This window comes from Arachis ipaensis, chromosome B2, assembly GCF_059453495.1.
Source record: "Arachis ipaensis isolate K30076 ecotype BB chromosome B2, ASM5945349v1, whole genome shotgun sequence".
Classification (NCBI taxonomy): Eukaryota; Viridiplantae; Streptophyta; class Magnoliopsida; order Fabales; family Fabaceae; genus Arachis; species Arachis ipaensis.
This window is the reverse complement of record NC_142437.1, coordinates 93,411,094-93,483,182: the sequence shown is the minus strand read 5'-3', so window position 1 is coordinate 93,483,182 and position 72,089 is coordinate 93,411,094. Positions and strand designations below refer to the sequence as shown.

Below are 72,089 nucleotides of genomic sequence, written 5' to 3'. Positions count from 1 at the left end.
AAATATACTAAAAACATACTAAAAACAATGCCAAAAAGCGTATAAATTATCCGCTCATCACAACACCAAACTTAAATTGTTGCTTGTCCCCAAGCAACTGAAAATCAAATAGGATAAAAAGAAGAGAATGTACAATGAATTCCAAAAACATCTATGAAGATCAGTATTAATTAGATGAGCGGGGCTTTTAGCTTTTTGCTTCTGAACAGTTTTGGCATCTCACTATATCCCTTGAAGTCCAGAATGATTGGCATCTATAGGAACTCAGAATCCAGATAGTGTTATTGATTCTCCTAGTTAAGTATGTTGATTCTTGAACACAGCTACTTTATGGGTCTTGGCCGTGGCCCTAAGCACTTTGTTTTCCAGTATTACCACCGGATACATAAATGCCACAGACACATAACTGGGTGAACCTTTTCAGATTGTGACTCAGCTTTGCTAGAGTCCCCAATTAGAGGTATCCAGGGTTCTTAAGCACACTCTTCTTTTTTGCTTTGGGCCTCGACTTTAACCGCTCAGTCTCAAGTTTTCACTTGACACCTTCATGCCACAAGCACATGGTTAGGGACAGCTTGGTTTAGCCACTTAGGCCAGGATTTTATTCCTGTGGGCCCTCCTATCCACTGATTCTCAAAGCCTTGGATCCTTTTTATAACCCTTGCCTTTTGGTTTAAAGGGGTATTGGCTTTTTCTGCATGCTTCTTTTTTCTTTCTTTTTTTCTTTTCTCTCTTTTTTTTTCTTTTTTCGCCTCTTTTTTTTTTGCAAGCTTTCTATGCACTGCTTTTTCTTGCTTCAAGAATCAATTTTATGATTTTTCAGATCATCAGATAACATTTCTCCTTTTCCATTCATTCTTTCAAGAGCCAACAATTTTAACATTCATAAACAATCAAATTCAAAAATATGCACTGTTCAAGCATTCATTCAGAAAGACAATAGTATTGCCGCCACATCAAAATAATTAAACTGTTTTAAAATTTGAAATTCATGCACTTCTTTTTCTTTTTCAATTAAAAACATTTTTCATTTAAGAAAGGTGATGGATTCATTTTCATAGCTTTAAGGCATAGACACTAATGATCATGTAATAAAGACACAAACATAGATAAACAGAAAGCATAATTTTTGAAAAATAGGAAAATAAAGAACAAGGAAGTTAAAGAACGGGTCCACCTTAGTGATGGCGGCTTGTTCTTCCTCTTGAAGATCTTATGGGGTGCTTGAGCTCCTCAATGTCTCTTCCTTGCCTTTGTTGCTCCTCTCTCATGGTTCTTTGATCTTCTTTAATTTCATGGAGGATGATGGAATGCTCTTGGTGCTCCACCCTTAGTTGTCCCATGTTGGAACTTAATTCTCCTAGGGAGGTGTTGATTTGCTCCCAATAGTTTTATGGAGGAAGATGCATCCCTTGAGGCATCTCAGGGATTTCATGATGAGGAATTTCCTCATGCTCTTGATGAGGTTCTCTTGTTTTCTCCATCCTTTTCTTAGTGATGGGTTTGTCCTCATCAATGAGAATGTCTCCCTCTATGTCAATTCCAACTGAATTGCAAAGGTGACAAATGAGATGAGGGAAGGCTAACCTTGCCAAAGGAGAGGACTTGTCCGCCACCTTGTAGAGTTCTTGGGATATAACCTCATGAACTTCCACTTCCTCTCCAATCATGATGCTATGTATCCTGATAGCCCAGTCTATAATAGCTTCGGACCGGTTGCTAGTGGGAATGATTGAGCGTTGGATGAACTCCAACCATCCCCTAGCCACGGGCTTGAGGTCATGCCTTCTTAGTTGAACCGGCTTCCCTCTTGAATCTCTCTTCCATTGAGCGCCCTCTTCACATATGTCCATGAAGACTTGGTCCAACCTTTGATCAAAGTTGACCCTTCTAGTGTAGGGGTGTGCATCTCTTTGCATCATAGGCAAGTTGAATGCCAACCTTACATTTTCCAGACTAAAATCCAAGTATTTCCCTCGGACCATTGTAAGCCAATTCTTGGGGTTCGGGTTCACACTTTGATCATGGTTCTTGGTGATCCATGCATTGGCATAGAACTCTTGAACCATTAAGATTCCGACTTGTTGAATGGGGTTGGTGAGAACTTCCCACCCTCTTCTTCAGATCTCATGTCGGATCTCCGGATACTCATTCTTTTTGAGTTTGAAAGGGACCTCGGGGATCACTTTTTTCTTGGCCACAACTTCATAGAAGTGGTCTTGATGCACCCTTGAGAGGAATCTCTCCATCTCCCATGACTCGGAGGTGGAAGCTTTTGCCTTCCCTTTCCTCTTTCTAGAGGTTTCTCCGGCCTTTGGTGCCATAAATGGTTATGGAAAAACAAAAAGCTTTAGCTTTTACCACACCAAACTTAGAAGGTTGCTCGTCCTCGAGCAAAAGAAGAAAGAGTAGAGTAGAAGAAGAAGAAATAGAGGAGATGGAGTGGGCTTTGTGATTCGGCCAAGGGGGAGAAGTGGTGTTTAGGTTGTGTGAAAATGAAGGAGTGAAGATGGGTTTATATTGGGGTGAGAGGGGTGTGTATGGTTCGGCTATAGAGGGTGGGTTTGGGCGGGAAAGTGGTTTGAATTTGAATGGTGAGGTAGGTGGGGTTTTATGAAGGATGGATGTGAGTGGTGAAGAGAATGGTGGGATTTGATAGGTGAGGGGTTTTTAGGGAAGAGGTATTGAGGTGATTGGTGAATGGATGAAGAAGAAAGAGAGTGGTGGGGTAGGTGGGAATCCTATGGGGTCCACAGATCCTGAGGTGTCAAGGATATCTCATCCCTGCACCAAGTGGCATGCAAAACGCCCCTTTCTGCCAATCCTGGCGTTAAACGCCAGGCTGCTGCCCATTTCTGGCGTTTAACGCCAGCTTCTTGCCCATTCCTGGCGTTAAACGCCAGTCTGGTGCCCATTTCTGGCGTTAAACGCCCATTCTGCTGCCTTTATTGGCGTTTAAACGTCAGTAACTGTCTCCTCCAGGGTGTTCTGTTTTTCATTCTGTTTTTCACTTTGTTTTTGCTTTTTCAATTGTTTTTGTGACTTCACATGATCATCAACCTACAGAAAACATAAAATAACAATAGAAAATAGAAATTTAATATAGATAAGTAAAAATTGGGTTGCCTCCCAACAAGCGCTTCTTTGATGTCAATAGCTTGACAGTGGCTCTCATGGAGCCTCACAGATGTTCAGAGCATTGTTGGAACCTCCCAACACCAAACTTAGAGTTTGAATGTGGGGGTTCAACACCAAACTTAAAGTTTGGTTGTGGCCTCCCAGCACCAAACTTAGAGTTTGACTGTGGGGGCTCTGTTTGACTCTGTTTTGAGAGAAGCTCTTCGTGCTTCCTCTCCATGGTGACAGAGGGATATCCTTGAGCTTTAAACACAATGGAGTATCCATTCACTTGAATGATCAATTCTCCTCTGTCAACATCAATCACAACTTTTGCTATGGCTAGGAAGGGTCTGCCAAGGATGATGGATTCATCCGAACACTTCCCAGTCTCTAGGACTATGAAATCAGCAGGGATGTAATGGTCTTCAACTTTTACCAAGACATCCTCTACAAGTCCATAAGCCTGTTTCTTTGAATTGTCTGCCATCTCCAGTGAGATTCTTGCAGCTTGTACCTCAATAATCCCTAGCTTCTTCATTACAGAGAGAGGCATAATGTTTATGCTTGACCCTAGGTTGGACCAATTTTTCATATTTTTCAAGATCCAGGGAGCTTTATGATACCATGCACAATAGAGGGTGCTTGTACTAAGACAGCTCTATGTGACCTTGGAGCAAGTATCATTCTAATACCTGCATCCACCATCAGAAAGCTTGGCTTGACTGAAGAGGTCAAACCAACCTGGATATGTCTTCAACTTGCTGATGGCTCCATTAAATACCCATCAGGCATAATTGAGGACATGATTGTCAAGGTTGGGCCATTTGCCTTTCCCACTGACTTTGTAGTGCTGGAAATGGAGGAGCATAAGAGTGCAACTCTGATTCTAGGAAGACCTTTCCTAGCAAATGGACGAACTCTCATTGATGTTCAAAAAGGAGAAGTGACCCTGAGAGTCAATGAGAATGAGTTCAAGTTAAATGTTGTCAAAGCTATACAGCATCCAGACATGTCAAATAACTGCATGAGGGTTGATATTATTGACTCCCTGGTGGAAGAGGTCAATATGACTGAAAGTCTTGAATCAGAGCTAGAGGACATCTTTAAAGATGTTCAACCTGATCTGGAGGAACCAGAGGAAATAAAAGAACCTCTGAAAATCCCTCAGGAAGAGGAGAAACCTCCTAAACCAGAGCTCAAACCACTACCACCATCCCTAAAATATGCATTTCTGGGAGAGGGTGACACTTTTCCAGTGATCATAAGCTATACTTTAAATCCACAGGAAGAGAAAGCACTAATTCAAGTGCTAAGGACACACAAGATAGCTCTTGGGTGGTCCATAAGTGACCTTAAGGGCATTAGCCCAGCAAGATGCATGCACAAGATCCTATTGGAGGATGATGCTAAGCCAGTGGTTCAACCACAAAGGCGGCTAAATCCAGCCATGAAGGAAGTGGTGCAGAAAGAGGTCACTAAGTTACTAGAGGATAGGATTATTTATCCTATTTCTGATAGCCCCTGGGTGAGCCCTGTCCACGTTGTCCCCAAGAAGGGAGGCATGACAATGGTTCATAATGAAAAGAATGAACTGGTTCCTACAAGAACAGTTACAGGGTGGCGTATGTGTATTGACTACAGAAAGCTCAATACAGCCACCCGAAAGGATCATTTTCCTTTACCATTCATAGACCAGATGCTAGAGAGACTAGTAGGTCATGAATATTACTGCTTTTTGGATGGCTATTCAGGTTACAACCAAATTGTAGTGGATCCTCAGGACCAAGAGAAAACAACATTCACATGTCCTTCTGGAGTATTTGCCTACAGAAGGATGCCCTTTGGTCTATGCAATGCACCTGCAACCTTTCAGAGGTGCATGCTCTCTATCTTCTCTGATATAGTAGAAAAATTTCTGGAAGTCTTCATGGATGACTTTTCAGTATTTGGAGACTCATTCAGCTCCTGTCTTGACCATTTAGAACTTGTTCTGAAAAGATGCCAAGAGACCAACCTAGTTTTAAACTGGGAAAAATGTCACTTCATGGTGACTGAAGGAATTGTCCTTGGGCATAAAATTTCAAACAAGGGAATAGAGGTGGATCAAGCTAAAGTGGAAGTAATTGAAAAATTACCACCACCTGCCAATGTAAAGGCAATCAGAAGCTTTCTGGGACATGCAGGATTCTACAGGAGGTTTATAAATGATTTTTCAAAAATTGCAAAACCTCTGAGCAATCTGCTAGCTGCTGACACGCCATTTGTATTTGACACAGAGTGTCTGCAAGCGTTTGAAACCCTGAAAGCTAAGCTGGTCACAGCACCAGTCATCTCTGCACCAGACTGGACATTACCATTCGAACTAATGTGTGATGCCAGTGACCATGCCATTGGTGCAGTGTTGGGACAGAGGCATAACAAGCTTCTGCACGTCATTTACTATGCTAGCCGTGTTTTAAATGATGCACAGAAGAATTACACAACCACAGAAAAAGAGTTACTTGCAGTGGTTTATGCCATTGACAAGTTTAGATCCTATTTAGTAGGTTCAAAAGTGATTGTGTATACTGACCATGATGCTCTTAAATACCTACTCACAAAGCAGGATTCAAAACCCAGGCTCATAAGATGGGTGTTGCTTCTGCAAGAGTTTGATATAGAAATAAGAGACAGAAAATGGACAGAGAACCAGGTAGCTGATCACCTGTCCCGGATAGAACCAGTAGCAGGGGCGTCCCTCCCTTCTACTGAGATCTCTGAAACCTTTCCGGATGAGCAACTCTTTGCCATTCAGGAAGCACCATGGTTTGCAGACAGGAAAGGGAAGAAGCATGAAAGGCTTCTCTCAATACAGAGTCAAATAAAACCCCCACATTCAAACTCTAAGTTTGGTGTTAGAAGGCCACAACCAAACTCTAAGTTTGGTGTTAAGAGGCCATCATCATGCTCTGAGTATCTGTGAGGCTCCATGAGAGCCCACTGTCAAGCTACTGACATTAAAGAAGCGCTTGTTGGGAGGCAACCCAATTTTACTTATCTATGTTAATTTCTATTTTCTATTGTTATTTTATGTTTTCTGTAGGTTGATGATCATGTGAAGTCACAAAAACAATTGAAAAAGCAAAAACAAACTGAAAAATAGAATGAAAAATAGCACACCCTGGAGGAGAAGCCTACTGGCGTTTAAACGCCAGTAAAGGCAGCAGAATGGGCGTTAAACGCCCAGTCTGGCACCATTCTGGGCGTTTAACGCCAGAAATGGGCACCAGACTGGCGTTTAACGCTAGAAAAGGGCAAGAAGCTGGCGTTAAACGCCAGAAATGGGCAGCAACCTGGCGTTTAACGCCAGGATTGGCACCAAAGGGCGTTTTGCAAGCCTAATTGGTGCAGGGATGGGAAGTTTGGTGTGGAAAAGCTCAGCTTTTTTTGTTTTTCCATAACCATTTATGGCACCTAAGGCCGGAGAAACCTCTAGAAAGAGGAATGGAAAGACAATTGCTTCCACCTTCGAGTCATAAGAGATGGAGAGATTCATCTCAAAGGTCCATCAAGACCACTTCTATGAAGTTGTGGCCAAGACTCCTCATTGAAGATGACAAGCCCATCACTAAGAAAAGGATGGAGCAAACAAGAGAGCCCACTCATGGACCTCAACAAGAGCATGAGGAAAATTATCATCATGAAATCCCTGAGATGCCTCAAGGGATGCATTTTCCTCCACAAAACTATTGGGAGCAAATTAACACCTCCCTAGGAGAATTAAGTTCCAATAGGGGACAACTAAGGGTGGACCTCCTTCATGAAATTAGAGAAGATCAAAGAGTCATGAGAGAGGACCAACAAAGGCAAGGAAGAGACATTGAGGAGCTCAAGCACTCCATAAGATCTTCAAGAGGAAGAACTAGCCGCTATCACTAAGGTGGACCCGTTCTTTAATCTCCTTGTTCTTTATCTTCTGTTTTTTCGAATTTTTATGCTTTATGTTTATCTATGTTTGTGTCTTTATTACATGATCACTAGTGTCTTAGTGTCTATGCCTTAAAGCTATGAAAATGAATCCATCACCTATCTTAAATGAAAAATGTTTTCAATTGAAAAAGAAATAGAAGTGCATGAATTTCGAATTTTAAAACAGATTAATTATTTTGATGTGGTGGCAATACTTTTGTTTTTTTGAATAAATGCTTGAACAGTGCATATTTTTGAATTTGATGATTCATGAATGTTAAAATTGTTGGCTCTTGAAAGAATGATGGGAAAAGGAGAAATATTATTTGATGATCTGAAAAATCATAAAATTGATTCTTGAAGCAAGAAAAAGCAGTGAATAGAAAGCTTGCAGTAAAAAAAAAGAGAAAAAAAAAAGAAAAGTAAGAAGAAAAAGCCAATACCCCTTTAAACCAAAAGGCAAGGGTAATAAAAAGGATCCAAGGCTTTGAGCATCAGTGGATAGGAGGGCCCACAGGAATAAAATCCTAGCCTAAGCGGCTAACCAAGCTGTCCCTAACCATGTGCTTGTGGCGTGAAGGTGTCAAGTGAAAACTTGAGACTGAGCAGTTAAAGTCGTGGTCCAAAGAAAAAAGAGTGTGCTTAAGAGCTCTGGACACCTCTAATTGGGGACTCTAGCAAAGCTGAGTCACAATCTGAAAAGGTTCACCCAGTTATGTGTCTGTGGCATTTATGTATCCGGTGGTAATACTGGAAAACAAAGTACTTAGGGTCACGGCCAAGACTCATAAAGTAGCTGTGTTCAAGAATCAACATACTTAACTAGGAGAATCAATAACACTATCTGGATTCTGAGTTCCTATAGAAGCCAATCATTCTAAACTTCAAAGGATAAAGTGAGATGCCAAAACTGTTCAGAGGCAAAAAGCTAAAAGCCTCGCTCATCTAATTAATACTGATCTTCATAGGTGTTTTTGGAATTCATTGTATATTCTCTTCTTTTTATCCTATTTGATTTTTAGTTGCTTAGAAACAAGCAACAATTTAAGTTTGGTGTTGTGATGAGCGGATAATTTATACACTTTTTGGCATTGTTTTTAGTATGTTTTTAGTACATTTTAGTTAGTTTTTATTATGTTTTTATTAGTTTTTAAATAAAAATCACTTTTCTGGGCTTTACTATGAGTTTGTGTGTTTTTCTGTGATTTCAGGTATTTTCTGGCTGAAATTGAGGGACCTGAGCAAAAATCTGATTCAGAGGCTGAAAAAGGACTGCAGATGCTGTTGGATTCTGACCTCCCTGCACTCAAAGTGGATTTTCTGGAGCTACAGAAGCCCAATTGGCACGCTCTGAATTGCTTTGGAAAGTAGACATCCTGGGCTTTCCAGCAATATATAATAGTCTATACTTTTTTCGGGATTTAATGGCCCAAACAGGCGTTCCAAGTCAGCTCAAGAATTCTGGCGTTTAACTCCAGAACTGGCACAAAAGCTGGAGTTAAATGCCCAAACTGGCATAAAAGCTGGCGTTTAACTCCAAGAAATGTCTCTACACATGAAAGCTTCAATGCTTAGCCCAAACACACACCAAGTGGGCCCCGGAAGTAGAATTTTACAATAAACACCCTAGCTTACTCATTTTCTGTAACCCTAGGTCACTAATTTACTATAAATACTACTTTCAGTGATTCATATAGTACCTCATGACACTTTACATGTTTCTTGTTGTGTTCTCTACGGCATGAGTCTCTAAACCCCATTGTTGGGGGTGAGGAGCTCTGCTGTTCTTCATGAATTAATGCAATTACTACTGTTTTCCATTCTATTACGCTTGTTTCCATTCTAAGATATTCATTCACACTTCAACTTGATAAATGTGATGATCCGTGACACTCATCATCATTCTCACCTATGAACGCGTGCCTGATAACCACCTCCGTTCTACCTTAGATTGAATGCATATCTCTTAGCCTCATGATTCAAATCAGAGTCTTTGTGGTATAAGCTAGAATCATTGGCGGTCATTCCTGAGATCCAGAACGTCTAAACCTTGTCTGTGGTATTCTGAGTAGGATCTGGGAAGGGATGACTGTGACGAGCTTCAAACTCGTGAGTGTTAGGCATAGTGACAGACGCAAAAGGATCAATGGATCCTATTCCGACATGATCGAGAACCGACAGATGATTAGCCGTGCGGTGACAGCGTATTTGGAACATTTTCACTGAGAGGACGGGATGTAGCCATTGACAACGGTGATGCCCAACATAAAGCTTGCCATGGAAGGAGTCTTGCGTGCATGAAGAAGAAGACAGTAGGAAAGCAGAGGTTCAGAAGACAAAGCATCTCCAAAGCCTCAACATGTTCTTCATTACTGCATAACAAGTATTTATTTCATGTTCTTTTACTTTTTACAATTAAATCTGAGAATTACTGATATCCTGACTAAGAGTTACAAGATAATCATAGCTTGCTTCAAGCCGACAATCTCCGTGGGATCGACCCTTACTCACGTAAGGTATTACTTGGACGACCCAGTGCACTTGCTGGTTAGTTGTGCGGAGTTACAAAAGTGTGATTGTAATTTCGTGCACCAAGTTTTTGTTCATGGAGGAGGATGGAATGCTCTTTGTTGCTCCTCTCTCATGACTCTTTGATCTTCTCTAATTTCATGAAGGAGGTCCACCCTTAGTTGTCCCCTATTGGAACTTAATTCTCCTAGGGAGGTGTTAATTTGCTCCCAATAGTTTTGTGGAGGAAAATGCATCCCTTGAGGCATCTCAGGGATTTCATGATGATAATTTTCCTCATGCTCTTGTTGAGGTCCATGAGTGGGCTCTCTTGTTTGCTCCATCCTTTTCTTAGTGATGGGCTTGTCATCTTCAATGAGGAGTCTTGGCCACAACTTCATAGAAGTGGTCTTGATGGACCTTTGAGATGAATCTCTCCATCTCTTATGACTCGAAGGTGGAAGCAATTGTCTTTCCATTCCTCTTTCTAGAGGTTTCTCCGGCCTTAGGTGCCATAAATGGTTATGGAAAAACAAAAAAAGCTGAGCTTTTCCACACCAAACTTAAAAGGTTTGCTCGTCCTCGAGCAAAAGAATAAAGAAAGGAGGAGAAGAAGAAGAGATGGATGAGATGGAGGTGTGTGAATTATTCGGCCAAGGGGGTTTTAGTTGGTTATGATGTGGAAAAGGAAGGAGTGATGGTTTGAATTGGTGGAGGTTATTTGGGGAAGAGTATTATGAAAAGGTGTGAAGAAGTGAGAGAGTGAGTTAAGGTTGGTGGGGATCCTGTGGGGTCCACAGATCCTGAGGTGTCAAGGATTTCCCATCCCTGCACCAATTAGGCTTGCAAAACACCCTTTGGTGCCAATCCTGGCGTTAAACGCCAGGTTGCTACCCATTTCTGGCGTTTAACGCCAGCTTCTTGCCCTTTTCTGGCGTTAAACGCCAGTCTGGTGCCCATTTTTGGCGTTAAACGCCCAGAATGGTGCCAGACTGGGCGTTTAACGCCCATTCTGCTGCCTTTACTGGCGTTTAAACGCCAGTAGGCTTCTCCTCCAGGGTGTGCTATTTTTCATTCTGTTTTTCAGTTTGTTTTTGCTTTTTTAATTGTTTTTGTGACTTCACATGATCATCAACCTACAGAAAACATAAAATAACAATAGAAAATAGAAATTAACATAGATAAGTAAAATTGGATTGCCTCCCAACAAGTGCTTCTTTAATGTCAGTAGCTTGACAGTGGGCTCTCATGGAGCCTCACAGATACTCAGAGCATGATGATGGCCTCTTAACACCAAACTTAGAGTTTGGTTGTGGCCTTCTAACACCAAACTTAGAGTTTGAATGTGGGGGTTTTATTTGACTCTGTATTGAGAGAAGCCTTTCATGCTTCTTCCCTTTCCTGTCTGCAAACCATGGTGCTTCCTGAATGGCAAAGAGTTGCTCATCCGGAAAGGTTTCAGAGATCTCAGTAGAAGGGAGGGACGCCCCTGCTACTGGTTCTATCCGGGACAGGTGATCAGCTACCTGGTTCTCTGTCCATTTTCTGTCTCTTATTTCTATATCAAACTCTTGCAGAAGCAACACCCATCTTATGAGCCTGGGTTTTGAATCCTGCTTTGTGAGTAGGTATTTAAGAGCATCATGGTCAGTATACACAATCACTTTTGAACCTACTAAATAGGATCTAAACTTGTCAATGGCATAAACCACTGCAAGTAACTCTTTTTCTGTGGTTGTGTAATTCTTCTGTGCATCATTTAAAACACGGCTAGCATAGTAAATGACGTGCAGAAGCTTGTTATGCCTCTGTCCCAACACTGCACCAATGGCATGGTCACTGGCATCACACATTAGTTCGAATGGTAATGTCCAGTCTGGTGCAGAGATGACTGGTGCTGTGACCAGCTTAGCTTTCAGGGTTTCAAACGCTTGCAGACACTCTGTGTCAAATACAAATGGCGTGTCAGCAGCTAGCAGATTGCTCAGAGGTTTTGCAATTTTTGAAAAATCCTTTATAAACCTCCTGTAGAATCCTGCATGTCCCAGAAAGCTTCTGATTGCCTTTACATTGGCAGGTGATGGTAATTTTTCAATTACTTCCACTTTAGCTTGATCCACCTCTATTCCCTTGTTTGAAATTTTATGCCCAAGGACAATTCCTTCAGTCACCAGGAAGTGACATTTTTCCCAGTTTAAAACTAGGTTGGTCTCTTGGCATCTTTTCAGAACAAGTTCTAAATGGTCAAGACAGGAGCTGAATGAGTCTCCAAATACTGAAAAGTCATCTATGAAGACTTCCAGAAATTTTTCTACCATATCAGAGAAGATAGAGAGCATGCATCTCTAAAAGGTTGCAGGTGCATTGCATAGACCAAAGGGCATCCTTCTGTAGGCAAATACTCCAAAAGGACATGTGAGTGCTGTTTTCTCTTGGTCCTGAGGATCCACTATAATTTGGTTGTAACCTGAATAGCCATTCAAAAAGCAGTAATATTCATGACCTGCTAGTCGCTCTAGCATCTGGTCTATGAATGGTAAAGGAAAGTGATCCTTTCGGGTGGCTGTATTGAGATTTCTGTAGTCAATACACATACGCCACCCTGTAACTGTTCTTGTAGGAACCAGTTCATTCTTTTCATTATGAACCACTGTCATGCCTCCCTTCTTGGGGACAACGTGGACAAGGCTCACCCAGGGGCTATCAGAAATAGGATAAATAATCCCAGTCTCTAGTAACTTAGTGACCTCTTTCTGCACCACTTCTTTCATGGCTGGATTTAGCCGCCTTTGTGGTTGAACCACTGGCTTAGCATCATCCTCCAATAGGATCTTGTGCATGCATCTTGCTGGGCTAATACCCTTAAGGTCACTTATGGACCACCCAAGAGCTGTCTTGTGTGTCCTTAGCACTTGAATTAGTGCTTTCTCTTCCTGTGGATTTAAAGCAAAGCTTATGATCACTGGAAAAGTGTCACCCTCTCCCAGAAATGCATATTTTAGGGATGGTGGTAGTGGTTTGAGCTCTGGTTTAGGAGGTTTCTCCTCTTCCTGAGGGATTTTCAGATGTTCTTTTATTTCCTCTGGTTCCTCCAGATCAGGCTGAACATCTTTAAAGATGTCCTCTAGCTCTGATTCAAGACTTTCAGTCATATTGACCTCTTCCACCAGGGAGTCAATAATATCAACGCTCATGCAGTCATTTGACGTGTCTGGATGCTGCATAGCTTTGACAACATTTAACTTGAACTCATTCTCATTGACTCTCAGGGTCACTTCCCCTTTTTGGACATCAATGAGAGTTCATCCAGTTGCTAGGAAAGGTCTTCCTAGAATCAGAGTTGCACTCTTATGCTCCTCCATTTCTAGCACTACAAAGTTAGTGGGAAAGGCAAATGGCCCAACTTGTTCTTCAACTTGATGAATGTGATGATCCGTGACACTCATCATCATTCTCACCTATGAACGTGTGCCTGACAACCACCTCCGTTCTACCTTCGATTGAGTATGTATCTCTTGGGTTTCTAATCTAAGATTGGAACCTTCATGGTATAGGCTAGAATTAATGGCAGCCATTCTTGAGATCCGGAAAGTCTAAACCTTGTCTGTGGTATTCCGAGTAGGATCTGGGAAGGGATGACTGTGACGAGCTTCAAACTCGCGATTGTGGGGCATGTGACAGATGCAAAAGGATCAATGGATCCTATTCCGACATGATCGAGAACCGACAGCTGATTAGCCGATGTTGTGACAGAGCATCAGGACCATTTTCTTTGAGAGAACGGGATGTAGCCATTGACAATGGTGGTGCCCAACATAAAGCTTGCCATGGAAAGGAGTATGAATGATTGGAAGAAGGCAATAGGAAAGCAGAGGTTCAAGGGGAACAAAGCATCTTCATACGCTTATCTGAAATCCACCAATGAATTACATAAGTATCTCTATCTTTATTTTATGTTTATTTTCGTTACCTTAAACTCCATAACCATTTGAATCTGCCTGACTGAGATTTACAAGATGACCATAGCTTGCTTCAAGCCGACAATCTCCGTGGGATCGACCCTTACTCACGTAAGGTTTATTACTTGGACGACCCAGTGCACTTGCTGGTTAGTTGTGCGGAATTGTGACAAAGTGTGATTCACATTTGAGAGCTCCAAGTCTTTGGCGCCATTGTTGATGATCACAATTTCGTGCACCAAGTTTTTGGCACTGTTGCCGAGGATTGTTCGAGTTTGGCCAACTGACGGTTCATCTTGTTGCTTAGATTAGGTACTTTTCAGAACTTTTAAGAATGATTTCTAGAGTTTCAAGGTGATGTTCTTATCATCACAAAAGCTGATTGATTCTCATCAATTTAGCTGTTGAATGTAATGTCCTGCTGAAGTTTGGCCAAACATGTCTAATCTTTTTAGACTGAAGCTTTAGACTAACATTGCATGATTCCTGGAATTCTTATTAAAATTTTTGAATCTCTTTATTTTCTCTTCCATATAAGTTTCGAAAATCACAAAAAAATTTATAAAACTATAAAAACCAAAAATATTTTATGTTTTTTGTTTGAGTCTAGTATCAATTTTTAAGTTTGGTGTCAATTGCATGACTTTCTTCTTCTTGCATTTTTCGAATTTATACATATTGTTCTTCATTGATCTTCAAGTTGTTCTTGATGATTTCATTGCTCTGATCTTTAAATTCTCTTGTTTTGTGTGTTTTATTGTTTCTCATATGCATTCTCAATTTGTTAGTGCCTCTTATATGAAAATTTTTAAGTTTGGTATCCTGCATGCATTATTTGATTTGAGTTTCCTAAGATTAGTTGTATTTTGATTGTTTCTCATCATCAAAAATTCAAAAAAATATTTTTAAACTATGTCTTTTCAAGTCAATAATACAGAGAATTGAAGATTCAGAACATTCAGCAGAGGAATCAAACAGAAAAAGCTGGGCGTTCAAAACGCCCAGTGAAGAAGGAAAACTGGCGTTTAAATGCCAACCAGGGTACCTGGCTGGGTGTTTAACGCCCAAAAAGGTAGAGTTTTGGGCGTTAAATGCCAGAATGGTCACCATTCTGGGCGTTTAACGCCAGGATGACACAAGAGGGAAGATTTTGTTTTTAATTCACATTTTTTTCAAGTTTTTATGTTTTTTCAAAATCAAATCTTTTTCAAATCATATCTTTTCAATCATATCTCTTTCAAAATCAATTTCTTTCCATTTTATATTTATTTTTACCATTTTCAAAAATCCTTGCTTCAATTAAAGATTTACTTCAAAACTTTCAAGTTGTTACTTGCCTATTAAGAAAGGATCAAACTTTAAATTTTAAAATCATATCTTTTAATTTCTTGATAGTCAAGTAATCAACTTTAATTTAAAAAAAAAATTCTTCTTTTTCTAAATTGATTTTCAATCATCTCTTTTTAAACATATCTTTTCAATCACATCTTTTTCAAAATTAATTTTTTTCAATCATATCTTTTTCTAATTTCAAAATCTTTTTCAAAAATCACTTTATTTCTTTCCCAATCTTAGTTTTTGAAATTCTCAATCAAATTTTCAAATTTCTTTTTAAAATCTTTTAATTAATTTTCGAAAATTCTTCCCCTCTTCTCACATCCTTCTATTTAAGGGACTAAGACTCCTCCTCAAGGTACAATTCGAACTCCCTCTTTCTTTATATGTTCGAATTATCCTCCATCTACCTCCTCCTTCTAGTCTTCTTTTCCTCTGACACCTCAATGAATCTCTATACTGTGACATAGAGGATTCCCTACTTTCTTGTTATCTTCTCTTTCATATGAGCAAGAACAAAGATAAAGACATAATTGTTCAAGCTGATCCTGAACCTGAAAGGACCTTGAAGAGAAAGCTAAGAGAAGCTAAAGAACAATTCTCTTTAGAGGGCCTAACAGAGCTCTTCAAAGAAGAAGAAACCATGGCAGCCGATAACAACAATGCCAACAATGCAAGGAAGGTGCTTGGTGACTTTACTGCACCTACTCCTGATTTCTATGGGAGAAGCATCTCAATCCTTGCCATTGGAGCAAACAACTTTGAGCTTAAACCTCAATTAGTTTCTCTAATGCAATAGAATTGCAAGTTTCATGGATTTCTATTGGAAGATCCTCATTAGTTCTTAGCTGAGTTCTTGCAAATCTGTGACACTGCCAAGACCAATGGGGTTGACCCTGAAGTCTACAGACTTATGCTCTTTCCTTTTGCTGTAAGAGACAGAGCTAGAACATGGTTGGATTCACAACCTAAGGAAAGCCTGAACTCTTGGGAAAAGCTAGTTAATGCCTTCTTGGCAAAGTTCTTTCCACCTCAAAAATTGAGTAAGCTTAGAGTGGAAGTCTAAACCTTTAGACAGAAGGATGGTGAGTCCCTCTATGAAGCTTGGGAGAGATACAAGCAATTGATCAGAAGGTGCCCTTCTGACATGCTTTCAAAATGGAGCATCATAGGAATCTTCTATGATGGTCTGTCTGAACTATCCACTTCCATGTGTATAGACTTTTCTTGGAGTTAAACGCCAGCTTTTGTGCCAGTTTAGGCGTTTAACTCCAGCTTTTGTGCCAGTTTTGGAGTTAAACGCCTGAATTCTTGAGATGACTTGGAACGCCTGTTTGAGCCATCAAATCTCAGGCAAAGTATGGACTATTATATATTGCTGGAAAGCCTAAGATGTCTACTTTCCAACGCAATTGAGAGCGCGCTAATTGGGCTTCTGTAGCTCCAGAAAAGCTACTTTGAGTGCAGGGAGGTCAGAATCCAACAGCAACTGTAGTCCTTTTTCAGCCTCTGAATCAGATTTTTGCTCAGGTCCCTCAATTTCAGCCAGAAAATACCTGAAATCCCAGAAAAACACACAAACTCATAGTAAAGCCCAAAAAAGTGATTTTTATTTAAAAACTAATAAAAACATAATAAAAACTAACTAAAATGTACTAAAAACATACTAAAAACAATGCCAAAAAGCGTATAAATTATCCGCTCATCACAACTCCTTTCCATGGCAAGCTTTATGTTGGGCATCACCGTTGTCAATGGCTACATCCCATCCTCTCAGTGGAAATGGTCCTGATGCTCTGTCACAACATCAGCTAATCAGCTGTCGGTTCTCGATCATGTCGGAATAGGATCCATTGATCCTTTTTGCGTCTATCACACGCCCCACAATCGCGAGTTTGAAGCTCGTCATAGTCATCCCTTCCCAGATCCTACTCGGAATACCACAGACAAGGTTTAGACTTTCCAGATCTCAGGAATGGCTGCCATTAATTCTAGCCTATACCACGAAGGTTCCAATCTTAGATTAGAAACCCAAGAGATACACACTCAATCGAAGGTAGAACGGAGGTGGTTGTCAGGCACTCATTCATAGGTGAGAATGATGATGAGTGTCACGGATCATCACATTCATCAACTTGAAGAACAAGTGATATCTTAGAGAAGAAGTAGGCGTGAATTGAATAGAAAAATAGTAGTAATTGCATTAATTCATGAGGAACAGCAGAGCTCCACACCTTAATCTATGGTGTGTAGAAACTCCACCATTGAAAATACATAAGAACAAGGTCTAGGCATGGCCGTGAGGCTAGCATCCATGATCTAAGAACTACACGTCCAAAGATGAACAAAAGATAATTTCAAGATGAAAATACGATAGCAACAGGTCCTATTTATAGAGAACTAGTAGCCTAGGGTTACAGAAATCAGTAATTAATGCAGAAATCTTCTTCCGGGCCCACTTGGTGTGTGCTTGTGTTGAGAATTGAAGCTTTCATGTGTAGAGACTTTTCTTGGAGTTAAACGCCAGCTTTTGTGCCAGTTTGGGTGTTTAACTCCAGCTTTTGTGCCAGTTTTGGAGTTAAACGCCAGAATTCTTGAGCTGACTTGGAACGCCTGTTTGGGCCATCAAATCTCTGGAAAAGTATAGACTATTATATATTGCTGGAAAGCCCAGGATGTCTACTGTTTAACGCAATTAAAAGCGCGCCAATTGGGCTTCTGTAGCTCCAGAAAATCCACTTTGAGTGCAGGGAGGTCAGAATCCAACAGCATCTGCAGTCCTTTTTCAGCCTCTGAATCAGATTTTTGCTCAGGTCCCTCAATTTCAGCCAGAAAATACCTGAAATCACAGAAAAACACACAAACTCATAGTAAAGTCTAGAAGAGTGATTTTTAAATAAAAACTAATAAAAATATAATAAAAACTAATTAAAATATACTAAAAACATACTAAAAACAATGCCAAAAAGCGTAAAAATTATCCGCTCATCACAACACCAAACTTAAATTGTTGCTGGTCCCCAAGCAACTGAAAATCAAATAGGATAAAAAGAAGAGAATGTACAATGAATTCCAAAAATATCTATGAAGATCAGTATTAATTAGATGTGCGGGGCTTTTAGCTTTTTGCTTCTGAACAGTTTTGGCATCTCACTTTATCCTTTGAAGATCTTATGGAGTGCTTGATCTCCTCAATGTCTCTTCCTTGCCTTTGTTGCTCCTCTCTCATGGTTCTTTGATCTTCTCTAATTTCATGGAGGAGGATGGATTTCTCTTGGTGCTCCACCCTTAGTTGTCCCATGTTGGAACTTAATTCTCCTAGGGAGATGTTGATTTGCTCCCAATAGTTTTATGGAGGAAGATGCATCCCTTGAGGCATCTCAGGGATTTCATGATGAGAAATTTCCTTATGCTCTTGATGAGGTTCTCTTGTTTGCTCCATCCTTTTCTTAGTGATGGGCTTGTCCTCATCAATGAGAATGTCTCCCTCTATGTCAATTCCAACTGAATTACAAAGGTGATAAATGAGATGAGGAAAGGCTAACCTTGCCAAAGGAGAGGACTTTTCCGCCACCTTGTAGAGTTCTTGGGATATAACCTCATGAACTTTCACTTCCTCTCCAATCATGATGCTATGTATCATGATAGCCCGGTCTATAGTAGCTTTGGACCGGTTGCTAGTGGGAATGATTGAGCGTTGGATGAACTCCAACCATCCCCTAGCCACGGGCTTGAGGTCATGCCTTCTTAGTTGAACCGGCTTCCCTCTTGAATCTCTCTTCCATTGAGCGCCCTCTTCACATATGTCCATGAGTACTTGGTCCAACCTTTGATCAAAGTTGACCCTTCTAGTGTAGGGGTGTGCATCTCCTTGCATCATGGGCAAGTTGAATGCCAACCTTACATTTTCTGGACTAAACTCCAAGTATTTTCCTGGGACCATTGTAAGCCAATTCTTGGGGTCTGGATTCACACTTTGATCATGGTTCTTGGTGATCCATGCATTGGCATAGAACTCTTGAACCATTAAGATTCCGACTTGTTGAATGGGGTTGGTGAGAACTTCCCAACCTCTTCTTCGGATCTCATGTCGGATCTCCGGATATTCGCCATTTTTGAGCTTAAAAGGGACCTCGATGATCACCTTCTTCTTGGCCACAACTTCATATAAGTGGTCTTGATGCACCCTTGAGAGGAATCTCTCCATCTCCCATGATTCGGAGGTGGAAGCTTTTGCCTTCCCTTTCCTCTTTCTAGAGGTTTCTCCGGCATTTGGTGCCATAAATGGTTATGGAAAAACAAAAAGCTTTAGATTTTACCACACCAAACTTAGAAGGTTGCTCGTCCTCGAGTAAAAGAAGAAAGAAGAGAGTAGATGAAGAAGAAATAGAGGAGATGAAGTGGGCTTTGTGTTTTGGCCAAGGGGGAGAAGTGGTGTTTAGGTTGCGTGAAAATGAAGGAGTGAAGATGAGTTTATATAGGAGTGAGAGGGGTGTGTATGGTTCGGCTATAGAGGGTGGGTTTGGGAGGGAAAGTGGTTTGAATTTGATTGGTGAGGTAGGTGGGGTTTTATTAAGGATGGATGTGAGTGGTGAAGAGAATGGTGGGATTTGATAGGTGAGGGGTTTTTGGGGAAGAGGTATTGAGGTGATTGGTGAATGGGTGAAGAAGAAAGAGAGTGGTGGGGTAGGTGGGAATCCTGTGGGGTCCACAGATCCTGAGGTGTCAAGGATGTCTCATCCCTGTACTAAGTGGCGTGCAAAACGCTCCTTTCTGCCAATCCTGGCGTTAAACGCTAGGCTGCTGCCCATTTCTGGCATTTAACACCAGTTTCTTGCCCATTCCTGGCGTTAAACGCCAGTCTGGTGCCCATTTCTGGCGTTAAACGCCCAGAATGGTGCCAGACTGGGCGTTTAACGCCCATTCTGCTACCTTTACTGGCGTTCAAACGCCAGTAACTGTCTCCTCCAAGGTGTTCTATTTTTCATTCTGTTTTTCACTTTGTTTTTGTTTTTTCAATTGTTTTTCTGACTTCACATGATCATCAACCTACAGAAAATATAAAATAACAAAAGAAAATAGAAATTTAACATAGATAATTAAAGATTGGGTTGCCTCCCAACAAGCGCTTCTTTAATGTCAATAGCTTGACAGTGGCTCTCATGGAGCCTCACAGATGTTCAGAGCAATGTTGGAACCTCCCAACACCAAACTTAGAGTTTGAATGTGGGGGTTCAACACCAAACTTAAAGTTTGGTTGTGGCCTTCTAACACCAAACTTAGAGTTTGACTGTGGGGGCTCTGTTTGACTCTGTATTGAGAGAAGCTCTTCATGCTTCCTCTCCATGGTGACAGAGGGATATCCTTGAGCTTTAGACACAAGGGAGTCTTCATTCACTTGAATGATCAATTCTCCTCTATCAACATCAATCACAACTTTTGCTGTGGCTAGGAAGGGTCTGCCAAGGATGATGGATTCATCCATACACTTCCCAGTTTCTAGGATTATGAAATCAGCAGGGATGTAATAGGATCTTGTGCATACATCTTGCTGGGCTAATGCCCTTAAGGTCACTTATGGACCATCCAAGAGCTGTCTTGTGTGTCCTTAGCACTTGAATTAGTGCTTTCTCTTCCTGTGGATTTAAAGCAAAGCTTATGATTACTGGAAAAGTGTCACCCTCTCCCAAAAATATGTATTTCAGGGATGGTGGTAGTGGTTTGAGCTCAGGTTTAGGAGGTTTCTCCTCTTCCTGAGGGATTTTCAGAGGTACTTTTATTTTCTCTGATTCCTCCAGATCAGGCTGAACATCTTTAAAGATCTCTTCTAGCTCTGATTCAAGACTCTCAGTCATATTGGTCTCTTCCACTAAAGAGTCAATAATATCAGTGCTCATGCAGTCATTTGATGTGTCTGGATGCTGCATAGCTTTGACAGCATTTAACTTGAACTCATCTTCATTGACTCTCAGGGTCACTTCCCCTTTTTGTACATCAATAAGAGTTCGTCCAGTTGCTAGGAAAGGTCTTCCTAGAATGAGAGTTGCACTCTTGTGCTCCTCCATTTCCAGCACTACAAAGTCAGTGGGAAAGGCAAATGGCCCAACCTTGACAATCATGTCTTCAATGATGCCTGATGGATATTTAATGGAGCCATCAGTAAGTTGAAGACATATCCGGGTTGTTTTGACTTCTTCAGTCAACCCAAGCTTTCTGATATTGGATGCAGGTATTAGATTGATACTTGCTCCAAGGTCACATAGGGCTGTCTTGGTACAGGCACCCTCTAATGTGCATGGTATCATAAAGCTTCCTGCATCTTGAAGCTTCTCTGGTAAGCTTTTCAGAATGACTGCACTGCATTCTTCAGTGAGAAACACTTTTTCAGTTTCTCTCCAATCCTTCTTATGACTTAAGATCTCTTTCATGAACTTTGCATAAGAGGGTATTTGCTCAAGTGCCTATGCAAATGGAATCTTTATTTCAAGAGTCCTGAGATAGTCTGCAAAGTGGGCAAATTGTTTATCCTATTCTTCTTGGCGGAGTTTCTGAGGATAAGGCATCTTGGCTTTATATTCTTCAACCTTAGTTGCTGCAGGTTTATTCCCTACAGGAGTGGTTGGAGAAGCCTTCTTAGAGGGGTTACTATCAGCGCTTGCAGGTGTCTGATCCCTCATTGGCGTTTGATCGCCAGGATTGGGTGCTGGATGGGCGTTTAACGCCAGCTTCCCACCCTTTTCTGGCGTTTGAACGCCAGAACTGGACAAGGAATAGGCGTTTAACGCCAACTTTTCCCCTTTTTTGGCGTTTGAATGCCATAGTTATTCCTCTCTGGGCTCTTGATGTCCTCAGAGGGATTTTGGGTAGTGGTTTAGTCATTCTCTGTCATTTGTTCCCTTCTTGACTTTTTGCTACTTTGAGCTGAGTTATTCAATGTCTTCCCGCTCCTTAGTTGGACAGCTTGGAATTCTTCTGTTATCTGTTTAGATAGCTACTGTCTTGTCTGATTCAATTGTGCTTCTATATTCTTATTAGCATTTTTAGTGTCTTGGAGCATCTCTTTGAATTCTGCTAATTGTTTTGTCATAAGGAGTAATTGTTGATTAAGTTCCACAATCTGTTCTTTAGGATTGGGATTAATAGTTACTGCCATAGCCTCTTTTTTTATGGAGGACTCACTCTTTGAGTACAGATGTTGATTTCTAGCAACTGTATCTATGAGTTCTTGAGCCTCTTCAATTGTTTTTCTCATGTGTATAGATCCACCAGCTGAGTGGTCTAGGGACATCTGAGCTTTTTCTGTAAGCCCATAGTAAAAGATGTCTAACTGTACCCACTCTGAAAACATTTCAGAAGGGCATTTTCTCAGCATCCCTCTGTACCTCTCCCAAGCATTATAAAGGGATTCATGATCTTCTTGTTTAAAGCCTTGGATGTCCAGTCTTAGCTGTGTCATCCTTCTTGGAGGGTAAAATTGATTCAGGAATTTGTTTGTTAATTGCCTCCATGTTTTTATGCTTGATATGGGTTGGTTATTTAACCACCTCTTAGCTTGATCTTTTACAGCAAATGGAAACAATAATAATCTGTAGACATCCTGATCCACTTCTTTATCACGTACTGTGTCAGCAATTTGTAAGAACTGTGCCAGAAACTCAGTAGGTTCTTCCTGTGGGAGACCGGAATACTAGCAATTTTGCTGCACCATGATAATGAGCTGAGGGTTTAGCTCAAAGCTGCTTGATTTGATGGGAGGTATACAGATGCTACTCCCATATGCAGCTGTAATGGGGTTAGCATATGACCCCAGAGTCCTTCTGGACTGTTCACTTCCACTTATGTCCATGATGGAGAAAAGGGAATTGATATGAATTATTATTTATTTTTTTTTTAAAAAGTAACTGAAAATAATAGGTAAAATAAATGGAAAATAAAATAAAATTTCGAAACAAAAAGAAAATAAAAGCAAATTGAAAACTAAATTAATTAATCAATTAAAAAGATTTTGAAATTAGTAATTAAAAAGATATGATTGAAAATTATTTTGAAAATGATATGAAAAGATCAATTTTTGAAATTAGAATATTGACTTGACAAAAAAAAAAGATATGATTTTGAAAATCTTTGACTAAATTAATGCAAAATTTCAACAATAATGAGTAAAATAAGGAAAAAATATTTTTTTGATTTTTGAATTTTAATGAGGAAAGAGAAAAACAACAAAATGACTCTAAACTTAGAAATTTTAAATCAAAACAATGAAAACAAACAAGAAAATTTTGAATGTCAAGACGAACACCAAGAACACTTTGAAAATCAAGATGAACACCAAGAACAAATTTTTGAAAAAAAAATTTAAGTAAATAAAAGCACAAGGAACACCAAACTTAAAATTTTTAGAAAACCAAACACAAATTTTCGAAAATTTTAAAGAAAAACAACAAGAAGACACCAAACTTAAAATTTTAAAAAAAAATCAAGAAAGTACTAAACACATGCAAATTTCGAAAAATAAAAGGAAGTAAAAGCATGCAATTGACACCAAACTTAAAATATGAAACTAAACTCAAATAAAAGACTCTAAACCAACAAAAATAAATTAGTCCTAATCTAAGCAACAAGATAAACCGTCAGTTGTCCAAACTCGAACAATCCCCGGCAACGGCGCCAAAAACTTTGTGCACGAAATTACAATCACACTTTTGCAACTCCGCACAACTAACCAGCAAGTGCACTGGGTCGTCCAAGTAATACCTTACGTGAGTAAGGGTTGATCCCACGGAGATTGTCAGCTTGAAGCAAGCTATGGTTATCTTGTAACTCTTAGTCAGGATATCAATAATTCTCAGATTTAATTGTAAAAAGTAAAAGAACATGAAATAAATACTTGTTATGCAGTAATGAAGAACAGGTTGAGGCTTTGGAGATGCTTTGTCTTCTGAACCTCTGCTTTCCTACTGTCTTCTTCTTCATGCACGCAACACTCCTTCCATGGCAAGCTTTATGTTGGGCATCACCGTTGTCAATGGCTACATCCCGTCCTCTCAATGAAAATGTTCCAAATGCGCTGTCACCGCACGGCTAATCATCTGTTGGTTCTCGATCATGTTGGAATAGGATCCATTGATCCTTTTGCGTCTGTCACTACGCCCAACACTCGCGAGTTTGAAGCTCGTCACAGTCATCCCTTCCCAGATCCTACTCAGAATACCACAGACAAGGTTTAGACGTTTCGGATCTTAGGAATGACCGCCAATGATTCTAGCTTATACCACGAAGACTCTGATTTGAATCATGAGGCTAAGAGATATGCATTCAATCTAAGGTAGAACGGAGGTGGTTGTCAGGCACGCGTTCATAGGTGAGAATGATGATGATTGTCACGGATCATCACATTCATCAGGTTGAAGTGCGAATGAATATCTTAGAATAGAAGCAAGCATGATAGAATGAAAAACAGTAGTAATTGCATTAATTCATGAAGAACAGCAGAGCTCCTCACCCCCAACAATGGGGTTTAGAGACTCATGCCGTGGAGAATACAATAAGAAACGTGTAAAGTGTCATGAGGTACAAGATGAATCACTGAAAGTAGTATTTATAGTAAACTAGTGACCTAGGGTTACAGAAAATGAGTAAGCTAGGGTGTTTATTGTAAAAATCCACTTCCGGAGCCCACTTGGTGTGTGCTTGGGCTGAGCATTGAAGCTTTCATGTGTAGAGACATTTCCTGGAGTTAAACGCCAGTTTTTATGCCAGTTTGGGCGTTTAACTCCAGCTTTTGTGCCAGTTCTGGAGTTAAACGCCAGAATTCTTGAGCTGAATTAGAACGCCTGTTTGGGCCATCAAATCTCGGGTAAAGTATGGACTATTATATATTGCTGGAAAGCCCAGGATGTCTACTTTCCAACGCAATTAAGAGCGCACCAATTGGGCTTTTTTAGCTCCAGAAAATCCACTTTGAGTGCAGGAAGGTCAGAATCCAACAGGATCTGCAGTCCTTTTTCAGCCTCTGAATCAGATTTTTGCTCAAGTCCCTCAATTTCAGCCAGAAAATACTTGAAATCACATAAAAACACACAAACTCATAGTAAATCCCACAAAAGTGATTTTTATTTAAAAACTAAGATATCACTTGTTCTTCAACTTGATGAATGTGATGATCCGTGACACTCATCATCATCTCACCTATGAACGTGTGCCTGACAACCACCTACGTTCTACCTTCAATTGAGTGTGTATCTCTTGGGTTTCTAATCTAAGATTGGAACCTTTGTGGTATAGGCTAGAATTAATGGCAGCCATTCCCGAGATCCGGAAAGTCTAAACCTTGTCTGTGGTATTCCGAGTAGGATCTGAGAAGGGATGACTGTGACGAGCTTCAAACTCGCGATTGTGGGGCGTGTGACAGACGCAAAAGGATCAATGGATCCTATTCCGACATGATCGAGAACCGACAGCTGATTAGCCGATGTTGTGACAGAGCATCAGGACCATTTTCACTGAGAGGACGGGATGTAGCCATTGACAACGGTGATGCCCAACATAAAGCTTGCCATGGAAAGGAGTATGAATGATTGGAAGAAGGCAATAGGAAAGCAGAGGTTCAAGGGGAACAAAACATCTTCATACGCTTATCTAAAATCCACCAATGAATTACATAAGTATCTCTATCTTTATTTTATGTTTATTTTCATTACCTTAAACTCCATAACCATTTGAATCCGCCTGACTGAGATTTACAAGATGACCATAGCTTGCTTCAAGCCGACAATCTCTGTGGGATCAACCCTTACTCACGTAAGGTTTATTACTTGGACAACCCAGTGCACTTGCTGGTTAGTTGTGAGGAATTGTGACAAAGTGTGATTCACATTTGAGAGCTCCAAGTCTTTGGCGCCATTGTTGATGATCACAATTTCGTGCACCAAGTTTTTGGCGCCGTTGCCGGGGATTGTTCGAGTTTGGACAACTGACGGTTCATCTTGTTGCTTAGATTAGGTATTTTTTAGAATTTTTAAGAATGAATTCTAGAGTTTCAAGGTTATGTTCCCACCATCACAAAAGCTGATTCATTCTCATCAATTTAGCCATTGAATGTAATGTCCTGCTGAAGCTTGGCCAAACATGTCTAATTTTAGACTGAAGCTTTAGACTAACATTGCATGATTCCTGGAATTCTTATTAAAAGTTTTGATTCTGTTTATTTTCTTTTCTATATAATTTTCGAAAATCACAAAAAATTTTTATAAAATCATAAAAATCAAAAATATTTTATGTTTCTTGTTTGAGTCTAGTATCAATTTTTAAGTTTGGTGTCAATTGTATGTTTTTATTCTTCTTGCATTTTTCGAATTTATACATATTGTTCTTCATTGATCTTCAAGTTGTTCTTGATGATTTCATTGCTCTGATCTTTAAATTCTCTTGTTTAGTGTGTTTTGTTGTTTTTCATATGCATTTTTACATTGTTATAGTCCTTAGTATACAAACATTTAAGTTTGGTGTCTTGCATACATTGTTTACTTGATCTTAGTTGAATTTTTATTGTTTCTCATCATTCAAAATTCAAAAATATTTTCAAAATTGTGTCTTTTCAAGTCAATAATACAGAGAATTGAAGATTCAGAACATTCAGCAGAGGAATCAAACAGAAAAAGCTGGGCTTTCAAAACGCCCAGTGAAGAAGGAAAACTGGCGTTTAAACGCCAGCTAGGGTACCTGGCAGGGCGTTTAACGCCCAAAAGGTAGATATTTGGGCGTTAAACACCAGAATGGGCACCATTCTGGGCGTTTGCCCATTCTGGTGTTTAACGCCAGGATGACACTAGAGGGAAGATTTTGTTTTTAATTCACATTTTTTTCAAGTTTTCATAATTTTTCAAAATCAAATCTCTTTCAAATCATATCTTTTCAATCATATCTCTTTCAAAATCAATTTCTTTCCATTTTATATTTATTTTTACCATTTTCAAAAATCCTTGCTTCAATTAAAGATTTACTTCAAAACTTTCAAGTTGTTACTTGCCTATTAAGAAAGGATCAAACTTCAAATTCTTCTTGGTAAAGGTTGAAGACCATTACATCCTTGCTGATTTCATAGTCCTAGAGACTGGGAAGTGTATGGATGAATCCATCATCCTTGGCAGACCCTTCCTAGCCACAGCAAAAGCTGTGATTGATGTTGACAGAGGAGAATTGATCATTCAAGTGAATGAAAACTCCCTTGTGTTTAAAGCTCAAGGATATCCCTCTGTTACCATGGAGAGGAAGCATGAAGAGCTTCTCTCAATACATAGTCAAACAGAGCCCCCATAGTCAAACTCTAAGTTTGGTGTTGGGAGGCCACAACCAAACTTTAAGTTTGGTGTTGAACCCCCACATTCAAACTCTAAGTTTGGTGTTGGGAGGTTCCAACATTGCTTTGAACATCTGTGAGGCTCCATGAGAGCCACTGTCAAGCTATTGACATTAAAGAAGCGCTTGTTGGGAGGCAACCCAATTTTTACTTATCTATGTTAAATTTCTATTTTCTATTGTTATTTTATGTTTTCAATAGGTTGATGATCATGTAAAGTCACAAAAACAATTGAAAAAGAAAAAACAAAGTTAAAAACAGAATGAAAAAAAGAACACCCTGGAGGAGATAGTTACTGGCATTTAAACGCCAGTAAAGGTAGAAGAATGGGCGTTAAACGCCCAGTCTGGCACCATTCTGGGCGTTTAATGCCAGAAAAGGGCACCAAACTGGCGTTTAACGCCAGGAATGGGCAAAAAGCTGGCGTTAAATGCCAGAAATGGGCAGCAGCCTGGCGTTTAACGCCAGGATTGGCAGAAAGGGGCATTTTGTACGCCACTTGGTGCAGGGATGAGATATCCTTGACACCTCAGGATCTGTGGACCCCACAGGATCTCCACCTACCCCACCACTCTCTCTCTTCTTCACCCACTCACCAATCACCTCAATACCTCTTCCCCAAAAACCCTTCACCTATCAAATCCCACCATTCTCTTCACCACTCAGCCGAAACACAAAGCCCACTCCATCTCCTCTGTTTCTTCTTCTTCTACTCTCTTCTTTCTTCTTTTGCTCGAGGACGAGCAACCTTCTAAGTTTGGTGTGGTAAAAGCTAAAGCTTTTTGTTTTTCCATAACCATTTATGGCACCAAAGGCCGGAGAAACCTCTAGAAAGAGGAAAGGGAAGGCAAAAGCTTCCACCTCCGAGTCATGGGAGATGGAGAGATTCCTCTCAGTAGGTGCATCAAGACCATTTCTATGAAGTTGTGGCCAAGAAGAAGGTGATCCCCAAGGTCCCTTTTAAGCTCAAAAAGGACGAATATCCGGAGATCCGACATGAGATCCGAAGAAGAGGTTGGGAAGTTCTCACCAACCCCATTCAACAAGTTGGAATCTTAATGGTTCAAGAGTTCTATGCCAATGCATGGATCACCAAGAACCATGATCAAAGTGTGAACCCGGACCCTAAGAATTGGCTTACAATGGTCCGAGGGAAATACTTAGATTTTAGTCTGAAAAATGTAAGGTTGGCATTCAACTTGCCCATGATGCAAGGAGATGCACACCCCTACACTAGAAGGGTCAACTTTGATCAAAGGTTGGACCAAGTCCTCATGGACATATGTGAAGAGGGCGCTCAATGGAAGAGAGATTCAAGAGGGAAGCCGATTCAACTAAGAAGGCATGACCTCAAGCCTGTGGCTAGGGGATGGTTGGAGTTCATCCAACGCTCAATCATTCCCACTAGCAACCGGTCTGAAGCTACTATAGACCGGGCTATCATGATCCATAGCATCATGATTGGAGAGGAAGTGGAAGTTCATGAGGTTATATCCCAAGAACTCTACAAAGTGGCGGACAAGTCCTCTCCTTTGGCAAGGTTAGCCTTTCCTCATCTCATTTGTCACCTTTGCAATTCGGTTGGAATTGACATAGAGGGAGACATTCTCATTGATGAGGACAAGCCCATCACTAAGAAAAGGATGGAGCAAACAAGAGAACCTCATCAAGAGCATGAGAAAATTCCTCATCATGAAATCCCTGAGATGCCTCAAGGGATGCATCTTCCTCCACAAAATTATTGGGAGCAAATCAACACCTCCCTAGGAGAATTGAGTTCCAACATGGGACAACTAAGGGTGGAGCACCAAGAGCATTCCATCCTCCTCCATGAAATTAGAGAAGATCAAAGAACCATGAGAGAGGAGCAACAAAGGCAAGGAAGAGACATTGAGGAGCTCAAGCACTCCATAAGATCTTCAAGAGGAAGAACAAGCCGCCATCACTAAGGTGGACCCGTTCTTTAACTTCCTTGTTCTTTATTTTCCTGTTTTTCAAAAATTAGGCTTTATGTTTATCTATGTTTGTATCTTTATTACATGATCATTAGTGTCTATGCCTTAAAGCTATGAAAATGAATCCCAATACGCTTTTTGGCATTATTTTTAGTATGTTTTTAGTACATTTTAATTAGTTTTTATTATATTTTTATTAGTTTTTAAATAAAAATCACTCTTCTGGACTTTACTATGAGTTTGTGTATTTTTCTGTGATTTCAGGTATTTTCTGGCTGAAATTGAGGGACCTGAGCAAAAATCTGATTCAGAGGCTGAAAAAGGACTGCAGATGCTGTTGGATTCTGACCTCCCTGCACTCGAAGTGGATTTTATGGAGCTACAGAAGCCCAATTGGCGCGTTCTCAATTGCGTTGGAAAGTAGACATCCTGAGATTTCCAGCAATAGATAATAGTCCATACTTTTTCCGAGATTTGATGGCCCAAACAGGCGTTCCAAGTCAGCTCAAGAATTTTGGCGTTTAACTCCAAAACTGGCACAAAAGCTGGAGTTAAACGCCCAAACTGGCACAAAAGCTGGCGTTTAACTTCAAGAAAAGTCTCTACACATGGAAGTGGATAGTTCAGACAGACCATCATAGAAGATTCCTATGATGCTCCATTTTGAAAGCATGTCAGAAGGACACCTTCTGATCAATTGCTTGTATCTCTCCCAAGCTTCATAGAGGGACTCACCATCCTTCTGTCTAAAGGTTTGGACTTCCACTCTAAGCTTACTCAATTTTTGAGGTGGAAAGAACTTTGCCAAGAAGGAATTGACTAGCTTTTCCCAAGAGTTTAGGCTTTTCTTAGGTTGTGAATCTAACCATGTTCTAGCTCTGTCTCTTACAGCAAAAGGAAAGAGCATAAGTCTGTAGACTTCAGGGTCAACCCCATTGGTCTTGGCAGTGTCACAGATTTGCAAGAACTCAGCTAAGAACTGATGAGGATCTTCCAATAGAAGTCCATGAAACTTGCAATTCTGTTGCATTAGAGAAACTAATTGAGGCTTAAGCTCAAAGTTGTTTGCTCCAATGGCAGGGATTGAGATGCTTCTCCCATAGAAATCAGGAGTAGGTGCAGTAAAGTCACCAAGCACCTTCCTTGCATTGTTGGCATTGTTGTTTTCGGCTGCCATGGTTTCTTCTTCTTTGAAGAGCTCTGTTAGGCCCTCTAAAGAGAATTGTTCTTTAGCTTCTCTTAGCTTTCTCTTCAAAGTCCTTTCAGGTTCAGGATCAGCTTGAACAATTATGCCTTTATCTTTGTTTCTGCTCATATGAAAGAGAAGAGAACAAGAAAGTAGGGAATCCTCTATGTCACAGTATAGAGATTCCTTGAGGTGTCAGAGGAAAAGAAGAATAGAAGGAGGAGGTAGATGGAGGATAATTCAAACATATAAAGAAAGAAGGAGTTCGAATTGTACCTTGAGGAGGAGTCTTAGTCCCTTAAATAGAAGGATGTGAGAAGAGGGGAAGAATTTTCGAAAATTAATTAAAAGATTTTAAAAAGAAATTTGAAAATTTGATTGAGAATTTCGAAAACTAAGATTGGGAAAGAAATAAAGTGATTTTTGAAAAAGATTTTGAAATTAGAAAAAGATATGATTGAAAAAAATTAATTTTGAAAAAGATGTGATTGAAAAGATATGTTTGAAAAGATATGATTAAAAATCAATTTAGAAAAAGAAGAATTTTTTTTTAAAATTAAAGTTGATTACTTGACTATCAAGAAATTAAAAGATATGATTTTAAAATTTAAAGTTTGATCCTTTCTTAATAGGCAAGTAACAACTTGAAAGTTTTGAAGTAAATCTTTAATTGAAGCAAGGATTTTTGAAAATGGTAAAAATAAATATAAAATGGAAAGAAATTGATTTTGAAAGAGATATAATTGAAAAGATATGATTTGAAAAAGATTTGATTTTGAAAAAACATGAAAACTTGAAAAAAATGTGAATTAAAAATAAAATCTTCCCTCTTGTGTCATCCTGGCGTTAAACACCCAGAATGGGCCCATTCTAGCGTTTAACACCCAAAACTCTACCTTTTTGGGCATTAAACGCCCAGCCAGGTACCCTGGCTGGCGTTTAAACGCCAGTTTTCCTTCTTCACTGGGCATTTTGAACGCCCAGCTTTTTCTGTTTGATTCCTCTGCTGAATGTTCTGAATCTTCAATTCTCTGTATTATTGACTTGAAAAGACATAATTTAAAAATATTTTTTTGAATTTTTGATGATGAGAAACAATCAAAATACAACTCATCTTAGGAAACTCAAATCAAACAATGCATGTAGGACACCAAACTTAAAAATTTTCACATAAGAGGCACTAACAAATTGAGAATGCATATGAGAAATAATAAAACACACAAAACAAGAGAATTTAAAGATCAGAGCAATGAAATCATCAAGAACAACTTGAAGATCAATGAAGAACAATATGTATAAATTCGAAAAATGCAAGAAGAATAAAGTCATGCAATTGACACCAAACTTAAAAATTGATACTAGACTCAAACAAGAAACATAAAATATTTTTGGTTTTTATAGTTTTATAAATTTTTTTGTGATTTTCGAAACTTATATGGAAGAGAAAATAAAGAGATTCAAAACTTTTAATAAGAATTCCAGGAATCATGCAATGTTAGTCTAAAGCTTCAGTCTAAAAAGATTAGACATGTTTGGCCAAGCTTCAGCAGGACATTACATTCAACAGCTAAATTGATGAGAATCAATCAGCTTTTGTGATGATAAGAACATAACCTTGAAACTCTAGAATTCATTCTTAAAAGTTTTGAAAAGTACCTAATCTAAGCAACAAGATGAACCGTCAGTTGGCCAAACTCGAACAATCCCCGGCAACGGCGCCAAAAACTTAGTGCACGAAATTGTGATCATCAACAATGGCGTCAAAGACTTGGAGCTCTCAAATGTGAATCACACTTTGTCACAATTCCGCACAACTAACCAGCAAGTGCACTGGGTCGTCCAAGTAATAAACCTTACGTGAGTAAGGGTCGATCCCACGGAGATTGTCGGCTTGAAGCAAGCTATGGTCATCTTGTAAATCTCAGTCAGGCGGATTCAAATGGTTATGGAGTTTAAGGTAATGAAAAGAAACATAAAATAAAGATAGAGATACTTATGTAATTCATTGGTGGATTTCAGATAAGCGTATGAAGATGCTTTGTTCCCCTTGAACCTCTGCTTTCCTATTGCCTTCTTCTAATCATTCATACTCCTTTCCATGGCAAGCTTTATGTTGGGCATCACCGTTGTCAATGGCTACATCCCGTCCTCTCAGTGAAAATGGTCCTGATGCTCTGTCACAACATCGGCTAATCAGCTGTCGGTTCTCGATCATGTCGGAATAAGATCCATTGATCCTTTTGCGTCTGTCACACGCCCCACAATCGCGAGTTTGAAGCTCGTCACAGTCATCTCTTCCCAGATCCTACTTGGAATACCATAGACAAGGTTTAGACTTTCCAGATCTCAGAAATGGCTGCCATTAATTCTAGCCTATACCACGAAGGTTCCAATCATAGATTAGAAACCCAAGAGATACATACTCAATCGAAGGTAGAACGTAGGTGGTTGTCAGGCACACGTTCATAGGTGAGAATGATGATGAGTGTCACGGATCATCACATTCATCAAGTTGAAGAACAAGTGATATCTTCGAGAAGTAGGCATGAATTGAATAGAAAAACAGTAGTAATTGCATTAATTCATGAGGAACAGCAGAGCTCCACACCTTAATCTATGGTGTGTAGAAACTCCACCGTTGAAAATACATAAGAACAAGGTCTAGGCATGACCGTGAGGCCAGCCCCCAAAATGTGAAAAGGTCTATGAAAGTATGAGTAAAAGATCTGTGTGTCCAAATACAATAGCAAAAGGTCCTATTTATAGAAAACTAGTAGCCTAGGGTTACAGAAATCAGTAATTAATGCAAAAATCTTCTTCCGGGCCTACTTGGTGTGTGATTGGACTGAGCATTGAAGCTTCCATCCGTAGAGACTTTTCTTGGAGTTAAACGCCAGCTTTTGTGCCAGTTTGGGCGTTTAACTCCAGCTTTTGTCCCAGTTTTGGAGTTAAACGCCAGATTTCTTGAGCTGACTTAGGACGCCTGTTTGGGCCATCAAATCTCGAACAAAGTATGGACTATTATATATTTCTGGAAAGCCTAGGATGTCTACTTTTCAACGCAATTGAGAGAGCGCCAATTGGGCTTCTGTAGCTCTAGAAAATCCACTTTGAGTGCAGGGAGGTCAGAATCCAATAGCATCTGCAGTCCTTTTTCAGCCTCTGAATCAGATTTTTGCTTAGGTCCCTCAATTTCAGCCAGAAAATACCTGAAATCACAGAAAAATACACAAACTCATAGTAAAGTCCAGAAGAGTTATTTTTATTTAAAAACTAATAAAAACATAATAAAAACTAACTAAAATATACTAAAAACATACTAAAAACAATGCCAAGAAGCTTATAAATTATCCACTCATCACAAACCAAGGATCACAATCATAGGAAGAGATAATCACACACAAGAATGGAAAATGGGTGGTTATAAAATGTAACCACATCAATAGGCTCAAATCTCACATGCTTGTGTTCTTGGCTCACTACATGCTTCACAAAGTATGAATTCAAGCAAGTTACAAAAATTTTCAATCAATTGGGGTGTGCTCTATAGATAGATTCTTTTAAAAATTTCATTTTCATTATTTTGACTAAGCTTATTAATGCAATATTGTGATTGAGAGTTTATAAAAATTTCCTTAGTTCACCCTTTTCTTTTCAATCAAAACAGGTTTCATATGAAAAGGGTTAACTAGGTCTTAACAATTCTAAAACAATTTCTAATCACAACCATAAGCTAAAAGATAACTATATAAGAAAAATCCAACTAAAGTATGAAATCTAGCATCCAAAATGACAAGGTATGCAACAACTAAGGCAAAAGCATCCAAAGTAATCCAAAACAGCCAATATATACAACAGTGTGCAAAACAAGATAACTAGGAGAATATAAATAGGAAATATGCCAAAATGTTCACCGATCCACCAATGGTGCCAATGGCAACCTCCCCACACTTAATATTAAGCATCGTCCCCGATGCTAATCCTCAGGCTCAGGGAGAGGTACGTCGGTCGACTCTGGCTAGGGCTGTGGCTGAGGTGTCTCCTGAGTAGCATGGGTCTGGGATGGTGCCTCCACATGAACCGGCTCCTCCTCATGAGTATCTTCATCATGTAAATCCTCATGCTCCTCCTCGTGGGTCACCTCATCTGAACCGGGGGACTCTGGGAGAGGGGGCAACTCAAGGCCCTGGACCACAAACATCTGGTCAATCCGATCCAGGCAACGCATGATCTGATGCTGGCTGCGCTCCATGAACCGGAAAAGACGCTGAACCAGTAAGTAGGTTGGCTGAGGTGCTGGTGATGGTGGTGCTACTGGTGTTGTAGAAGAAGATGGTCTTGCTGCTGCTATGGAAGATGAGGGTCTAGCTGCCTCGACTACTGCTCGAGCTCGAGAACGGCGCCTGGAAGGGGGCTTCTTGTGCACCCATCCGCCCCATGGGATAGTAACTTCCTTCTCATCCTCGTCTGGGGGTGGTGGAATCGCATCATCATCCCTCCATGGGACGCCAGCTAACTCAATCATCCAAGTGATCATGGTGGAAAATGGCAGAAGGCCACGGATGTGAGCGCGCCACATGCTTCTCCTGATTAGCTGGGGGAAATATACTTCTTTCCTTTCCATGACACAGCCAATCAGAAGAAGCATATCCATCGGGATCTCAGAAAAGTGTGTAGTAGGCAAGACATAGTGCGCGAATATCTGCTGCCAGGTCCTAGCCTCCTTAGTCAGATAGGTGAATAGCATCCCCTTGGGCCTGGTGTTGGTGGACTCCATGACCCAAGAGGCGTCCGGTGTGGCAATGACGCTCTTCAGTGCTTCATAATCAAAAGTCATAGTGTTTATGGCGGTCTCTGCCTCCTGATATGCACAAATATCACCAGTATGAGGTAGTCACTGTAAAACATTCTCAATGTCTGCCTCAAGGATCAAAATCTGCCCACCCCGCAGGTGCACTGACTCCAGAGTCTCTCGAAAGAAGTTACAATAAAACTCCTTGACCCAGGAAGTGTTGATCCATCCCAAGTCCCTATCAATAAAGCCAAGGCCCAATCCTTGAATACGGGCCTCAATGGGTTCCTTCAGGTCATCGGGTAAGGCCAATTTCTTCTCAATATTCAGGCCCGTCTTCCGATAGGCGGGAAAACGGAGCTCACAGTAGAGATTTGGGAACATGTATGTATCGGTGGGTGGTTTTAGCTGATTCTTCTTATCCACCTTATTAATCGGATTCTTGGCATAATTGACATAAGGGGAAAGGGTAAGAGCTTGAGATTTCTTTCTCTTTTTGGAGGTGGTGGACTTTTCTATTCCTCTATCGGCCATTCATGGTGGGGTATCTCCCACCTAGCACTTTTAGTTTAAGTCCTTAAGTTGGACATTTGGGAAGCTCTTTGTCAAGGTGGCTTGTGCTTAAATTCATCTTGGAACATCCACCAATGCTTGAATCTCCAATAAGCTATATTCTTTAAGGATAATAACTCCAAGCCTTGATAGAGTTCTTCACAAACCATAGGCTCCCAAAGTTGATTCTCCTTGTCCGATCCAGGATCCCACACTTTATTTTCACACCCGTCTTGAAGTTGATCATTATTAGTCCATCCGGGTGGCATGACTCTAGAATTCTCATGTAAGCGACCAAAAAACTTCCTAGACTCATGCAATTTGGTTCTCCACCAATCATTACTATACAACTTTGAGCATGCAACCATCATGAACTTAGAGTAATGTTTCCAACCACTACACAACTCTCTTCTACTTTTAACTCCACAAAGAGCTCTAAGTTGACCATCATTTTCAATCAAACCATATTCAAGCGAAGTGTAGTGTTATTGGTAATCTGAAAAATCCAAAAATTGATTCTTGAAGCAAGTAAAAGTAGCAAAAAGCAATAAAAGAAAGAAAAAAAATTATATATGCTTATGCGAAAAAAAACAAGCAGAAAAAAAAAGCCAATAGCTTTTTAAACCAAAAGGCAAGAGCAAAAATCTAATAGCTCTTTAAACTAAAAGGAAAAAGCATGGATCCAAGGCTTTGAGCATCAATGGTTAGGAGGGCTTAAAAGAAGAAAGATCTTGGCCTGAACAGTTCAAAAGAGCTGCTTCCCTAACTATATGCTTGTGGTGTGAAGGTGTCAAGTGAAAAGCTTGAGACTGAGCAATTAAAGTCGTGATCCAAAGCAAAGAGTGTGCTTAAGAACTCTGGACACCACTGGCTAGAGATTCTAGCAAAGCTGAATCATAATCCGAAATGGTTCACCTAGTTAAGTGTCTGTGGCATTTATGTATCCAGTGGTAATACTGGAAAACAAAGTGCTTAAGGTCACGGCCAAGACTTAAAAGAAGCTGTGTTCAAGAATCAAAGAGAACTAAACTAGGAGAATCAATAATATCATCTAGATTCTAAGTTCCTAAAGATGTCAATCATTCTGAACTTCAAAGGATAGTGAGATACCTAAACTATTTAGAAGCAAAAAGCTACTAGTCCCGCTCATCTAATTGAAACTGAGTGATAAACCCCTATTTTATGATGTATTTTGTGTTCAATTAAGTGTTTTTATCAAATCTTCACCCACTTATTCACGAAAATTGTATGGTTTTACTTTTCCTTCCTTATTTTATGATATATGTGAAAACATATTTCCTATGCTTTACAAATATTGAAATTTAATTATTCCTTATTACCATTCGATGCCGTGATTTGTGTGTTAAGTATTTTTAGGCTTCCTAGGGCAGGAATGACTAAGACGACGAAAAGGAAACATACAAAAAATGGAAAGAAAGCACAAAAATGGAGTTTTGAAGAAAAGGCAGCAACGCGAACGCATGGACGACGCGAACGCGTGCCTAGCACAAAATGGCAGCGACGCATACGTGTGGACGATGCGGACGCATGCCTTGAGCAGAACGCAAATGACACGTACGCGTGACTGACGCGTACGTGTGACAAGGAAAAACTCCAAACCACGTGAACGCGTGACCCACGTGCACGCGTGACGGACGCCACGTGCAGGAATTTGCAGAAAACGCCCTCAGCGATTTCTGGGCCCCTTTTTGGTCCAGATCCAAGCCAGAAATACAGAATATAAGCCAGAGAATGGGGGAATCAAAGAGACGAGAAGGACAATCAATCATACATTCATATACACAATTTTAGGTTTTATATGTAGTTTTAGAGAGAGAGGGGCTCTCTCCTCTCTCTTAGGATTTAGGAATTAGGATTTCTATTATTAGACTACTTCTCTTCAATTATAGGTTCAATGTTCTTTTACTTTATTTCTCTTCTACTTTTAGATACTCTAATGCTTTTACTTGTTAATTATTTATTTAGCCAAATTGGCTTATGAACTTTTCATGTTAAGATTTGAATATTCTATTTAATGCAATTTGAGGTATTTCAGATTAATGATTGTTTTACTCTATTTATGATGCTTTCAATTTAATTTAGATTTATTTTCCCCTTTTGCTTTGGTTGAGTAATTGGTAACACTTGAGTTATCAAACTCAGCAGTTGATTGAAAATTGGAATTCTCGCTGATTGATTTGGATCGCTCTAAAGCTAGTCTTTCCATAGTTGTTGACTAGGACTTGAGGATCAAATTGATTGGTCCACTTGACTTTCCTTTATTTAGTAAGGGTTAACTAAGTGGGAGCGATAAACAATTCTCATCACACCTGATAAGGATAACTAGGATAGGATTTCCAGTTCTTATACCTTGCCAAGAGTCTTTATAATTATTAATTTATTTTTCCTGTCATTTAAATTATTTGTTCCTTATTTCAAAAACCCAAAAATATACATTTTTTCATAACCAATAATAAATCATACTTCCCTGCAATTCCTTGAGATACGACCCGAGGTTTGAATACTTCGGTTATAAATTTTATTGGGTTTTGTTACTTGTGACAACAAAAATTTTGTACGAAAGGATTCTTTGCTTGTTTAGAAACTATACTTACAACGTGATTATTTTTATAAAATTCTAAATTAGCAAAAGTCTGATCGTCAAAATGGCGCCGTTGCTGGGGAATTGCAACTGTGTGCCTTATTATTGGTTATTGTAAATATTTTCTTTTATCTGTTTATTTATTTATTTTTTTTTAATTTTTATTAGTTACTATGAGTTCTCACACCCGTCGCTTTGAGTTTGGTTCTAATATTGTTGAAAGGAATGGAAGCTATAACAGGAACATGCATCAAGGTCAAAACAATCAGAGATGGATGGAGCCACAAGGATTTGATCAACCCTTTAAGCAACAACACCTTCCAAAATACCATGGACAATGACCACCCTACGATGCATACCAAGACAATAGATATGGTGGACCCCTTCGTGACAAACCACCTCCACCAAATTACTATGATCAAGAACCATTCCGAGGTGCATACCAAGATGATAGATATGGTGGACCCCCTTGTGGTCACCAACAAGCCCCATCATACGCCTATAACCCACCTCCTCAACATAGCTTTGAACCACCATACTCACAAGCCCCTTACTACCATTCACCTCCATATGACCCCAACCCATATCCACCCCAATTCCAATCCAATTACTCCCAAGAACCGCCACTTCCCTATGCACCATGTCCATATCCATCGACCCAAGAATCAAAGGAACAACTCAAGGAAATAGTGGAAAAATTTCATGCAACCCTTCACCAACTGGAGCAAGCGATTAATCGATTACCTTCCCGACGTTCGGACACTCAAGGAACTCCCATGGCTTCATGTGGACAATCTAATGAAGAACACAGCATGAAGGAGATACTAGAAACTCTAATGGACAGTAAGGAGCATGACTTTGTGCTGGAACAAGTGGAGGAAGCTGAAATTATCGAAGAAGAAGAATTGGTTGAAGACTTAGGAGATGCTGAACCTCCATGGGAATCCAGAATTGTGAAGAATTCCATCGAAGAATTTGCAATTGATGCTAAGGAGGATAGTGCACAGCCCCCAAAGCAGGTATCTTATGAAGAACTGGATGGAACAACTCAAGAAGCGAGTTTCCTTGATAATGATAATCACGAGTCAAGTTCTCCTAGTATAACTTGCATCCGCAAGTGAATTCTTTGAGATTGAGGAATCTTCCCCAAGTGAATACGAAGATGATGCGGATGTAGACTTTTCTCAACCTCCAAATTATGACTTGAGTGATGAGGAAGATATCGAAGACTTTGATCAAGACGTGGTTGCAGTTGAAAAAGTTTGCAAAGAAGTAGAAGAATTCACAAAAGAATACAAGCGAGTAGAGCTTGCAAGACCACTGGAAGTACCTATCCCAAGGCCACTACCACTCAATATAAATTTCAAGTGGGTAAAATCTTTAGCCTTTATCTTTACTTTTCCACTTGAATATGGTTTGCTTGAAACAGATGGCCAGCTTAGAGCTCTTTGCGGCTTTAAGAGTAAAATGGAAATGGTTCGTGCTCAGAGCTGGTATGCAAGATTCAATGAGGTTCCACGCTTCCCTTTGAAGTGTAGGGATTGGTTTCGAGTTTGATTGAATGGGTCTCGGAAGATGTTTGGTCATCTTGGTGAGAATACAACTTCCAAACCGCCCGGCTGGAAAAATATAGATCGAGACAAAGGCGGATATAAAAGCAAGGTTTGGGATCCTGGAATCTATTCTAATATTCAGCACCCCAGGAGCCTGAAAACCTGTTTGAATTTGCTCAAGGGCTTTACATGCCTAGTTTGGGACCCCGGAGGCTGTTGGCATTCCAAACAGTGGTGAAGATTTTTGGATGAATTCAAGCACAAGCCACCATAGCAGGAAGCTCATCGAATGTCCAACTTAAGGACTTTAACTAAAAGTTCTAGGTGGGAGACAACCCACCATGGTATGATCGTTCCTTTTTCAATTTCGATTTTATTTCGTTTTGTTTGTTTTTAAGTTTTATTTTATTCCATCTTCATTGAACCTGGAATTATTCATAGCATCAACATTAGCATTGTATTTTGCATCCTGCATAAAAAAAAAAGCACCCCACGCGTGCGCATGGGCCACGCGTGGGCGTCGAGTCAAAATCGGCGTCACAAATCCAACGCCCAGAAAGTTGCGATAGAATCATGCGGCTGTGGTGCATTAGGCACAATTTGGGCCACGTGATCGTGTCGATAACGCGAACGCATCACCTTCATTATACCTGACCCACGCGATCGCGTCGATGACGCGAATGCGTCACTTTCACTTCACACAACCCACGCGAAAGCGTGAGCGACGCGTACGCGTCGCGTGAAAATCATTGCCCCCTAATTGGAAACAGAGAGTTACGCCAAAACGACGCTGGAATTGTGCGTTTAGCACAATTCTGAGCGACACGTACGCGTGCTCCACGCGTACGCATCACTTTCATTATCCCACAATCACGCGATTGCGTCAATGACGCGTTCGCGTCATTACCCTTTTCACCTCAATGACGCGATCGCGTGACCCACACGTTCACGTGGATTCGAATCCACTAAACACCACCCACGCGAAACCCTAACCCATTTCGCATCACTCCCCCCCCCCCCAATCCTCCTCTGTACTCTCTCTTCTCCTCCCCCCAACCACCACATCCCCACCGCCCCACCCTCACTGAATCACCACCACCATCGCTGACCAGGACCGCCGCTCCACCATCGCCAAAACTGATGATTGGACTTTGTGTGGTCTAGAATTCACAATAAATTTTCGTTGCAAGTATAGTTTCTAAACCAACAATAGTCCTTTCATACAAAACATTGTTTGTCACTAGTACAAACCCCTAAATTTATAAACCGAAGTATTGAACCTCGGGTCGTTCTCTCTAGGAATTACAATGAAGTGTCTTGTTATTGGTTATGAGTTATGTTTGGGGTTTTTGATAAGAAACATGAAAAGTAAATGACAATGAAAATAAACTAACAACTAGAACACTCTTGGCAAGGTTGTGACAATTAGAAGTCCTATCCTAGTTATCCTCCTCAATTGGGACTACAATTATCTATTGCTACCACTTAGTTAACCTCTAACTATGAAGGAAAGTCAAGTGGATGAATTAACTTAATTCCACAAGTCCTAGCCAACTCCCAAGGGAAAGACTAGCTTTAGTGGTATCCAAATGAATTAGCAACTTCTAATTATCGATCAACAAGGGAATTAGATAACTCAAGCGTCACTAATTACTCTACCATAGCCAAGAGGAACAAAATCTACACTAAAATCCAACCAAGAATTTTATCAAATACTTGGAAGGCATAAAAGTAAAGCAAAGTAAATTGATAACAATAATGAAATCTAACAACTAATTATTGCAAGGAATTAATTACAACAATCAAAGAAAACAAGATCTACATGAATTACCTCAAATTGCATTAAAAAAAAATAGAATGAACAAGAGTAGATCTACAAACAAAATAGAAGAAAGAAATAACAACAAGAGAAGAATGATGAATGTCACAACATAGAATTGAAAGGTAGAAGAAGAAGGAAGCATGAATTGAAACCTAGATCTAAATTATTGAACTAAACCTAATCCTAATTCTAATCCTAGAGAGAAATGAGAGCTTCTCTCTCTAAAACCCAAAAACTAAACTAGCCTCATGTCTCTTGTGTTTGATCCTCCCCCTCCTCCTTCATTCTTTGGTCTTTTTAGTCTCTTTCCCGCCAAAAGCTCAGCTCCAAATAGGGCTGGAAACCCTCCAAAATCGCCAGGCACGTTTTTCTCTTTAAAAATCACGTGTGGTCATCGGCGCGTGCGCGCACAGTGCGCGCGCGCGCGCCCCTGGGGAATTTTGCGATCTGCGCATAAGCGCATAGTGCGCGTGCGCGCCCATGGGGTTTTCCAAACTTTTGGCTTTTCATGATTTCTCCATGTTGTATGCTTTTCTTTCACTCCTTTGATCTCTTTCGAGCCCTTTTCAACCTGAAATCACTAGCAAACACATCAAGGCATCTAGTGGAATCAAAGGCAAATCAAAATTATCAAATTAAAGGTCTAAAAAGCATATTTTCACATCTAAGCACAAGTATGGAGACAATCACAAAACCATGCTATTTCATTGGATAAATTTGAGGAAAGGTTATTAAAATTCTCTAAATGTAACACAAGATAAACCCTACAAAAGGGGTTTATTAACCTCCCCACACTTAAACCAAGCATGTCCTCATGTTTAACCAAGAATGAAGCAAAGGGTATGACATTTATTCAATGCAATTAAACTACCTATATGCAATGATCCAAATGAATGCAACTAATTATATGAATGCTAATACTTGGTCAAAACAAATTAAATTCCAAAAGAATACATGTAAGCACAAAGGGCTCAAACAATGGAAGTTGAATCCAACCCACAATTGTATTGAATTACCATAGGAATTTACAAACTTGCATGAACATAGATGATAGTGGTAAATACATGTAATTTGAGCAGTCGAACCCTCACCGGATGTGTATCCGCTCTATTCACTCAAGTGTTTAGGGGTTGATTTACTCAATTCTCCCCTAATCATGTTTTCCAAAGTTTGTTCTTCATCTAACAATCAACAATCATTCAATGTATGCATTCATTCATCATGAGGTCTTTCTCATAGGTTGTAATGGGGTTAGGGTCAAGGTAGGATCATATATGGTTAAGTGGGCTAGAGATTTGAATCTTTGATTAACCTAGACCTTCCCACCTAATCTATACAATGACCTATAGAAATTCTAATCTAACCTAACTACCCATTTTTCTTACTTTTTCACATACTCATGTATTCCTTTTCATTTCGCAACACTTGTCCATTAATTTTATTGAGCTTTACTTTGTTTTTGGGGCATTTTGTCCCCTTTTTATTTCTCCATTTTTTTTCTTTTCCATGTATTTCTTTTTCTCTCTTTTTTTTTCTTTTCTTTCAAACTATATTCAAGACATCAATGCATAAGGTCTATACATTTTATTAATACATGAGCATGTACCCAATTCCCAATAAATTCAATGAAAATACAAAACTACTCTTTTATCCCAACCAATGTTCCTAATCTCCCCAAACTTGAATATAAGACACTCTCACTAGCCTAAGCCAATCAAAGATCCAAACAAGGGACTTTATTATTTTCCGCTTCAGGCTTGTAATGTGCTAAAATAAGAACAATTGGGTTAAGCGTAGGCTCAAAATTGGTTAACAATGGAGGATAGAAGGTAGGCTATTTGGGTAAGTGAGCTAATTGAAATAATGGCCTCAATCATATAAATGCATGAATACAGGGAATAAATGGACATATAAAATCAAGCAAACCAAGGATCACAATCATAGGAAGAGATAATCACACACAAGAATGGAAAATGGGTGGTTATAAAATGTAACCACATTAATAGGCTCAAATCTCACATGCTTGTGTTCTTGGCTCACTACATGCTTCACAAAGTATGAATTCAAGCAAGTTACAAAAATTTTCAATCAATTGGGGTGTGCTCTATAGATAGATTCTTTTGAAAATTTTATTTTCATTATTTTGACTAAGCTTATTAATGCAATATTGTGATTGAGAGTTTATAAAAATTCCTTAGTTCACCCTTTTCTTTTCAATCAAAACAGGTTTCATATGAAAAGGGTTAACTAGGTCTTAACAATTCTAAAACAATTTCTAATCACAACCATAAGCTAAAAGTTAACTATATAAGAAAAATCCAACTAAAGTATAAAATCTAGCATCCAAAATGACAAGGTATGCAACAACTAAGGCAAAAGCATCCAAAGTAATCCAAAACAGCCAATATATACAACAGTGTGCAAAACAAGATAACTAGGAGAATATAAATAGGAAATATGCCAAAATGTTCACCGATCCACCAATGGTGCCAACGGCAACCTCCCCACACTTAAGATTAAGCATCGTCCCCGATGCTAATCCTCAGGCTCTGGGAGAGGTATGTCGGTCGACTCTGGCTAGGGCTGTGGCTGAGGTGTCTCCTGAGTAGCCTGGGTCTGGGATGGTGCCTCCACATGAACCGGCTCCTCCTCATGAGTATCTTCATCATGTAAATCCTCATGCTCCTCCTCGTGGGTCACCTCATCTGAACCGGGGGACTCTGGGAGAGGGGGCAACTCAAGGCCCTGGGCCACAAACATCTGGTCAATCCGATCCAGGCAACGCATGATCTGACGCTGGCCGCGCTCCATGAACCGGAAAAGACGCTGAACCAGTAAGTAGGTTGGCTGAGGTGCTGGTGATGGTGGTGCTACTGGTGCTGTAGAAGAAGATGGTCCTGCTGCTGCTATGGAAGATGAGGGTCTAGCTGCCTCGACTACTGCTCGAGCTCGAGAACGGTGCCTGGAAGGGGGCTTCTCGTGCACCCATCCGCCCCATGGGATAGTAACTTCCTTCTCATCCTTGTCTGGGGGTGGTAGAATCGTATCATCATCCCTCCATGGGGCACCAGCTAACTCAATCATCCTAGTGATCATGGTGGGAAATGGCAGAAGGCCACGGATGTGAGCGCGCCACATGCTTCTCCTAATTAGCTGGGGGAAATATACTTCCTTCCCTTCCATGACACAGCCAATCAGAAGAAACATATCCATCGGGATCTCAGAAAAGTGTGCAGTAGGCAGGACATAGTGCACGAATATCTGCTGCCAGGTCCTAGCCTCCTTAGTCAGATAGGTGAATAGCATCCCCTTGGGCCTGGTGTTGGTGGACTCCATGACCCAAGAGGCGTCCGGTGTGGCAATGACGCTCTTCAGCACTTCATAATCAAAAGTCATAGTGTTTATGGCGGTCTCTACCTCCTGATATGCACAAATATTACCAGTCTGAGGTAGTCACTGTAAAACACTCTCAATGTCTGCCTCAAGGATCGAAATCTGCCCACCCCGCAGGTGCACTGACTCCAGAGTCTCTCAAAAGAAGTTACAATAAAACTCCTTGACCCAGGAAGTGTTGATCCGTCCCAAGTCCCTATCAATAAAGCCAAGGCCCAATCCCTGAATACGGGCCTCAATGGGTTCCTTCAGGTCGTCGGGTAAGGCCAATTTCTTCTCAATATTCAGGCCCGTCTTCCGATAGGCGGGAAAATGGAGCTCATAGTAGAGATTTGGGAACATGTATGTATCAGTGGGTGGTTTTAGCTGATTCTCCTTATCCACCTTATTAATCGGATTCTTGGCATAATTGACATAAGGGGAAAGAGTAAGAGCTTGAGATTTCTTTCTCTTTTTGGAGGTGGTGGACTTTTCTATTCCTCTATCGGCCATTCATGGTGGGGTGTCTCCCACCTAGCACTTTTAGTTTAAGTCCTTAAGTTGGACATTTGGGAAGCTCTTTGTCAAGGTGGCTTGTGCTTAAATTCATCTTGGAACATCCACCAATGCTTGAATCTCCAATAAGCTCTATTCTTTAAGGATAATAACTCCAAGCCTTGATGGAGTTCTTCACAAACCATAGACTCCCAAAGTTGATTCTCCTTGTCCGATCTGAGATACCACACTTTATTTTAACACCCGTCTTGAAGTTGATCATTATTAGTCCATCCGGGTGGCATGACTCTAGAATTCTCATGTAAGCGACCAAACAACTTCCTAGACTCATGAAATTTGGTTCTCCACCAATCATTACTATACAACTTTGAGCATGCAACCATCATGAACTTAGAGTGATGTTTCCAACCACTACACAACTATCTTCTACTTTTAACTCCACAAAGAGCTCTAAGTTGACCATCATTTTCAATCAAACCATATTCAAGCGAGAAAGTAAAGCTTAGGGATAAGAATTTTACCCACTTGAATGTTGTGTTGGATGGCGACTTGGGAAGGGAAACCTCCCCACACTTAGACAATGCGAGGTCTACTTCTTTAGGCTCTTCTTTAGTTGTTTCCACCTCTTCGTAAGCTTCTTCAATTTCAACCTTTTCCCCTTTATCACTTGGCTTGGTGTTGCCTTCAAGAGCTCCAATTTCTCGCCCAATGAGAGGTGATTCAATTTCGGATAGGAATTTATTGATGAATGAATTCATCTCTTGATCAACCTCTTCACATTCTTCAATTTCGATATACACCATGCCGACTTTTTCCTTTTGGTGGCTCTCTTCCAATTCACTCTCTTCTTCATTGCTCACCAAAGATATTGGAGGTTGTGCACATTCTTCTACAATTTCAACATTATATCCAATGGGAGAGGATTCCATTGTAGATAGGAATTCATCCATGATTGAATCCATCTCTTGATAAGCCTCTTCATATTCTTCAATTTTGATATGCCTTGGAGGTTGCGCACCCTCATCAACATCAATATCAAGCTTCTTCCCATTTGTAAGGTTTATCTTGTGCTTGATTTAGGGGATTTTATAACCTTTTACCCACATTTATCCAATGAAATAGCATGGTTTTAAAACTTCTCCTTTAATTGTGCTTAAGAGTGAAAACATGCTTTTGAGGTCTTGAAATAGCTAAATTTAATTCACCTTGATTCCATTAGATGTCTTGATATGTTTGTTAAGTGAATTCAGATTTAGGAGGCAAATATTGGATCAAGAGAATGAAGGAAAAGCATGTAAAAATGGAGAAATCGTGAAGAAATGAAGGAATCGCAAAAGCTGTTAAGCCGACCTCTTTGCACTTAATCGACCATAACTTGAGCTACAGAGGTCCAAATGATGTGGTTCCAGTTGTGTTGGAAAGCTAACATCCAGGGCTTCGAAATGATATAATCTTTGCCATAGTTGCATCATGTTTAGGGGGTGCGCACGCGGCATGTACGCGTATGCACCGATTTGGACGAGATTCATTAAAAGCAATTAGTGGCCAGCGAATTCTAAAGCCTTGTGGGCCCAATCCAACTCATTTCTGATGCTATTTAACCCAAGAATTGAAGAGGGATGAGATATCTAGTGATTAGTTTAGTTTTATTTTAGTTTTCACATGCTTTTAGTTAGTTTCTAGAGAGAGAAGCTCTCTCTTCTCTCTAGAATTAGGAGTAGGTTAGATCTAGATTAGAAATTCTTAGATCTAGGTTAATTTCATGCTTTGATTTAATTTTTCTTTTGTAATTCTTCTTCTTCTACCTTTCCTCTCTCTAGTTTAATATTTAATTCATGTAATTCTCTACTTTTATGTTGATGCACTTTTGTTCTTCTATCTCTCTTTCAATGTAATTTATGATTCATGTTCCTTTATTGTTGATTTGATTTGTTGTTGTTTAATTCCTTGCAATTGAGTAGTGTAGATTTACTCTCCTTGCTATTTTACTATGCTTTTTCTTTTATGCCTTCCAAGTGTTTGATGAAATACTTGGTTGGATTTTAGTGTAGATTTACATTCCTTGCAATTTTACTATGCTTTCCTTTTATGCTTTCTAAGTGTTTGATAAAATGCTTAGTTGGATTTTAGAGTAGAATTTTATGTTCTTGGCTTGGGAAGGTAACTTAGGAACTCTTGAGTTACTAATATCCAAGTGATTAACGATTGGGAGCCATTAACTCTAGATCTCACTAATTGATTTGGTGGAGAACTAGGACTTATGGTCTTGGATTGACATAGCTCACTTGACTTTCCTTTATTAGTTAGAGGATGACTTAGTGGGGTTGATCCTTGCCAATTCTCATGTTGTGGTTAGTGATTAGGATAGAGATCCTTGACTACCAAACCTTGCCAAGACCTCTTTATTTGTTAGTTTATTTTCATTTCCATTTACTTTTCATGTTTCTTATCCAAAACCCCAAAACATGCTCCATAACCAATAACAAGACACTTTATTGCAATTCCTAGGGAGAACGACCCGAGGTTCAATACTTCGGTTTATAAATTTAGGGGTTTGTACTAGTGACAAATAATCTTTTGTATGAAAGGACTATTATTGGTTTAGAAACTATACTTGCAACGAAAATTTATTGTGAATTCTAGACCACACAAAGTCCATTCATCAAAAATGGCGCCGTTGCCGGGGATTGCAATGGTGTTGTGTTATTGGTTATTGTATATATGTGAATATTATGAATAGCTTGATTTTTGGTTTGCTTGTTAGTTTTTGCTAGCTTTAGGACTTTGTTTCATTATTTATTATTATCTTTTGTTTCTTATTTTCTCTTTTTCATTATGAATGCTCACTTTGGCTATGAGTTTGGTTCTCACCATGTTGTAGGAAATGAGGACTATAATGAGAATATGTATCAAGGATGGGATAACCAAAGGTGGGAGAAGCCATATGCATATGATCAATCTTCATGGCAACAACCTCCACCAATGCACTATGAAGAAGAGTCATTCTATGATGCATATCAATCCAATGGCTATGGTGAGCATCCTTGTGACTTTCAAGAACCACCACCATATGCCTATGAGTCATATCCTCAACATGAACCTCAACCACACTCACAAGCCTATTTTCACCAAACACATCCATATGACCTTGATCCATATCCACCATACCAACCACCTTGTGAACCATATGAGCCATACATGGACCCACCATGCCAAGATTACTACTCCCAAGAACCACCTCAATACACATTACCACATCCTCACCAAGAAGAACTACCTTTCTATCATGAACCCTTTCTCCAAGACATTGAACCCTCTTATCCACCCCAATCTCCAATGGATGAAACCCTTAGCCTTATACTTCAAGGGCAAGGAGAGATGCAAAGGGAGACACTAGAATTTGTGGCTACCTTGATCAAGGTAGTAAGCATTTTAACCTCCCAATATTTGAGCACTCAAAGCACTCCCATCGTCACATGTGGAGAATCAATTGAAAAGCATAGCATGAAGGAGAGATTGGAAACTCCTGTGGAAAATGAGGAATGCCATTTTGTATTAGAACAATTGGAGGAGCCTATGATCATTGAAGAAGAGGAAGAAGTGGTTGAAGACTTAGGAGATGCGGAACCTCCTTGGGAACCTAGAGTTAAAGAGAACCTCTCCAAAAAGATTGAATTTGATGTTGAGGAGAAAAGTGCACAACCTCCAAAACAATTTTTGAATGAAGACTTGGAGGGAATGAAGCAAAAATTGAGTTCCCTTGGTGATAAGGATCATGCATCCAACCTTCTTGGTGGTGAATCCTTTGAATTTGAAGAACCTTCTCCCAATGAGATAGAAAATAATGTGGAGGTAGATTTCTCTCAACCTCCCATTTATGATTTGAGTGATGGAGAAGAATTAGATGAAATTGATGAACAAAGGGTTGAAATTGAAGAAAGTTGTCAAGAGGTGGAGGTAGTCAAAGAAGAACACAAGGGAGTAGAGCTTACAAGCACATTGGAGATACCTCTCCCCAAGCCACCACCATCCATTCTTCCATTCAAGTGGGTAAATTCCTTATATTTAAGCTTTATTATTCCCCTTGAACATGGTTTTCTTGAGACGGATGGTCAACTTAGACATATTTGTGGCTTTAAGAGTAAAAGGGAGATGGCTAGTGGTTAGAAACATTATTCTAGGCTCATTATGGTTGCATGTTCAAAACTTAATTGCAAGGTTTGGTGTAGAGCTAAATTATTTGGGTCTAGGAGAATGTTTGGTCACTTTATTCAGAATTCTAAGGTCATGCCACCCAAATGGAATAATGATAATCAACTCAAATATGGGTGTGGCAACAAGATATGGGATCCGGGAATACATGAGGATCAATTTTGGGAGCCCATAATCTATGAAGAACTCCATCAAAGCTTGGGAAAATTGAACTTGAAGAATGGAGCTTATTGGAAATGCAAGCATTGGTGGGTGTTCAAGGATGGTTTCAAGCACAAGCCACCTTGAGAGGAGCTCCCCATAAGTCCAACTTAAGGACAATAAACAAAAGTGCTAGGTGGGAGATACCCCACCATGGTAACTTCTTTTTATTTTCTCTTTTTGTACATATTGGTAATTAGTTTAAATTCATGCTTTTGGTTGATTTCTTGAGTATATTTGGTAGTTTAGTATGTTAAATAAGGTTTTATGGTGTTTTGGTAGTTGTTTGGAGGTTTGGAATGCTTGGATTGGTGCAAAAACATAGAAAAAAATTTTGAAAAAAAAAAAATAGAGCACCATCCACGCGTACGCGGACTGCACGCGTATGCGTGCATCAAGCATTTTCACCTATCCACCCGCACGCGCCATGTACGCGTACACGTGGATACCAAATTTTCATTCCTCCATACATTGACCCGAGAGTTGTGCAAGTGTTGAGCACGCACTGTGCCCGAGGCACAAACCAACTTGCGCGTACGTGCACATGACGCGTACGCGTCACTCTCGAAATAAGCCATCGACGCGGACGCGCCATGTGCGTGTACGCGTCGCGTCCATTGCACCACCATCCGCGCGCGTGCCATGCGCGCGTGCGCGCGGATGTCCTTCCTTCACTACATTTCTTTTCTTCTCTTCTTTCCATTTCTTTCCTTCTCCTTTCTTCTTCCCTTCGTCTACCCTTCATCCAACACTTCCAAACACCATTGATAACCATTTATTTTAGTTAGTTAATTAGTTAGTTAGTTAGTTGATTATTTAGTTTTCATTTTATTTTCTCTTTTTTCATTGTACGTGTTGGATTGTTATTCTTGTTTACCATTAATTGCTGTTGAGTATTAAAAAGGGATGTTATCTTAACATCATTATGTTTATAATCTTTGTTGGATTCCTTGATTGAGGTTATATTTTGCTACTTGGTTTTGAGTTTTTCATGCTTACCTTTTACGAATACCAAGTACATGACATTGCCTTCAAGCTTTTAAATCTTCTTGAATTGCATGATTTGGCCACCATGAGATTTGAACCTTATTCTTTGATTAGTCGATCTCTTGATATTGGATGTTGTGCATTTACTTCAATGCATTGTATTCCATGATCATATACATCCATAGGCTTTTAGCTTGAATGCTTTCATGCTTCTTTAATGCTTGTTTTACCTTACAAGTTTACTTAAAGCATCTCAAGCACACTAGAATGAGTAAAGTACATACTTCTTTTGTGACATAACCTTTTGTGCTAGTGTGTATTCTAAAAGGCGCCTAATTTAGAATTCACACACTCATTTGTCATTATTGTCACACTAATTCACTCACTTAATTCTAGTGATTAGTACCTCATTCCAATAATTATGCTTCCTTGCTCTTGTATTTTCTTATCTTATGGTGTTATATTTTTGTTTTTCATGAATGATGCACCACAAGCAAAAATAGAAGCGGAAGAAAGAACACGCAGCAACCGGTTGATCTATCAGCTGAAGGTACAAACTCAGAAAGTCGCCGTACCCCTTGCTCATCTTCGAATACACCGAGGACGGTGCAAACTTTTAAGTGTGGGGAGGTCGTCCGACCGATCGGCGATTTTGGGTGACAAATTTTTAATTCCAATACTTTTACTTTTCATTTTAGGTTTTTAGGATCTTTGTTACATCTTCTTAATTTTGCATATATATACATAATAAGCTTAGTCAAAATAATGAGATTTTTCAAGAATTCTATCTATAGGGCACCAATTAATTTGAGTGAAAACTCTTCATAGAACTTGCTTGAAATATATATCTTGTGGATCATGTTTTTGAGCTAAGAACACAAGCTTGTGAGATTTGAGCCTAATGGTATGGTTACATCTTATAACCACTTATTTTTCCTACTTGTGTGCATTATTCTCTTTCTATGATTGTGATCTTTGATTTGTTTGATTCTTTATGTCCATTATTTGGTGTATTCATGCATTTATATGATTGAGGCCATCGTTTCATTTAGCTCACTTATCCAAATAGCCTTACCTTTTATCTTCCATTGTTAGCCAATTTGAGCCTACGATTAACCCACTTGTTCTTAATTTAGCACATTACAAGCCTTAAAGTGGAAAACAATAAATGTCCTTATTTGGATCTTTGATTAGCTTAGGCTAGAGTATGTGTATCATTCAAGTGTGGGAACCTTGGGACATTGGGGGAATAAAAGGGTAGTTTTGTATTTTTATTGAAATTATTGGGAATTGGGTACATGCTCATGTATTGATAAAATGTATAGATCTTATGCATTGATGTTCTTGTATATAGTTTAAAAAAAAATAAGAAAAACAAAAGAAAAAAAGAAAAATAAACAAAAAGAAGATCATGGAAAAGAAAATAAAAAATAGAAAAAGAAAGAAACAAATAAAAAGAAAGAAATAAAAAGGGGACAAAATGCCCCAAGCAAAGCTCAATAAGGGTCAATGCATAAGTGTTGTGAAATGAAGAGAAAATGCATGAGTATGTGAAAAAGTGAAAAAAATGGGTAGTTAGGTTAGCTTTAAAATTGTATAGGATGTCATAGATTAGGAGGGAAGTCTAAGCTTATCAAAGATTCAAATTTCAAGCTCACTTGACCAAACATGCATCCTTACCTTGACCCTAGCCCCATTACAACCTATGAAAAGACCTCATGATACTTGTATGCATGCATTGAATAAATGTTGATTGTTAGAAGAAAAACAAATCTTAGAAAGCATGAAATAGAGGAGAATTGAGAGAATCAACCCTAAACACTTGAGCGAATAGAGTGCAAACACATCCGGTGAGGGTTCGATTGCTCAATTACATGTTTTCCACCTATGATCATCATTCTTCATGCAAGTTTGTAAAAATATTTAATAGCTCAATTCAATTGTGGTTTGGCATGGTTGTTAATACCCTTAGCCCTTGTGCATATATGCTTCTTGGGAATTGATTTATTTTGACCAAGCAATTACATTCATATAGATAATTGTATATAGGTAGTTTGCATTTAGATTAGATTTCATTAAATAAATGTTGATACCCTTTGCTTTCTCTTGGTTTAAGCATGAGGACATGCTTGGTTTAATTGTGGGGGGGTTGATAAACCCCATTTGTATGGTTTATCTTGTGTTTGATTTAGGGGATTTTATAACCTTTTACCCACATTTATCCAATGAAATAGCATGGTTTTAAAACTTCTCCTTTAATTGTGCTAAAGAGTGAAAACATACTTTTGAGGTCTTGAAATAGCTAAATTTAATTCACCTTGATTCCATTAGATGCCTTGATATGTTTGTTAAGTGAATTCAGATTTAGGAGGCAAAGATTGGATCAAGGGAATAAAGGAAAAGCATGTAAAAATGGAGAAATCATGAAGAAATGAAGGAATCGCAAAAGCTGTTAAGCCGACCTCTTCGCACTTAATCGACCATAACTTGAGCTACAGAGATCCAAATGATGCGGTTCCAGTTGCGTTAGAAAGCTGACATCCGGGGCTTCAAAATGATATAAGATTTGCCATAATTGCACCATGTTTAGGAGGCGCGCACGCAGCATGTACGCGTACGTGCTGATTTGGACGAGATTCATTAAAAGCAATTAGTGGCCAGCGAATTCTAAAGCCTTGTGGGCCCAATCCAACTCATTTCTAATGCTATTTAACCCAAGGATTGAAGAGGAATGAGACATCTAATGATTATTTTAGTTTTATTTTAGTTTTCACATGCTTATAGTTAGTTTCTAGAGAGAGAAGCTCTCTCTTCTCTCTAGAATTAGGAGTAGGTTAGATCTAGATTAGGAATTCTTAGATCTAGGTTAATTTCATGCTTTGATTTACTTTTTCTTTTGCAATTCTTCTTCTTCTACCTTTCCTCTCTCTAGTTTAGCATTTAATTCATGTAATTCTCTACTTTTATGTTGATGCACTTTTGTTCTTCTATCTCTCTTTCAATGCAATTTATGATTCATGTTCCTTTATTGTTGATTTGATTTGTTGTTGTTTAATTCCTTGCAATTGAGTAGTGTAGATTTACTTTCCTTTCTATTTTACTATGTTTTTTCTTTTATGCCTTCCAAGTGTTTGATGAAATGCTTGGTTGAATTTTAGTGTAGATTTACATTCCTTGCAATTTTACTATGCTTTCCTTTTATGCCTTCTAAGTGTTTGATAAAATGCTTAGTTGGATTTTAGAGTAGAATTTTATGTTCTTGGCTTGGGAAGGTAACTTAGGAACTCTTGAGTTACTAATGTCCAAGTGATTGACGATTGGGAGCCATTAACTCTAGATCTCACTAATTGATTTGGTGGAGAACTAGGACTTATGGTCTTGGATTGACATAGCTCACTTGACTTTCCTTTATTAGTTAGAGGATGACTTAGTGGGGTTGATCCTTGCCAATTTTAATGTGGTGGTTAGTGATTAGGATAGAGATCCTTGACTACCAAACCTTGCCAAGACCTCTTTATTTGTTAGTTTATTTTTATTTCCATTTACTTTTCATGTTTCTTATCCAAAACCCCAAAACATGCTCCATAACCAATAACAAGACACTTTATTGCAATTCCTAGGGAGAACGACCCGAGGTTTAAATACTTCGGTTTATAGAATTTAGGGGTTTGTTACTTGTGACAAACAAAAATTTTGTATGAAAGGATTATTGTTTGGTTTAGAAACTATACTTGCAACGAAGATTCATTTGTGAATTCTAGACCACACAAAAGTCCATTCATCAAAAATGTTATGAGTTATGTTTGGGGTTTTTCATAAGAAACATGAAAAGTAAATGACAATGAAAATAAACTAACAACTAGAACGCTCTTGGCAAGGTTGTGAGAATTAGAAGTCATATCCTAGTTATCCTCCTCAATTGTGACTACAATTATCCATTGCTACCACTTAGTTAACCTCTAACTATGAAGGAAAGTCAAGGGGATGAATTAACTTAATTCCACAAGTCCTAGCCAACTCCCAAGGGAAAGACTAGCTTTAGTGGTATCCAAATCAATTAGCAACTTCTAATTATCGATCAACAAGGGAATTAGATAACTCAAGCGTCACTAATTACTCTACCATAGCCAAGAGGAACAAAATCTACACTAAAATCCAACCAAGCATTTTATCATATCTTGGAAGGCATAAAAGTAAAGCAAAGTAAATTGATAACAACAATGAAATCTAACAACTAATTATTGTAAGGAATTAATAACAACAATCAAAGAAAACAAGATCTACATGAATTACCTCAAATTGCATTAAAAGAAAATAGAATGAACAAGAGTAGATCTACAAACAAAATAGAAGAAAGAAATAACAACAAGAGAAAAATGATGAATGTCACAACATAGAATTGAAAGGTAGAAGAAGAAGGAAGCATGAATTGAAACCTAGATCTAAATTATTGAACTAAACCTAATCCTAATTCTAATCCTAAAGAGAAGTGAGAGCTTCTCTCTCTAAAACCCAAAAACTAAACTAGCCTCATGTCTCTTGTGTTTGATCCTCCCCCTCCTCCTTCATTCTTTGGTCTTTTTAGTCTCTTTCCCGCCAAAAGCTCAGCTCCAAATGGGGCTGGAAACCCTCCAAAATTGCCAGGCACGTTTTCCTCTTTAAAAATCACGTGTGGTCATCGGCGCGTGCGCGCACAGTGCGCGCGCGCCCCTGGGGAATTTCGCGATCTGCGCGTAAGCGCAGAGTGCGCGTGCGCGCCCATGGGGTTTTCCAAACTTTTGGCTTTTCATGATTTCTCCATGTTGTATGCTTTCCTTTCACTCCTTTGATCTCTTCTGAGCCCTTTTCAACCTAAAATCACTAGCAAACACATCAAGGCATCTAGTGGAATCAAAGGCAAATCAAAATTATCAAATTAAAGGTCTAAAAAGCATATTTTCACATCTAAGCACAAGTATGAAGACAATCACAAAACCATGCTATTTCATTGGATAAATGTGAGGAAAGGTTATCAAAATGCTCTAAATGCAACACAAGATAAACCCTACAAAGGGGGTTTATCAGAAACCCCCCTCCCTTCTCTTCTCCCCCCTTCTTCCTCCACTCCACTACCCTTCTCCCCCACTGCCGTCCTGCCCCGTCCCCGAGCCACCCAACACTGCCGCCGTCACCCAGGACCTCCGGCCGACCATCACCAACCCCAACCCTTCCCCCCTCGCCTCTTCTTCTCTTCCCCCATAACCCCCTTTCACCCCAAACTTCCACTGCCGCGCCACCCTGCCTCCACTGAACCGCCACCGTGCCGCCTCTCAGCGCTGCCGCATTATCACCACCGCCATCTCTCTGATTCCATACTCTACACCTCTGCCCACCAGGTTCCGCCAAACAACGATTCCTCTTTTAGTTAGTTAGTCGCATTTTTCTTTTCAAATTATGTTCAAATTAGGATAGTTAGAGATGCATGATCGTAGTGGATTTTAGGTGATTAGGTAGCTAGGATGTGGTTAGTGGATTTAGGCTTGATAATTGCACCGTTCCTGTTACTTGTTTTATCTGTTTCGCAATTCTGAATTTGCTGTGATGATAATGTTGTTTATATGCTGCTCTTTTCTAATTCTTTCATGCAGATTGAGTTTGTTTATTTTGAATTCTTGCGAATTACTACTTGATACTCTTTTCTGCATTTCCTTATTATCATATGAACTATTTTTGCTGCTGATTATTACCCGGGAATATCTAATTTTTAGACGAAGTGCTGCCCAATTTTTTTAGCATATTATTTACTCAACTACCATTCATGAATTAGTTTTGAAAATTTCTAATTTTGCACTAAATGGTTCTAACCAAGGCAATTCATGAATGCACGGGCCAGCTTTCTTATTCTTTCCGATCCCCTATTCGTTAAATAACATTATTGATGATTACACTTTCATTTTGCGCTAAGAGTTAATTCTTTTCTATAACTAATCATCAATAATCTGCAATTTTTACTTGAATGTGAGTTACTTGTTATTCAAATTTGTGCAATTTTAGTTAATTGGAAACCACAAACACCATGCCACTTACTTTAACTCACTTTTTAACTCCTAACTGCTTTAACTTTCTAACTTTTCTTTTGGTTTTTACCTAATTATTTTCACCCATTTCAAGGCATAATTACTGTTGTTCCTAATTAACAAAGAATTCTGTATATCATAAGATCTTGGATTGTGATTTTTATTCTCCAACTTTTAACTTGCATACAATCCAACATTTTACATCTATTTAACTGCATTCATGCTTATATTGCACCTTTATTCCTCTTTTGCCCCTCTATGCTTCTATTGATATATTCCTATTTGCTTACCTGTTTTCCTGCTTTAATTCTTAAACTGTATCCTGGAATTTCTGCTTTTCAGGATGTCTGACCCTAAATGTAAAGGAAAGGGTAAAGCAACCATTGGCAAAAAAAAGAGAGGAGAATCCTCTACCTTTATTTTGGATATCCTCCACGACGATTCTTGGCGGGAAAAGAATTTTACCCCGCAGGAAAAGGCCGATCAGCTACTGCCTGCCACAGACCCTATCAAGTTTGCCAACAGATACTGTGAGCTAAAGTATCCAGTTTTTTCCATTTCCAAGAACCTATACCTGAAAAGGACCCTCAAAATTCCAGAAGAACTCAAACAATACACTTCAGAACAAATTAAACAGAGAGGCTGGTTCTTCTTGGAAAGGAACTTGACTGAAGTCAACTCATCCTGGGTCAGAGAATTCTACTGTAACTACTTCAAAACGTCCCTGGATGGAGTACAGCTTAGAGGAAAGCAAATTCTAATTACTGAGGAAGCCATTGAAGAAATCCTCCAACTTCAGCCTAAGTCATATCAGCCAGACGGTTACCAAAAGGCTGAGGAGGATATGAGATTCATGAGATTTGACTGGGATGCAGTCAAGAGGACTATAGCTCTTGATCCTACTGTCTCATGGGTCATAAGCAAGTCTACAGTGGCCCCAAAGGGAATTAAGCTCATTTATCTGAATGATGAGGCTCGGCTTTGGCAGCAGATTTTGAGTAACTACGTGATGCCGAGCACTCATGAGACAGAGGTGCCAGCTGCCATGATCACCCTCATCTGGTGTGTGATGAAGGGAAAGGACTTATATCTTCCCCGCTTTATCCTGTATTTCATGGCCAGAGTCCATGTCAGAGGCACTATCCCCTTTCCCTACTTGATTACTCAGCTAGGCCGCCGCCGACTGCAAGAAGATCATCCTTCACAGCAGGAAGTTTCAGGCTTTAGGCTACAGACCTCCATTTCTCACTGCCTCTGCTGAGGCAGCCACATCTTCCGCTGACCCTCATCTACTGCTGCACCAGCCGCCACCACAGCACCTCCACCTGCTTCAGAGCCCATCTACCACCTCGTGCATCGCCTATTTGACCGGTTGGACCAGATGGAGCACCGCAACCAGCAGCGATATGAGAGATCTGAGCGCACGCTATGAGCACTTAAAGTTGATGATCCGATCTGGCTACCACGACATCCCCTCTGAGCTTGACACCCCTTCTGAGCCATCTGAGGAGGAGGCGGATGATCATGAGGAGGAGGCACATGCAGAGGCTGAGAAGACAAGACCTGAGCAGGCTGCGCCACATCATAAGGAGCCCCATCAGATACAGCCGGCTGATCCAGAGATCCCTCTGTAGACAGAGCCTCCACTTCAGCAGGCAGACCCTCCGACAGTCATACAGACTGCAGAGTCTCAGATTATCACAGAGACACCTACTGCACATCCTTCCGGATATGCCACTTCTTCACACACAGTTTGATAGAGCATCGAGGACGATGCTATTATTTAAGTGTGGGGAGGTCGCCATCTCCGGCGAACTTTATTTTGGTAAACCACTTTTTAGACTCTCTTTTATCCTATTTTTTTATTTTCTGTATTTTTATTTTTATTTTATTTTATCTTATCTTATTTATCTTTCAGTACTTGCACATTTTTCTGTATTTTTACTTTATTTCTGCATTTTGCACTTTGGTTTATATATATATCTTAGATATTTAGTTTAGTTGCACTTTTAGCTTATTAAGTTGTGATATAGAAAATATGGATTGGTTAGCATACGATAACTGTATTTAATTAAAAATAAAAAGAGTAAACTAGAAACTTTAGTTTAACAGAATCACAACAGTCCACACACCTTATATATATATATAGCAATAAATGTTGGTTAATTGACAACATTTTTCAAGGAAAATACTAAAATTTATAAAAGCCATTCTAAGATTCACATTGAGTTGAATGGAACTTCTTGGTTTCCACTTGCATGACATACATAATTGATATATGGTTTTTGAGCCAAAGAACACACAACCCATGAGTTTTTGAGCTTAACTGTATGGTTACATTCAACCATAAATTTCATTCCTGTGTGTTTTGCCATTCTTTTCTATGCTTGTAATCTTTACTTTGTTTCAATCTATATGTCCAATATAGAATGTAGATACATACATGCATGTGATTGAGGCCATCATTTGAATTTTCCCTCACTTATCTCAAATAAGCCTACCTCCTACATAACCCTTGTTAGCCCCCTTGAACCTTTTAAATCCCCTTTTGTTCTATAATCACATCACTAGCCTTAAGCAGAAAAATAAATTAAAAATTCCAAGTTGAATCCTTGGTTAGCTTAAGATAGAGATTATGTATCAACTAAGTGTGGAGAAACGTGAGAACATGGGTTGATAGGAAAAGATTAGACTAAGAAATTAATCAAAAATTTGGGAGCATGCTCATGTGAAACCAAAATAATTAAAATACCATGTGCACTGAAATTATTGTGTTTATGTTTCAAAAAAAATCCTTTTTAGTTAAATAAATAAGGGGACAAAATTACCCCAATAATGAGTCTAGTAAAATCAATGCACATGGAAGTAAAACCAAAAATTGGTACATGAGTATGTAATACAAAAGTGGAAAAATTGGAAAGACCAGGATAACTTTAAATTTTTTTAGAGAATGTATATGTTAGGTGAGATCTTAGACTAATTAAGGATTCAATTATTAGCTCACTTAGCCTTATATATATACCCCTACCTTTACCTTGGCCCCATTACAACCTTCAAAAAGACCTCATGATGTTTGTATGTATGCATTAGATATTTGTTTATTGGTTAGATGAAGAACAAGGTTTTAGAAAGCATAAATAGAAAAGAATAGAGTGATTAACCCCAAACACTGAGTGAATAGAGAGTAAACACAAATCCAATGAGGGTTCAATAGCTCATCTCCATATATCCAGATTTAATTATTTAATTGTCTTGCAAGTTTGTGAAATATTTTAACCCAACTCAATTGTGAAAGTGCTTTAACATGACTTAAGCTTGGCTATATGATTCCTTGAAATTATGAATCAAATTAACCACATGTAAGCTCTATATATATAGGTGGATGATAATTAGAATTGCATGTTTCATGTAGGTAGCTTGCATTTAGAATAGATTGCATTGCATAAGATTCCACCATTCTACTTTCACTCTTTTCTCTTGGATTTAGCATGAGGACATGCTATTGTTTAAGTGTGGGGAGATTGATAAACCCCTATTATATGATGTATTTTATGTTCAATTAAGTGTTTTTATCAAATCTTCACCCACTTATTCACGAAAATTGCATGGTTTTACTATCCCTTCCTTATTTTATGATATATGTGAAATCATGTTTCCTATGCTTTAAAAATATTGAAATTTAATTATCCCTTATTACCATTCGATACCGTGATTTGTGTGTTAAGTATTTTTAGGCTTCCTAGGGCAGGAATGGCTAAGAGGACGAAAAGAAAACATACAAAAAATAGAAGGAAAGCACAAAAATGGAGTTTTGAAGAAAAGGCAGCAACGCGAACGCATGGACGACGCGGACACGTGCCTTGAGCAGAACGCAAATGACGCGTACGCGTGACCCACGCACACGCGTGACGGACGCCACGTGCAGGAATTTGTAGAAAATGCCCTCAGCAATTTCTCGGCCCCTTTTTGGCCCAGATCCAAGCCAGAAACACAGAATATAAACCAGAGAATAGGGGAATCAAAGAGACGAGAAGGACAATCAGTCATACATTCATATACACAATTTTAGATTTTAGATGTAGTTTTAGAGAGAGAGAGAGGCTCTCTCCTCTCTCTTATGATTTAGGAATTAGGATTTCTATTATGATTAGACTACTTCTCTTCAATTACAGGTTCAATATTCTTTTACTTTATTTCTCTTCTACTTTTAGATACTCTAGTGCTTTTATTTGTTAATTATTTATTTAGCCAAATTGGCTTATGAACTTTTCATGTTAAGATTTGAATATTCTATTTAATGCAATTTGAGGTATTTCAGGTTAATGATTGTTTTACTCTATTTATGATGCTTTCAATTTAATTTAGATTTATTTTTCCCTTTTGGCTTTGGTTGAGTAATTGGTAACACTTGAGTTATCAAACTCAGCAGTTGATTGAAAATTGGAATTCTCGCTGATTGATTTGGATCGCTCTAAAGCTAGTCTTTCCACAGGAGTTGACTAGGACTTAAGGATCAAATTGATTGGTCCACTTGACTTTCCTTTATTTAGTAAGGGTTAACTAAGTGGGAGCGATAAACAATTCTCATCACACCTGATAAGGATAACTAGGATAGGATTTCCAGTTCTTATACCTTGCCAAGAGTCTTTATAATTATTAATTTATTTTTCCTATCATTTAAATTATTTGTTCCTTATTTCAAAAACCCAAAAATATACCTTTTTTCATAACCAATAATAAATCATACTTCCCTGCAATTCCTTGAGATACGACCCGAGGTTTGAATACTTCGGTTATAAATTTTATTGGGTTTTGTTACTTGTGACAACCAAAATTTTGTACGAAATGATTCTTTGCTGGTTTAGAAACTATACTTACAATGTGATTATTTTTATAAAATTCTAAATTAGCAAAAGTCTGATCATCACTGAGCTTCATTGAAAACTCTGATATTTATTGTATTCTTCTACTTTTTTTTATCCTACTTTGTTTTTGGTTGCTTGGGGATCAAGCAACAGTTTCAGTTTGGTGTTCTGATGAGCGGATATTTTATACGCATTTTTGCATCATTTTCATATAGTTTTCATTGTGTTTTGTTTAAGTTTTATTATATTTTCATAGGTTTTAGTGCTAAATTCACATTTTTGGATTCTACTTTGAGTTTGTGTGTTTTATAGTGATTTCAGGTATTTTCTGGCTGAAATTGAGGAGCTTGAGCAAAACTCTGATTTAGAGATAGAGAAAGCACTGCAGATGCTGTCAGGATCTCACCTTCGTGCACTCGAAGGAGCTTTTCTGGAGCTACAGAAGTCTAAATGGTGCGTGCTCAATGACTATGGTTAGATAACATCCAGGGCTTTCCAGAAATATATAAGAGTCTATACTTTGCTTCAGAAATGAAGGCCCAAAACTGGCATTCAACGCCAGCCTCCAGCCCCATTCCTGGCGTCCAGCGCCTACAGGGGAGTAGTTGGCATCCAACGCCCAAAAGGGAGTCCCTAGATAGCGTTCAATACTCCTAAGGAGTTCTAGCACGTGGAGACACCCTTGACTCAGTCCAAACACTCACCAAGTGGGCCCCAGAAGTGGATTTTCGCACTACAAGACTAGTTTATCTTATTTCTGTAATTCTTAGTTAGCAGATTAGTATATATAGGAGAAGATCAACCATGTTTCGGAGCTCTCCAGTATATCTTTACGTTTCACATCACTTTTGTACAGTATGAGTCACTAACCTCCTAAGGTTAAGGTTAGGAGCTCTGCTGAGTTTCATGGAATAATAATATTACTGTTCTATCTCAATATGTCTGATTCTATTCTCTTATGCAACCTCATTTTTCATCTTATGAATTGAGGGTGACCCGTGACAATCACCCTTGTCCTACTTGGGTTCCGTGCAAGTCCTGACTCGGATAGCGTTGAACCAGAGCTAGAGATTGCATTGCAGATTCCAATAGAGTACCTGGGCAACTTTGGATACGTGACATAAAATTTCATTGACCGTGGGTAAGTGAGGCCTCTGTGGCATTAAGGCTAGAGTCAGAGAAGTAGCACTTTTTGATCTGGAAGATCTGCCTTGTCTGTGGCACCTTGAGTAGGATCATGAAGGGGAGTGGATTGCATAGGGCTTCATCTTCTGCTATGGTGAGAAACCTAGAGGTGACTTGATGAGAGGACATGAGTCACTTTAACATGGTGGACTGCTGCAGTAGAGGAGGTTAACTTGATGAGAGGACATGAGTTAATCACTTACGGCTACCATTGAAGGAATCAGAAAGTTATTGAAGTAGACAATAAGAAAAGTTAATCTAGAAAGACAAAGCATCTCTGAAGCCTCAACCGTTCTATTACCATTGATTTCACACCTATATAGTAACCTTTTATTTATTTATTTTATTTTATGTGTTTTCCGTGACAAACTATAATTTCTATACGCCTAACTAAGATATGCAAGATAACCACTGCTTGCTCAAACCAACAATCTCCATGGGATCGACCCTCACTCACCTGAGATATTACTTGGACGACCCTGTATACTTGCTGGTCTATCTGTGCGAAACGTGCGGAGCCAGTTTTGTGCACCAGTTAGATTTGGTATGGTGTATTTAGCTATGGATTTTTGTTTGTGTGACTGATACAATGATTTGAGTTGAATCATTTGATAACCAAGAAGTTGAATTTGACATTTTATTGTACCTAGATAATTACTTGGGTGCCTAATTTTATTTTGGTGAGTAACAAATTTTGTGCTAATTAGAGGTGTGTTGTGACTACTAATTTTGTTGTTGCCCAATTCGGATCGGGAGTAGTTAAAATAAAATATTTTTCGAATATTTGTTCGTCATACTTATATGGTGATGAAGGTTCGTGTTTGTTTGCTAAAATTAAATTACGGTTTTCTGGACTAATTAGATGAGATGTACCAATGAACCAATTTGAATCAGATGTATGGTAAAATGTGTTGGATTATTTTTTTTCTTTGTTTTTATGTAAGTTTTTTCATGGAATTGTTTGGTACTTTTATAGTAGTAATTCTTGTGAGGGCACTGAGTTGTTATATGATACTTAAGATCAATGTTTTTATTTATAGATGGCATTCAGTGCTGATTGGAGAAAAATAATTTCTGTCGTTGGAGGAAAGTGATGCAGAGGTACAAATTTCATCCGAAAACGACTCGATCGATGAGCATGAAGTGAAAAATAGTGACACTAACTTCGATGAGGATGTATTGTATGAAGATGTCGCGAGTTTGAGTCCAGATGATATACTGGAGAAGGTATTTCGAAGTGAGGAGCATGCGTATGAATTCTACATGAGGTTAGGAAAACGCCATGGGCTCGATGTCCGTAAAGGAGACTACGCGAAGGATGATGCTGGGAATGTAATTAGGAGAAGGTTCTTCTGCAATATAGCCGGTTTGAGGGATGAAAAGCACTTGAACAGGTTAGACAGGAAGAGATCACATAAGCTCGAGACGTGTACAAACTGTCAGGCCCTACTGTCTATATACCTTGATAAGAGTATGTCAAGTTGGAAGGTTTGAAAGGTCACACTCGGGCACAACCATGAGTTGACACCTAAGGAATGGTTCACATGATTCGTAATTTTTGGTCTATATCTGGATCTGCAAAGTCTTACATTGATGGAATGCATGGTTATGGTTTGCCGACATCCAAGATTTTGGGGTACATGACTGGCATTGCAGGAGGTTATTCTTTGTTGGGGTTTACTAAGAAGGATGCATACAACTACATCGATAGAAGAAAACGTGCAATGATTCTTGATGGTGATACAAATGCAGCAATAATTTATTTGAAGGGTAAGGTAGCTGCTGATCTAATGTCAATGGCTCGTTATAATTTAACTGAGGATGGAATGTTGGCTAATTTGTTTTGGGTAGACGGATCCAGCAGGTTGGATTATCAACATTTTGGAGATGTCATGGCATTCGATTCAACATATAAGAAAAACAAGTACAACCGTCCGCTTGTCATATTCTCTGGCTCCAACAATCACAAGAAGACAACTATTTTTGGATTTTGGGCTGGTGTTAGACGAGACCATTGCATCTTATACATGGATGCTGGAGAGTTTGCTACATGTCATGTGTAACAAAATCCCATCCATTGTTGTGACCAATGGGGATGAGTCCATGATTGCTGCCGTGAGGGAAGTCTTCCTAGAGGCGACTCACTGATTGTGCGCATGGCACCTACAAAAGAATGTCACTTCAAACTCAAATGAGCAAGTGTTTCGGGATTTATTTTCAAAGTGGTTGTACGCAAACATGGAGATTGAGGACTTTGAAGATGAATGGGCATAAGCCGCGGATGAATTTGGGATAGCAGAGAAGGCTTGGGCATTACTGTTGTACGAAAAGAAGATGTGGGCGAATGCATACCTCCATGGAAAGTTTTGCGCATGTTTTCGCACAACTTTTCGTTGTGAGGGAATCAACTCTCACCTGAAGAAATTCCTAAATTCATGACACACCATAATCAAATTTGTTCAAAACTTGGAGTTACTTGTGCGTGAATATAGAAACAATGAGTTGATTGCTCAATTCAACTCTATGAATGGTTTGCCGGTGATGACCACGTGTCTTGATCCAATGGAGAGGTCTGTCGCTTTCGCTTATACGAAGGTAATATTCACACAGGTAAAAAAAAAGAAATTGATGCTGTTGGAGCAATTAACTTTGTAGGTAAGAGAAGGGTGTCAACAACAAGGGTTTACACAACTTTGTGTTGACCTTGATTGACTCTAGCATAGAAAAGCTAGAGTGTCATTGTGGGTTTTGGGAAAAAGAAGGGTATCCTTGTCGACATATCTTTGTAATGAAACACGAGCATCTTAGGAACATCCCCGAGCATTTGATTCTTAAACGATGGAGAAAGGATGCCAAGGCAATTAAGGATTACAACGAGAAGCAGGACGGCATCGATGAAAGGGGTTTCTTGTTAAGGCATGGCGCTCTACATGCAGCGGCCCAATGGATGTTGTTTCTTGGCGCGAAGAATGAGCTCCTTTTTAAGAAGGCGATGAAAGAAATCACATATTTGTGTAACGAACTGGAGGGAAGTAGTAGGCCGGGTGGGATCCCGTTAACGGCATAGGCAGATGCTTATGTATGGGATCCTGTGGTGGTCCGAACTAAAGGGCTCCAAGTACATGTGGAAATAAGGCTACGAAGAGAAAGTGTACAAATTGTCGCAAAAGTGGTCATACGAAGAGGAGGTGCACCGAGGAGAGGCGAAAGATATCTGCAAATAAAGAGCCATCATTTAAAAAGGAGGTTGTAAGAGTGGTAGAGGATATTTTCTTGGTTGACCGCTTAGTCGATTTACAATGCATTGATGTCCATTTTACGATTTTCTCAATTTTCATTTATTCAAAGCAAGTATATTCAAAGCAAATAAATTGTTTCTTTAACCACAGGGTGACAAAGGCCTCACCAGGAAGGATTTTTGGGGAGAAGCGGATGATGAAGACCTTATCAACTGGGAACGTGTCATTGGAACCGCACAGAGTCAGACAGCCATGTGGACTATAGAGCTATCGAATGATGGGTGGGAAGCAAAGGTAAATTCAAATTTCATATTAACAGCTTAGAATTAACCAATTACTAAACTGGTCTTATTCATATAGACATAATTGGCTGCTTGTTTGGTTTTATTCGAATAATGCATTGATGTGTGCTACATAGATCTGAATTGATGCTTGTTTTGGTATTATTCACTGTAATTCAATTTGTGTACTGACCTTGGCTACATAGGTCTAAATGGCACCTTGTTTGGGTGAATCCGATTAGTGCACTAAACTGCTCGACGTAGGTCTGAATTGATGCTTGTTTTGGTATTATTCAATATTATCCAATTAGTGTCTTAAGCTTAGGTAGTTAGGTACATAACTCTGAATGTCTGCTTGTTTGGTATAATCCAATTAGTGCACTGAACTACTCTACGTAGGTCTGAATGACTGCTTTTATGGTATAATCACATATTAGTCATCTTATTAAATAAAAAATTTAAAATGGCTGCTTGTTCATTAAGACTTACCAATAACTAGGTTTAGGCCGTTTAGTTACATTGCAGGTGCTGGATTTACTGCGCTCAATATGGGGTAAGGCAGTCAGAAGTTGATTGCCACTAATTTGATTGTGAATGTAATTTGCTGATATTTTCATGAAAATTCTGGGTTATCGAATATGCTTGAATTTGTGACTTGTTTTTTCTTCATTCGACATTACCAATTGCCCTTTCTGGGTTTATGTGGACTCTAATTATATTGTGTCGACTCTGCTTAAATGAAATGTTAGACCATTGCATTTATTATAAATTTCTTTGTATGATTGGAATGTTGTGGCCTTGTGGGGTTCCTTTTTTGGTGACTCAGACGTAAATTGTAACAAAAGACTATGCTCTATTTTTGCTTAATTTGTTGGTGGTTTAGGGTTGGAGATAGGCCCAAAAGGAAGCCCAAACCAAAACCCCCTCCATCCCACCGATCCAGTGCACATGTGGGAGCATTTTGCACACAAATGGGCTCACTATTTGTGGGTATGGGCTAATAGTCCAATGCCTATACCTGAAGTCTTTAAAAAAAGGGTATCTTTATCAAAAAAAAATAACAGGGCAAACCAACACACATCATGGTCATTTAGTCAAAGTAAGTATATTGTAGCATAGTCATTTAGTTCATGCATGCATACTATATAACAGGGCCATTGCATGTCTACAGGTCCATCATGCATGTGTCACAAAACAATATCTTAATGCAAAAGCAAGTTCTAGCATGCATGTGCCACACGACACTAAATTAATGCAAACACACTACAAGTGTGTGTGTGTGAAGTATATTACAAAAAAAACAAGTTAGGATGCATGTATGCATTAAGTTTTTTACAAAATAAATTAACTCCAAATCGATTCTAAAATGTCAAGCTTTGGCTGTCACTGCTGTCCACTGAATTAGCCGGGTCAGCATCTTCATTGTGCATTGGACGACCTTGTTGAATGTGGCGCTTGACACAGTTGTCCCAAAATCGACTAGCTTTCTCGCAAATTTCATCCCTTTTTGGATATGTTTTGGTCATGACGAGGTCAACAGCTAATCGCATGCGAGTCTCGCTACTGACCTGCAACAATAGAAAATCCCCATCATTCACATGCAACAAATCCTATCACGAGTAAATGATTAATACTAAATTGGGGTTTCTGCTCAATGAATCAAAACAATCTATTATTAACACAATTGAAAGTTACACTACTACTGAAAACCAACTTCTACAACTTTAAATTTCAGTTTATGCATACATCAAAATTGAAGAACAGCTAACTATCCTAAGCCCTAAAGAACTCCCATATCACCCTTAATAAAACTGATACTACAAATGAAATTTATTTAAAATTATCCAAATCATTAGATGCCTTACTGATGAGCGGATAATTTATACGCTTTTTGGCATTGTTTTTAGGTAGTTTTCAGTATATTTTAATTATTTTTTAGTATATTTTTATTAGTTTTTATTCAAAATTCACATTTCTGAACTTTACTATGAGTTTGTGTGTTTTTCTATGATTTCAGGTATTTTCTGGTTGAAATTGAGGGACTTGAGCAAAAATCTGATTCAGAGGCTGAAAAAAGACTTCAGATGTTGTTGGATTCTGATCTCCCTGCACTAGAAGTGGATTTTCTGGAGCTACAGAAGCCCAATTGGCGTGATCTCAATTGTCTTGGAAAGTAGACATTCTGGGCTTTCCAAAAATATATAATAGTGCATACTTTGCCTGAGATTTGATGGCCCAAATCGGCGTTCCAAGTCAGCATAAAAATTCTGGCGTCAAAACGGCCAAACTGGCACCAGGATTGGAGTTAAACGCCCAAACTGGCACAAAAGCTGGCGTTTAACTCCAGGAACAGCCTATGCACGTGAAAGCTTCTATGCTCAGCCCAAGCACACACCAAGTGGGCCAGGAAGTGGATTTCTGCATTAATTGCTTATTTCTGTAAACCCTAGGCTACTAGTTTATTATAAATAGGACCTTTCACTATTGTATTTTCATCTTCGGATCATCTCTGGAACACATTATGTAACTTTTATGTTCTGAGACCTCCATGGAAGGTTGGCCACTTGGCCATGTCTACCCTATTTTCACTTATATATTTTCAACGGTGGAGTTTCTACACCCCATAGATTAAGGTGTGGAGCTCTGCTGTTCTTCATGAATTAATGTGAAGTACTATTGTTTTTCTATTCAACTCAAGCTTATTCTTGTTCTAAGATATTCATTCGCACACAAGAACATGATGAATGTGATGATTATGTGACACTCATCACCATTCTCACCTATGAACACGTGCCTGACAACCACCTCCGTTCTACATGCAACAAGCTTGAATGTGTATCTCTTAGGTTTCTAATCTAAGATTAAAACTTTCGTGGTATAGGCTAGAATTATTGGCAGCCATTCTTGAGATCCGGAAAGTCTAAACCTTGTCTGTGGTATTCCGAGTAGGATCTGGGATGGGATGACTATGACGAGCTTCAAACTCGCGAGTGTTGGGCGTAGTGACAGACGCAAAAGGATCAATGGATCCTATTCCAACATGATCGAGAACCAACAGCTGATTAGCCGTGCGGTGACAGTGCATTTGGACCATTTTCACTGAGAGGATGGGAGGTAGCCATTGACAACGGTGATACCCAACATACTGCTTGCCATGGAAAGGAGTATGAATGATTGAATGAAGACAGTAGGAAAGCAGAGATTCAGAAGCAACAAGCATCTCAATACGCTTATTTGAAATCCCACCAATGAATTACATAAGTATTTCTATCTTATCTTATATTTTATTTATATTTTAATTATCAAAACCCCATAACTATTTGAATCTGCCTGACTGAGATTTACAAGATGACCATAGCTTGCTTCAAGCCGACAATCTCCGTGGGATCGACCCTTACTCACGTAAGGTTTATTACTTGGACGACCCAGTACACTTGCTGGTTAGTTGTGCGGAGTTGTGAAAAAGAATTGAGATTATGAACGTGCGTACCAAGTTTTTGGCGCCGTTTTAGAGATCACAATTTTGTGCACCAAGTTTTTGGCGCCGTTGCCGGGGATTGTTCGAGTTTGGACAACTGACGGTTCATTTTGTTGCTCAGATTAGGTAATTTTATTTTATGTTTAAGCTTTTTACTTTTTATTTTCGAAAAAAAAAAGAGAAAAAATCCATATATTTCTATTCTGTTCTTCAGAGTTTTTAAGAATGAATTCTAGAGTTTCATGATGATCTGTTGAAGTCTGGCCGGCTGTGAAGCCATGTCTAATCTTTTGGACCGAGGTTTCAACTTATCATCACAAGAGTTTGTTGATTTCTATCAATCTTGCTGTTGAATGTAATGATCTGCTAAAGCTTGGCTGGCCATTGGCCATGTCTAGTGTTTTGGACCAAAGCTTTCACTGAAAGCTTGGCTGGCTAGTAAGCCATGTCTAATTCTTGGACCGAAGTTTTAGACTAACATTGCATGATTCCTGGAATTCGCATTAAGAATTTTGAATTCTTTATTTTCTTTTCAAAATAATTTTAGAAAAAAAATACAAAAAAAAATTTAAAATCACAAAAATAAAAAATAATTTGTGTTTCTTGTTTAAATCTGGTGTCAATTTTTAAGTTTGGTGTCCTGCATGTTTTATTTATTTCCTTGCATTTTTTCGAATATATGAATTTTGTTCTTCATTAATCTTCAAGTTGTTCTTGATGATTTCCTTGCTCTGATCTTTAAATCCTCTTGTTTTATGTGTTTTGTTGTTTCTCATATGCATTCTCAATTTGTTAATATTTCTAATATGAAAATTTCTAAGTTTGGTGTCCTGCATGCATTGTTTATTTGATCTTAGTTTTACATGATTAGTTTCATTTTATTGTTTTTCATCATTAAAAATTCAAAAATTTTCAAAATTATGTCCTTTCAAGTCAATAATATAGAGAATTGAAGATTCAGAACATATAGTAGAAGAATCACAGAGAAAAATCTGGGCGTTCAAAACGCCCAGTGAGGAAGGAAATCTGGCGTTTAAACGCCAGCCAGGGTACCTGGCTGGGTGTTAAATGCCCAAAAAGGTAGTATTTTGGGCATTAAATGCTGGGCGTTTAACGCCAGGATAGCACAGGAGAGGAGATTTTGTTTTTAATTCAAATCTTTTTCAAATTTTCATAATTTTTCAAAATCAAATCTTTTTCAGATCATATCTTTTCAATCATATCTTTTCAAAATCAAATCCTTTCCAATTTTTTTAGTATTTTCGAAAATCCTTGCTAACAATTAGTGATTTGATTCAAAAATTTCTTCCTTGTTAAGAAAGGTTCAATAATTGAATTTTAAAATCATATCTTTTAAATTTCTTGTTAGCCAAGACATTAATTTTAAAAATCAAATCTTTTTAAATTGTTTGTCAATCATATTTTTTTAAAACCATATTTTCTCAATCATATCTTCTCAACCACATCTTTTTCAAAAATGATTTTCAATTATATCTTTTTTATTCCTAATTTCAAAATCTTTTTCAAAATCACTTAACTACTTTCTCAATTTTAATTTTCGAAAATCATCAACCAAATTTTCAAAATTTTTTTTAATGAAATTTTTTTTTTAATTTCGAAAATTCTTCCCCCCTTCTCACATTCTTCTATTTAAGGGACTAACACTCCTCTTCAATGTGCAATTCGAACTCTCTCCCTCTTGTTATGTTCGAATTCTCTCTTCTCTACCTCATCCTTCCATTCTTCTCTTCCTCTGACACCTCAAGGAATCTCTATACTGTGACATAGAGGATTCCATACTTTCTTCTCCTCTCTTTCATATGAGCAGGAGCAAAGACAAAGGCATTCTTGTTGAGACTAATCCTGAACCTGAAAGGACCTTGAAGAGAAAGCTAAGAGAAGCTAAAGCACAGCTCTCTGTAGAGGACCTAATAGAAATTTTCAAACAAGAAGAAGACATGGCAGCCGAAAATAACAACAATGCCAACAATGCAAGGAAGGTGCTTG

At 39.0% G+C, this 72,089-nt stretch overlaps 2 non-coding genes and 1 pseudogene across 2 annotated transcripts; 2 read left to right on the top strand and 1 right to left on the bottom strand.

Annotated features, from left to right (window-relative positions):
• Nucleotides 1-15,915: 15,915 nt before the first annotated feature.
• Nucleotides 15,916-16,023, bottom strand: LOC148574872 (small nucleolar RNA R71). Its single transcript, XR_015906296.1, has one exon. It is a non-coding gene; the product is annotated as a small nucleolar RNA R71 (small nucleolar RNA).
• A 13,827-nt stretch (nt 16,024-29,850) lies between these two features.
• On the top strand, nt 29,851-29,958 carry LOC148574871 (small nucleolar RNA R71). Its single transcript, XR_015906769.1, has one exon. It is a non-coding gene; the product is annotated as a small nucleolar RNA R71 (small nucleolar RNA).
• Nucleotides 29,959-64,161: 34,203 nt separating this feature from the next.
• LOC148574870 (protein FAR1-RELATED SEQUENCE 5-like) lies at nt 64,162-65,739 on the top strand (annotated as a pseudogene).
• Nucleotides 65,740-72,089: the final 6,350 nt, after the last annotated feature.